Below are 72,089 nucleotides of genomic sequence, written 5' to 3'. Positions count from 1 at the left end.
TTCAGCCATCATCCTGAATAGGCCAAAGTGTGCCCTCCAGAAGTCCAAGGTGGTGGCTTTGCTGACCTCTCTCCTTCTCTGAGAATCAAAACCTATCATTTTGGGTTGCTGGCCTAAGCTGGCCACCACATAACCCACCAGTATAGTAACAACAGCAGGTCTAGTGGAGTACCTTACCTAGCTGGCTCCCTCACAAGCTGCAAAAGAAAGTGATCTTTCACACATTCCAGGAACCTTCTAGACTGCTTCCTCTCTGATCTGTTGTTGTTTCTGCCTGTTTCTGGCAGACATCTGGTGAGTTGAAGTCCCCCACAAGAACAAGGGCCAGCAACCACAAGACTTCTCCCACCTGTTTATAGAATATTTCATCTACCTCTTCATTCTGGCTGGATGATGTCTAACAGACTCCCACTAAGATATCTGCTTTGTTGGCCTTCCCCCTGATCTTTAGCCATAGACCTTACCATTACTATCATGAAGCTCTAGAATGTCAAAGCACTCTCTGACAAACAGGGCTATCCTACCAATTCTCAGTTGTCATCCTGAAGCATTACCACAGCACTTCAGTTGTGCAAGTTATGCTACCCTGTTTCCATGATGGGAACTATGTCAATGACTTACAGCTCCTCCTGTCCGTGCTGTGTACATTGGTATACATGCACTTCAGTAGAGTTATCAGTCCTGTCACTTCGGAGAGGGGAGAAGGCCTAACTCCTATATGAATATAAAGTTAAATGTATGCCACCTTGATTTGGTCTTTCTATATCACCTACCAGGATACAGCAAAAGAACACCACAGGAAAAGGTAAAAAAATATTTTTCTTAAGGTAACATTTTTATATTTTTCTTTTTTCTTGCAGGGTAAAGTTTCTGATATAGTCAGGATTATCTCAGATACCAGTGAGTTACATGAATCTAGAAAGTTAGTTTCTCAGTTTGGTTAGAAGAATATGGTGCTGTGTTCTCTGAGATTGCAAGTGTTTTTACATGGATGTTTTATGTTCTGCTCTCCTGAGCCTCCATAAATAAGACTCTAGAAGCCCATTTACTTCATTTGAGGTATTTTAACAGAATATTGAACAAAGCATTATCTCCTCAAAGAGAACTGTTACATAATATATTTATGGATTTAAAAACTGATACACGCTCAGAATTGTATGGATTTATGTGCCTGAGAAAGAAAGACCTAATGGATGTAATTTATAGTAAGCATGTGAGATTGATACCATTGTTTATGGATGGCAATAATCTATTAATATTTGAAATACAGTTCTACTCCTATTATTTATACATACTTCAGAACATAATTCATCTTATTTTAGTAACCTCTCCACATTTCTACTGATTACATTTTTACAATGACATATTTTAAGGCTATACTATATTTGTCTCCAACTTTGAAATTCATGGGCAATCATAAATTCAGAACTTTAATACAGTGTTTTAATGTTTCTTATGAGAGGAGAGCAGGTGTAGGTATGAAAAACCTCCAATTCAAAAAAAGTAAATAAATACGAAGCAAAGAATCAAAGGATTTTAAAGTCACATCAGATCCTTCATGAGGAGGCGGGAGAGGAGAAAAAGAATACAATACACATTCTAGCTGCAAATATGTCTTTAAGACAAGACACCTGCACCATTTTTTTTCATCTTAGTTAGCCCAAAGTGCATAAAGTGCAATAGTATAAAATCAGAACTCTTTGTTGGGGGGTATCTGTCTTACAGATATGCTTAAGCAGGATTGATACCCAGAATCTGGGGTGGATGCATCCATATCTGAATCCATTCAGATGTGAAAATGAAGCTAGGAAAGGTATATTAACTCTCCCATTTGATCTAAAACTTTGTGAGACATTATTGGTTCTGTTTCTAAACTTGATGAGGATTGTCTACCTACCACAAAAGCATACAAGAAAGAGTTCTTTGATAAGTACTATCCATTTGAATGTTGCAGGTACATTTCTTAAACACAGACTCTGACCAAAGTTTGTTCACTTCTTTCTCTCAAAATGTAGCCAAAAGAGACCACCTTTTGGTCTCTTTTTTATTTTTGTAATAAAGTAGTCACATAGGCAGCAGAAAAACAGTTTGTAAGCCATGAAAACACCCAACTGACCCTGTTATACATCATCAGAAAAGATATAGAGAAAATTAGGAATATGAACTGGCACCCCTTTCTCCTACCAGATTGAACAGTAAGCTACCTCTTTTTGGTCTGAGACATTTTATACTTTTTCCCCAGTCATATGTGTGCAGGAGAAAAGAACTTGTTGGAGACAAGAAAAAGTTGAGGAGCACAAGTTGAAGACCTGTACCAGCAAGTCTACCTACATGGAGTGCCTTAAGATCAAGCACTGACGGTAGTCTAGCATATTAAGATAGCCCCCACTAACTCCTCAACCCCTCTTCAAAGGGATACAATTTTACCACACCCCTGCTTTCAGGTATTTCCTATTGACTTATTCCAGTTACAGATTTTCTGGGGCACCATTTTGAAATACAGTGCCCTTACTATAAAATGAGAGAAGGGCCTACAGCTCTAGGGTTTATATTTTGGTCCTGCACCACACCTTTGACTTCCAGATGTTCATATTTATTGATTTGAATTCTCAATTTTAGGTGGCATCAGGTCAGCTATTCGTAGTGCTCTCATAGAATATGCCAGAAGAGCATTAAACAATTGATCCTTCAAGAACAATTTGATGTGAACAGCTACCACCTTATTTCATACTGGTTCAGCATTTAGCTCACTTACAATTTGTCTTTAATGAGGTGATAAATCTTTCAATTTAAGATAAAAACTGCAGAGTGAGCTTTGCTTTTCACAGATGTTCTACCTAAAGATTTCTCTTTTTCCACAACCCAGATTTCTTGCTGTAGGTTGCCCCCCTTGCAGTGCAGTGTGTGTGGATGATTCCTATTTCCCTGCCAGCAAACCAGCTGCATTAACTTCAACAGTTCATGTAATAGTTTGAATTAACTTAGTTTATTTTGCTTGATCTGAATTAGGAATTATTCCAGGACCAGTTTAACAAGACACAGTAGTGGGAGGTGGAAATTTCAAACCATCTAAGAAACATACCCACAGGGAGTGAACAGTAACATCTTTAGCTGATGCTGCTGCACTCATAAGGGAACATCTGTCCATTATATAAAATGCAGTTTCAGAGTCAGTAATACTGGAACTTTAAACTACTGAATTACCAGACATTATCAATTTGATTTGAATCAGGTGTAGATATATAATTGCATTTTTATCAAATTAACCATAGCAAACAATCCCTGAGTCAATAGAAAGTTATGGCAAATTATGTTTGTTCCAAAATAAAATTTGCCTGCAATACCACAAGCAAAATACATTAAAACCACTTTGGGAGGGGAAGGTAAGCATGTTACTTTAGTAGGTTTTACTACTTTAGTAGTGCAGCTTTTTTGATCCATATACAAGTATTGCAAATCAAAATGACATCTCATGGAATTACAGTTTGAGAGAAGCTTGTTCCAGCTTGTTTTGGTTTAGTTTTTTCTTACGAGGAGTCATGCTTTTTAGGTTTTGAAGAGATCCCCTTACATGGGAGCAAAGTGAATTTCATAGAACGAAAAGGAGAGAGGTGATCACTGTGTGTCAATAGGAAAGATTAGGATACCATTTATAGGAATTTCCTACAAATTGTAGGAAAACTTGCAACAACCTTGCTTGTATGAAACATTGACTTATTTCTTAGTTAATCCCATGGTAATTAAACACAGTGAGATCACTGGGACTAGAGTCACAATGATCAGAGTTAGAAGGATCTCATAATGGGGTAAAGGGACACAGCCTCACATAAGGAAATTTTTGCACATTGTTTTTATTTTTATAATTTTTTGACTCAATATTCTAAAAGCTTTCTCCTAAAGTTCTAACCAAGTTCTATTGCTGATGTCTTTATGAGTTTCATTGTTGATTGCATATGCAAGTAACCCAGTGATTGAGCACTCCTTCAAGAAGTTCTTTTTGAAAGTACACTATGAAGATGAAACATTTCAACACTTCTATTATCAAAACTTATAATGCTGTATAGGGCAGATGACTGTAGAGAAGACTTAGATTTACCTTAAATATTTCTTAACTGTTATCATGAGATTAAAATATGCAGCTGAGAATGAGTCAAAATCAAATCAATCAAGCCTATTGCTCTTGATGTAGTATGGAACAAAATTCAGATTAGAATTTTGAATGATCATTGCAAAGCTAGAAAAAGTCTAGGATGGACATTTCTTGAACTACACATGCTTTAAAATCCTGGCTAAGTTTCAGATCAACATTTAATCTCAACATTTAGACCAGACTTTCAGACCATTTCACAATATTGCAGCTCTTTTAACATCTAAGATTAAGGAAATCTATAAAACCAAATTAACCAGACTACTAAAGGTGCCTTAAGTCAAGTGAAGTCTGTACGTGAAGAAAAGCCCTGCCCTTGCCATTTGTGTAGATGTGCTGATGAACAGCTGAGTGGGTGGTTGCTAGAACACAAGTCTTCTCATCCAAACCAGTTTTTAATTGACAGGGGAGACAAAGCTTTTTACTTTCTGGCTGCTGGTTTTAGGTCCTCTGTGAAAAATCTAAAGCTAAAAAAAATCCCAAACCAAAACCAAAACCCTAAACTAGAATGCAATGTATATTAAAAAACCCCCAAAACTCAAAGCAGAATTACCACTACCACAACCAATAATTTTTAAAAGACCCACAAAATCACAAAAAAACAAACAAACTGCTCACAAAAATTTGCAACCCAAAACCAATTTTAAATCTGTAAATTATGTTTTGTTTGAAAAACTGGAAAGACAAAAAAACTAGTTCTGAACTGATATTTGCACTGCAGATATTCTAGCCTCTGTTCTCTGAATTATTTCTGTTTGGGTTTGTTTGTTTGTTTGTTTTTTGTTCTATTGTTTGGGTGGTGTGTGTTCAATTATTTATTTCTATTATTATTTCTATATTTCCTAGAGGCACTAAAGAGATTCTGGGTTAGAGTAAATTAAGTTATCCAGGATATTTAAAAACTTGCAGTCATTTTTTATGAGTGGGTCTGCACTTTTAGTTTAAATTACTGGGAGCTTCATACAGTGGACATCTTTTCAAATGAAGTCATTATCACTGTGTACTCAAGAAGATAATGGGACATTCCCTCAAGAAAATAATGGGATAGTCCCTCTAAAAATCTCTTTTACCATAAAATTGCAATGAAATTTTTCTGTTTGGGTAAAGCAGCAAATAGCATTACATACTCCTGAGCACCTGAGCATCTGCTGGTAATTCTTTATTCACTAGAGCAATTACTTTTTTCCTCAGTGAGCAGCTTTGTATTTCTATGATTTGTACTCTTAAGGGGGTTGGGGGATCAGAGCTGGGAGAGGAGAGTTCCTGTTTTATTAGAAAGGGGAGAATTGACTAAATTGAAAAAAAGACTGTATTTCACAAAAAATATTCCTGTCACCCACAGCAAATACATTACAAAGCTATCTCATTTTTTACAGCTCATTTTTGGAATGAATCAGTACCTTGGAATGCACAGTTCAAGACCTGCAACAACCCAGCTTTTACCCATGCAACCCAGGGCAACAGGGGCTTGTCTACATAGACTCACTTGGGAGGGCAGCAAGAAAAGATTACATGAGATACTAGGGTATAAATATATAATGGGTCTTAATAAATTATGTGGGTTTGTCTCTCAATGGCTGTAGTCATTATAGTTCCAGTATGAAGCAATAATCCACTCTCCAGAAGTGGTGCCTTGGGAGACAACAGCAACCAGTGTTTCTGTGTTGTCCTTCCAGTATCCCCAATATTGACCTGTCTATGGAAAACAGTTGGCTAGGAGTTTCCATGAGAAATGGCTTTTCATCTAATTTTTTAAACTGTACTCTGTGAAAACTGAGATATTTCATGAAGAGAGTCCAACAAAACAGGCATGGCTGTATCCTCTCTGGACTCTAACAGCTAGCTCTGGGAAAGCACTGGAACCACCAAGGGCTGCAGTTGCAGAATGATATCACATTCCTACTAGGTATCCAGAGCTGTTGAGAGCCTCAACTGTAGGTTTCAGAACAGCTAGCTTCCTGGGAGACCAATAGCCAAGCCATTAAGTTCAGAATGTGAATTCCCAAAGGAAATAATTAAAACCCTTTACAACTATGCCCTAAATAAATTGACTCACTGAAAACTAAAGGTCCTCAAAATCTTCATCCCACTGAAAATGCTAGAAAATTGATTTACTTTTTCCGAAGAGAAGAGAATATTTTTTTTTAATTTCCATGCAGGGAAATTTCAGTTGCCAGAGTGTTCTGACCAAGATTATGCAGTGCATTGCTATCTTCCTAAATCCAGCAATTGCTAGTCATTCCTTCAGGAAATGAAAAAGGGACCAAAGCTCTCTTCTCTCTCCAAACACACACACACACACACACACACACACACACACACACACACACACACACACACACAACACACACACATATCTTAATATCTCCTGGAGTCATAGTGATTTTAGCAAATATTTTCAATGGGCCCTATAACTTTTGAATTCTGATTAGTTCAGCTCCTATCTCCCAGCAGTACTGCTTCACTTAGCATAAATTATTTATTTATTACCAAGAATTTCAAGGGGATGAGGAATAATTCAGCTTGATAAAAACAACTACCAGAAGGAGACTGAGCTTCCCATGTAGTAAGAGGGGAAAATTTATGTTCATTGCTTTTTAAATAAAAACATATGGAAGGATGACTCAACTGGACGTAAAAATCTCCCAATCTTATCACTAAAATTATTATATGGATCGGGTTTGTAAAAGCAAGCAATACTAAATATATACTGCTTTTTAGCAACTAAAGACCTTTCTTAGCATTTGAGGGAGACTGAGTTGTTTTCTAGTGTGAGTTCTTTTTTAAATCTTGATGTCATTTTTTGGAGAAAAAAACCCAGAGTTTTGAACATTGTGAAGAAAGCCATAATGTAACATGAATTTATTGCATACTGTAAAATCTATCTCATGAGGAAAGAAATCTCAACAGATTTCTTTCCTCTGAAATAAGCAGGAAAATCAGAACTGAAACTGAGAGGAGGGGGACCTTAAAATATGTTTTCAGTCTAATTAACTGTAAAAAGCTGATTTCATTAAGGAAAGAAAATATCTAACCAGAACTCTTCATTGCTCAGTTTTACTGGAGCATCAGAATGTAGCTTTTACTAGTGGTACCACTTTAATCTGCTGTTCATGTGTACAAAAAAAAAAACAAAAACAGAAAACCAAAACCAAAACAACAACAACAACAAAAAACACAACCAAAAACAAAAACAAAAACCAGACAAAACCAAAATTAAAACACAAGCTTTTACACAAATTTTATTTGATAATAAGATAGGTTTGATGCAAATTTCAGAGCACAGAAGGGGTTGAAATTAGGTATTGGTATAGATGTGCTAAGGTGGTTTGTGCATTCCTGCTCACCATAGCCCTTGTATTGAACCAGAGTGCACTTGCCAACTCCCCCTAGATGGTTTCTTGACATGTTTCTTCCTCTGCCATTTCTGTGCAGCATTAGTAGGGGATTGGTTTGGTCATCTGTACAGGCTAGCCACTTTCAGTTAATCACTTCCAACAGTATCACCAGTGGTGAATCAGCAGGAAGTTGTGCAGGAAGCTGCTTATTACACCTGGGGACTGCTCTCACCTAGTCACCTGTTTAGACATATTCTACAGCACCTGCAAGTTGACAAGTACTTCAGCCATTGCAGAAGAATTGTAGTCCCTTGAAGACAATAATTATTGGAGGCTAATGATGTCATAACAATCCTATCTTCACTTTTAATCAATAAAAACCAGATCAGTGTTATTGGCTACACTGTGATAGATTTCAAATCTGTTTACCTACCTTTTGTCCTGAGATCGAACAGACAGGGTCAGCAAGAGCTTCCAAGGCAGAAAGTCAACAATAACTAGGAAAATGAAATAGTTAAAGGAAAATAGTTTTTGACAGCTGTGGAATTAAGACAATAAATCATATTTATTGTCCTTCCACTCCTTTTCTGTGACGCCCTTCTGCCCTGCACCCCTTTCCCAAAATGTCTACAGCTCTCCAGAGATTTCATTAAACAGAGCTAATGGAGTTACCGGTGGAAGAACCCAGAGCAAATACTGCCATCAAGTGTCCAACAGACCTGTTTGCAGCGCAGACTCTTCGTCAACATTTGCACATGGAGATGAGGGTGTTAACTCCTGGCAGCCATTGGTGGTGGATGTTCATGTACAATTCTCTCTGATACAAACTCAAACAGTTAAGAAATCTGAACGTACAGGTCAATGCAAACCCATCCTCCTGGGGACAACAGAGATACATTACAGTCTGAAAAGTGTAGTCAGGATGGGAAATCATTCTCCCCAAGTCTGGGCTCCTGTAGCTACACAGCCTATTCCATTTCCTCAAATGCCTCAAAATTGAATTTAAGTGTTTTCTCTTGGTTCAGAACCTAGGTGTGCTGTCAAGAAGAAAGAGCACTTAAGGGTGGGATCACTGCCACCACCCTCATGGGCTGCCATTAACGTGGGTGTCTTAGTCAATGCACTGACCACAGTGCAACAAATGGATCTCCCAACCCACAAGGCACCCCCAGGGCACTGCCCACCCAAAGGCAGGACTCAGTTCCTGGGCCTTATCCCTTCTTCCCTCTTTATTTACTTGGGAGGTGACACCACACTGCCTGCCTGAGCCTCTGACCTTCTGGCAACAAACCCTTTTACCCTGTTTATCTTTTAATCTTGCTGCTCAATATCAACAAAATCTAACTGGATGTATGTAGGTTTTGAAAAGTGGTGATTTCCAGTAAAGAAGAGAAACCCTAGCTGATTTTATTCTTATTAATCTTGTGAGACAGCTGATTCATAAAAATGGCAGGGAACAGATGCCTTCTCATTAAAAAATATTTATACTTCAGTTTTTCACTGTTCCTTATTTTAAACAGGTAATGTACAAAGAGTTCTTTGTAGTCATCAAAAAAATTGTGTCCTCTGATTATGCTAATTTTCACTCTGTAACTTACTATATGAATGATGTAAAAAAAAGTTTTGAGGCAATTATGTTCAAGCAACAATAATCAGTACAAAAAGCAGGAGCAGGAGAGTTTCCTGGTTAAACTGTCTTCAGAGAGGCTTGAAGGAGACTGATGGTGAACAGAAATTCCGCAGCTTCTTAAAGCTTAGGAAGCACCAGGACAGGGTCTAGGAAGTTGAAAGGCGGAGAAAGAGATTAAAGAAATTGTAAAATTAAAGGATTAGGAAAGTCAACTGAATTTATGAGGAATTTACAATAAAGAAAGCTGTAGATTAAAGCAGAAACATGACTATATGGAACAACCAAGGTAAAAACATGGAAGAGATTAAACAGAATACATAGCTTCAATATTACATGTGACATAAAGGTGAAGACTAAGAGCCTGAATATGACATAGAAAGATAATAAGATAATCAATGTCTCTAAATAGAGGCCAAGACTCTTAACAAAAATATAATTTTATAGGCAGCAGTGGGCTAATTATTTTGTGTGTATTCATTATCAGTATAATAGTAATTAGTACTACTGGCCATAGTTGAGCTTTGGGATCCTTATATAGACAAAGAAAGGAAATCCTTACTTAGGAAGGCTAGATATAAACAACATAGGAGCAATTTAATGTAAGTGTTGAAAAGAGAAACATTACAGTTAATCCAAGCAGTATAAATAGCACAGCAAAGCAGAAGGTGGGATTTCAGAGCCAACAGGGATGTGGGCAGGGAGTTGGCTGCTCCTGTGTCTCCACGAAGGATCTGGGACCAAGGATGACCTCTCCATTTGAGAGCTCTCACAAGCAGCAGGGAAATCTAGCACTCTCTTTCAAGTCTAACTTTGACTCTTGTATGATATGAATGTATGCTAAAGAATGTATCTGTCAGTATGCACATACCAGATATTTCTTTTTCATTATTTTGTCAGGGAATCAGATATACGTATGAATAATCATGTACGAGAAATAGGAAGAATAATGCTTACTTTCACTATTCAGACCTGAAAGACAGCTCAAAAGACCAGTGCTTGCTAACACTGTCACTTTAGAATAAACAGTGACTTCCTGCTCTGACAGTCTCTGGTGTGGCCTATCCGGAGAGCCCCACACATATATTGTATTTCTGCTACCAAGAAATGTTACTCCTCTGCTTTAAATTACATAATCTATTAGACCTTGTTTCCCCATTCCAAGAAAGAAAGGGGTCAGGAAGTGCACCTAACCTTTCATAGCTCTACACATCAATCACTAGGAGGATGGTAATATGATTCCCACACAGTGTGTTTTGGTGCTGCCTAACAATTAATCTTATATACAGCTGGTGCAAGACAACTCTGCAAGGCAATTTGCTTCCAGTGGAATTTTCGAATATACTTTAAAGCACTTAAGTGTAATGCTTTGTAAAATAAATAATCCATCACAAATAATTAGAGTGTCCTTAGAGGAATAGGTTACTCAGTCAGAAACAGAATGTGTCATGTTACTGGTTAGGCAGGGCCTGAAGAGTCAAGTTTTTCTGATAGAGGGTCTGACATGGATGGTAATTAGCAACTCCAGAGGGTGTCAATGGACAGCCTGTTTAATGTGAAAGAAGTCCACAAAGGAAGGCAAGAATCGAAAAAGAAGCAGCAAGTACTTTTTCAATGGTTAAAGGGACATGTGACAAACTATTTACTTTCTTTTTCCCCCATGTGGTCTTCACTATTCAACTGGCAATTGCTAGTTTTCTTTAACACAATATCTTTTCAATCATTATGCTCTGCACCCCGTTCCATAATTAACTAGAACATCTTGCCCTCAGGTTGCAATTCCTTCCTGCTTTTAAACTAATTAACTTTTTAGCACGATGATGGTAAACAAATTCTTTTCTCCTTCACTACTTTTAAGCTAGGTTTTGTTCCTCATACATACTGAATATACCTGATTCACTCTGCTGTGTTGTGTTTGGGTACTCAGCAAAGGTTTGGAAATGGATCCTGGAAGGATTAGTTTGACTTTCTTCATGGTTACACTCTCACCTACTTCTTAAAAAGGTCTCATTTATACACCAGTAACATTCAAGGATCTCATAGACTTATACAGGACAAAACACGTGGAATTTAAAGACATGTAGAGAAATTTCAACTTGTCTGCCACAATTCAATATGGGGAATAAGAAGACCAAAGTGAACAGAATCCTCTGTGTAGCTTTGTGCATATGTATCACCAAATTTCAAAAGAGTTTTTAGTCTAAGCTAGATAAACAAGCTAGAGTCATCAATCTTTGCATCTAGGTCGCACAAATCTGCTAGACAGCATTCTGTTGTTGAAAAATTTGGGAAAAAATTACACTAGTGGTAGGGTGAAATGAGATAAATTGTTTTTTTTTTCTGTCAGCAACATAATGAACAATTGTCTTTAGGTTATGCTGTGTCATTTTTATCAACAGGTTACTCTATCAAGCAGTATATTTTAAAAAACACAAAAGGTCATTAGGTCAAGAAATATTTAGCTGAAATTGTACTAATGAACCAGTAATGAACCAGTAATACATACAGCCTACAGTACAGAAACATTATAATAAGCTTTGGAATGTATTTACGTGAACAAGAGCTGCAAAAATGAGACTGCAAATACACATTTCCCACTAACAGTTCAGTTGCACAAACACAGGATCCACTGGTGAAAGGAGGAATAATTTATGGTACTGGTTGTCCAAATCCACTTATGCCCTGTTAAACCCTTTGCCTTGACAGACAAGATGTAGTTTTGTGTCGCTTGGATTTAAATTAATATCCCAAATTTCTTAGTGAGGCGTGGGAGATTGCAACTCCTTATACTAAACTGTGCTTAGAACATATATTCTGAGGCATAATTCCAGGCTGGTTATCTTGCAAGATGAGTTTGACTGTTTCCCAGACAAAACAAACAGTACAGGGAGTGGGGGTCTTGCTGGGATGACACAGGGCACAAACACCTCCAGACTTCAACACTCAGTAGGTTTCAGCTGGAAAAACTGGTCTGGGCAACTCTGCTGTGATGCTGGAGCAACCCAGAGGTCTCCATATTGTTCTCTGAACCTGGTCCTGCCTGAAACTGTCAGGATGATAACAGTTTTATCTGTGTTAACAGCGGTATGTTAAGAGTGCTATTTAGCCACTGTTGACCTCTTCTCTTAACACTTCTCAGCTGCTGCAAAGGCTTGAACTTCTAAATATCCATTAGCAATTCAAAAGATCCTTTTAAATAGTGCTTCTCCCTCCCCTGGAGGCAGCAATTTTGAAAAATGCCCTGGAGTTCAAACCAAGTGCACATGTTGTCCTTGGTTGGTGTAGTATTTCAGAACCCTGGAATCTATTTTCTATTCTGAAGCATGTTTTACTTTGATTTCTACATCTGGTCAATAAATGCAAAATACACAGAAAAAGTATTAAAAGGGTGCTTAATCATATTTAAGTATTTCAACAAACCAAGTTCCTGATATTCAAAGGGTAAGATTCTTTCTTGTAAAAGGCTTTCATGCTTCTATTTCTTTCAAATTGCACTCAGCACTCAAGAAATGACCTTTAATAGAATCATGCTGGGTGTTCCCATTGCATTAAGCAGAGAGATGCTGTAACATCTCTCCCTCATACTAGGAAACCAGTATGAGGGAGAGATTTAGCACAGTAACTTAGAATTCAACGTCATTTGTCTTCAAGACTATATCCTCCATACTAGTCTCGTTTTGGAAGATTGGCTATTGCTGCAAACCTCTGGAATATTAATTCAAAACCTCAGTGTGTTCTTGACCTTTTTCCAAGTCATCTGCCCCTCCAATACTTATGTATGTAATTAAAGTAGTGTTGTTTAGTGGAAATGCATGAACACTGTATTTACCATTCTCTCGGAGAAAGTATCAGCATCACACAAGCCAAAAACAAAATAAAATTCAACCAAAACAAATAGACAGACAAACAAAAAGTAAAAGTTAATGAATAAGAAATTTGCCCCAAAAAATCTTGTATTATATAGCATTTCATGTCCTTGGATAGGTCTTGTTACCTGCCCTAGATAAAAAGTACTTCTAGTACTAGCACACTAAATCAGAGGTACTCAGAGTAGCATGCATCCACTACCTCCCATTTCTTATTTTTTATGTTCTTAAGGAGCCCCTGACACTAGAGGTGCTGTAAATTAAAGCATAACCCTTAGCTCTGTTATTCCAAAAATAGAAGCTTGCTGAACTGCCAGTGTGACCAGGTGATGGTTTTAAAAAAAGGAAAAATAGGACCATTTTCTGGCAGTCTCACAGAGACTTCAAGGTCAAATCTCTCATCAATGCTGCTGCTTTTCAAACCTAAGCAATTTAGACTGCAGTTTTAGGTACAGTTCTGTATAAAAAATCTCAACCTCACTTCGATGGCTCCAGCTCTATAAACTTTGCTGGTTGCCATTTTTACAGCAGTGAATCTTTATTGTCTGCATAATGAGTGTCTCCACAGAGAAACACACTCAGTGCTGTATAGTCATAGTAAATTACCTTGGATCCCAATAACAATGAGTGATTTATCATTAAATGTAAGGAATGGAAGTTCAGACTTTTTTACTCTCTCTTCATTTCCCAGCCAGTGTGGGTTCCCACTGCCTGGTTTGAGCTCCTGCTTATCATCATCCTCTTGCAGTTCCAAGCTCCAGAAACCCTATTAATTGTGCAAAGAAAGCAATAATCGCAGAGAAGAATAAGTTTTGTGTTATGAATATAGCTTTTCTTGTAGACAGGCATCTAAACACTTTCAGAACTTTTGCCCAGGTTTTTTTAGTTTTATCTATGGCTGTCCTCTTTACTTCTTTTGAAATTCTTTTTTATAAGGAAAATGTTAATTTGTGCTGCTAGAGCTTGAAAATCGATACTACATTTCAGCTTATATTGCACTGACAGTATATATCTATTTATTTATGTAGAAAACAGTTCAAGAAGTAGGTAAGTAGTATTGTTTGGATTGCAACAGCAACTAACAAATGCACAACAAGCACTGAAGAAAAAAAAATCAACTTGTCAGATTCTCACCTCACTTTTAAACAAGTAGTAATACTTTATGTCGGTTTATACCAAGTTGTTTTGTTTTAAGCAGGATTCTCTCTGACCTGTACACATATTCACAGACTGAGTGCTAGTTACAAAAATTATTTACTGTGATATTTTGCACTGATAACATAATGTTTTCATGGAGAACCAAATCTTTCAAACAGGACCATCAGTCACTATGCAGATGGTGCAGGACTCCCCACTGCAAAAGTTGCAATGGCATCTTCATTGGATCAGATCAGACTCCTGAATTGTATAATTGAGATAAATTTTTGCAACTCTAGTGATCCTGCTAGATTCTACTCCTATAAGTAGGATAACTACCCTAATAAGGGCATAATAAATTCCTATGGGTTAATTTTAAGTACCTACAAAACATCTAATTACCTTGGCAGTGGACAAAAGACTATTCAACTATTCCTACATATGCTGGAACAGTTTCTAGTCATTATTCAAATTTTCTTATCTATGCACATTTTGGCCCGGAGGAGCTCTCAGGATTACTCAATTCCTCCACCCAGGATATCCATTGGCACATCTCCATTTGCACGTGTAACACCTCTCAACTTGTCTCAGCCCCGTATAGGAGCTGCCAACATAAAGCTGGGAATCCATCACCTGGGGAGATCCAGTGTGAACTAGGCAGTTGATTTGAGACAAAGCAAGCTAGGAATTCAGTGAAGTAATTTGTCACAAAGGAGTCCACTCTCTCACCTGTACATAAACAAGCTGAGAAGTTCCGGTGAAGCACTACGGGTACACCCAGAGGCGTGCCTTTGTATACACAGTCCTTGCAAATGCCAGCTACACTACAAGTAGAAAGAATTTGAATTTCTTCCTTATATCACTATTATAAATTGATTTCCCAACTGGGTTGGTCATTTCAGCCTTTACAAGAAGTGCAACAAGTAATTGTACCTGTAATTCACTTTGCACCTCAGAGGTCTAGTTTTCACAACAGGAATGGTTGGCTGTATTGTTGACTCAGTGTAGCGTTTCATCCCACTGGGATGGGAATTTTGCAGAAAGGTAAAATTAATACAAAGTAAAAATAAACACATGGCCAGGATTCAATTTTTTTTTTTTAACTTTACACAGGTATTTGCCACAAGGTCAAACACAATAGCCCTCAAAGCCCTTGACTTTCCTCTGACAGTCTGAGACTTTCCCCCAGATTCCTTGCTTTTGTTATACATGCACTTCTTTTGCAGTGTTTCCATCCTGTGCAGGGGCAACTTTAGTTCAACTGGGACATATGCAAATGTTTCATTTCTACTGTCACAGAAAAATGAGGAAGTGGAAAAAAAAAAAAAAAAGAAAGAAAGAAGAAAAAAATAAAAAAAAAGAGAAATAAGGAAGATAGTAAGTCTGTTCAAATTCATACTGATTTCAAAAGATCTCAGAAGGAGAGCTGCAAGACAGAGTAAGAGCTGGAGATTTACTGGCCCAGAGTCTATGACTAGGAAGAACCAAAAACTGAACTCAGAACAGAACCTGGGAGTAATGGAATAATGGAGGCAGCACCGGGCCACTCAGCCACCTCATTTACAGTCACTTTGTACAAACATAAATGATTTTTAATAATAGAGATCCAGGGGTTTGTGTCCACATGTCATCAAACTTGACACCATGTTGATTATTTTAAACTGTTTTTATCTGACTGAGAGCTTTTCACTGTCTGCTTTTCCCTTAAAAATGTAAGAGCGGTACCTGAGAATTTGGAGGGGAAATTCCCATTTCATAAAAACAAGTCCCAAAGTCATACTCTCCAAGAAAAGTTTGTGTTGAGGCACAATTTCAAACACATATAAAATTGTGTTTCCTTTCCCCAAGACAGTATTTTCTTCCCTTCACCCTTTATTGTCAAGGTGATGTGGAGGGTTATAGTTTATCTTTGACACTAGTATGAAAATATTTCTAAAAACTGAATAAGCCATACTGCAAGCACCTGAAGCTTGTAGATTATAGAAATTAAGAAAAAACCTTTTTGTCCCATGCTTTTTCAAATATGGAAGGCACCTTTTTCACTCTGAGAAGTCAGAAGACGGATAGGCAGGAGTGGCTAGATAAATGTTAGGATATATAGCAAAATGTAAATCAATCCTCTACTTGCCAACCATTTTTCAATGGTAACCATGGCCTTTTTCATTCACCTTTCCTCTGAGGTGCAGTTTACTTAGGAGATGTATGAAAAATTATTATTTGATTATCTCAATGCTTTTGAAATTTTTAATTGAAATGTTCTTGAAATCACAAAAACTATACATAATTATAGTATATATATAGTATACATAATTAATAGAATCAATTTAAAAAGTGAAATTTTGCATTGTTAAACTTTGTGGGTTTTAACTAAGAAGTTGCTTCTCACAGTTCAACAATGAAAAAAACCCAGAATTACTTTACTCTTTTTTAGATACCTTACTCATTTTTTCATACTCCTGCTAATCTTCTCTGTGAACCTAGCAAATTATTAAGAATCATGTTGCTATATATTTGCCTGCTGTGTGTACAGTAAGCTGTATTTTTATACTACCCAAAAAACCTTTCTGGTTTTCACCAGTCTGTGTGCCAATTTCAAAGCAAATTGAGCATTGCTGTGCCATTACTTGAAGAACAAAGAGGTTCTGAATGCTTACCATGTGACTAGGATTTCATGGCAGAATTATATAGCAGTGGGAAGGTTTCATTTGCTAACAAAATATTTTATTTATTTGACACAGTATTCTGTTTCTTTGCTACTCAGACCTCTAAGCAGAAAGCCACCTGAAAGCCTCTCCTACTAACAAGATTTATTGTTTCCTTCACCTGCATTAGAATGCAAGAAAAAACAATCTGAGGGTGTGGCAACATTCTTCTTCCTTAAAAAAATTCTGGGCAATGAGAGAAACTACCTTTTTCATGTTTGGAGGAAAGGATTCATGAAAATAGTTGTTTATATTCAAACCTTTTAAAAAACCATTAATTTCAAAAGTTTATTAATTTTCTACATTTTGGTCGTAGGTATGATGAAATAACAGCAGTTTGCTGTGTCAGCTCTATATAATATTGTAAAAATACCCAACATGTTAATATTAAATTTTCTTTAGTCTGTATTTGAAAAGTAGTTTCTGCTTTTCCATATTGTTGTTTTAATAAAATAAAATGCTTGTCTTCCCTAGTTTCTCATGCCTGCCAACTGAAAAAGCAGCATTCTTTCAAGAAATTGATAAACTTCTACCATTAATAATGAAGTGAGAAGGACCCAGGAAAATTATTCCTTCAAATGAAAATAATCTTCCTCCATTTATTTTTCACACTAGGAAAAATATAAATCTCATTTACATGTGAAATTCAGTAAGACAATTAGGCCCTTTCATTTGTCTTCTTCTAAATAAGACAAAGAGATTCCAGAGTTTATGCAGAAATAGTGGGATGGAACATAAATTTTCCTATCACTATTCTTTTGAAAAAACACTAAGATTATTGCAAATTTTTTCTCCGCTATTAGTCAGTAGAATTTTGGCAACTCATATTTGTTTCAGCCTATCAATTAATCTCTTTTTGTAAAAACACCCTAAAATTTAAGAATATGAGTCTTTAATGCTTTCTCACAACCAAAGGAATCACGTAAGAGGAAAACAGACATCCACGTTTGTTATCAGTTGAAACGGAGATGAAATATTCCTCAGACACATAACGTGTCTTGCACATAACATGTCTTGATATAAAAAAAAACATACCTTCAAATAAGTCTTTAAACTAACCAGAAACAGGAAGGGTTTGCTGTAAATCAAATATTAAATATAATTCTGACTGATCATGGAAAAAAAAATCAGTGAATTACCTATTTTTTTTTAAATATATGGTCCTCTGTCCACCAATAAATAACAATATTTCATAGTTTTTATAGTGAGTTCAAGATTTTTCTTGGATGTGTTGGTATTTTTTTTTTAAAGATCCTGTCAGTTTTCTAACATAAAATAAAATTTAAAGGACGAAACCACACTGTATTATTCTGAGATTTTTTTAAATGAGAAAAACAGCTTAAAATATTGTCTAATGGGGATGAGGAACTGTCTTGTAACTGTTAGGAGGGTAGAACTTTCTTCCATCCATACAAATGCAGATTACAGATTTTAAAATTGCATAGACTGGATTTGAAAATTATTCATTTCATTGTTTCCTCTACCTTCCTGTGTTAAAAGCATGTTCAAACTTGGAAGGGGGAGAGAAGGAAAAAAGGAAGGAAAAGCAGCTGAGGTATACAGAAATCAGCAGGCAATTGTATAAAAACTTGTTAAAGATATTTGCAGTTATTTCTTGCTGAAGATTATTGTGCAGAGAGTAGTAATTAGTCAGAAAATGTCCTCTATTCACAGGGCAAATACAATTACCAATAAACAAGTTGATTTCAAAACCTGGGTCTCCAAAAATATTCCGAACACTGCAAACCTAAAAATCATTAGAAACCGTGGCACTCCTGACCAAAAAAAAACCCAGCTAGTCCTCCTTTTTGAGAAATAGTTATAATATTTAGAAAGAACATATTGCAACAGTATGATTTATAATACTGTAAAACAGTTGGAAGATTACTCAGAAAGATGCATCATCTTATTTTTCATGTAACTGTTCATTATTTTGAATAATATATTCAGTCATGCCAATCCATTCTGGTTTTATACGTAAAACAGGGCACAGTTTTTTTCTTTTCACAGGGTGAGGCATAACTTACGACATTTTCCATCTTCATGTAAAAAATTATGAATATAGGCAGGTAATAAATTCATAAATATATTTTGCTGTATTTCCAAGAAACAGAACACTGTCATTTTTGCTGTTCTTAATGGCAAAATTTTATTCACACAAATCCTGTCTGACATTGGTGTCTGTAATAGTGCTAGTGTTTTCAGGACTTATACAGAATAAGCTATATACACAAAGTACATAGTAAAATTAAAACATGGGTAAGAAGTCCAACTGAACATCTATTTTCAATACTTGCAAACTGTAAGCCTGAAAAGTGTCATAAAAACTCTTCAGTTAAAGGTGAGTGGACAATCTGTGGACAATCAAAAGACTCTGTGCCATGAAATACAGGATACCAGCTGACAGTGGCTTTACCAGTGCTTGTCAGAGTCTTGAGTGTCATTCACATTCTCGTTTTTTCTCCTGCTGGGTGAAGTCCTCAGCTACTATGAAAAAATAAAGCTACCATAATATCACAAAAATAATGACTTGAGAATACTTGTAAAAAAGGAGAAAAAAATGTATTGGCCTTTCAAAATCTAGACGTGGAAGTTTTCATCCCATGCAAGAGAGGAAAGACAGAAGTCATATAAGTACACACATTTGCCTTTAGGACCACCCAGAGATATACTGTGTAAAATACGTTTCTTGCAGGTATCCTCCAGTCTTGTCTCTGAAGGCCGTTTTCCAAAAGGGGCTGTGCTAGTGGATCGAGAAGGTGGAGTTAAGTGGGAGTAAAAGTAACCTGAGAAGGCCTCCAGCTAGCTTTACTTCAAGTGATACCGGTCCTGTGGATGCATTAACCAGGTCCTGCCCGATTCTCCCCAGTACTGCAAGTAGCTTCCAGCGTTCTAACAGTCACCAAAAACTCCATACCAGGCACATGGAGCTGACGGAGACCAACCGTGACCACTCAGGGGTGCACAATTTGGCCTTCCAGGTAAGCGTGGTTTCCTTTGCTTGCTGGGAAAGAGGAAGGAGTTAAAAACGTTGAACAATGTTGAATTCAGTCCCTGAACAAAGAAAAAGCATTTTCCGCGCTCTGCCTGCAGGTATTTTACAACATTCTACGTGCTGATACCCTGCCAAAGTACACGGCTCTTGTGGAAAAAAAAAGAAAAAAAGCTGAGTACAATTGACTTATTCAGGTGTATGTTCTACTCAGTGGTATACAACTAGCTTTGAAGAGTGTCCTGACTTGGTAATATTTCATAGGCTGGTGGATCTCACAACTGGATCCCATTTGCTCTATCAGTTGCTGGTTCTTCCTGAGGATAGGTCATTTACAGTTCTGTTGAAGAGAAAGTCAGCATTATGCAGCTCACACATAACTCATCAAAGCAATCTATTTCAATAATATGAGAAAAAAATTATAAAGTAATAATGTAATCATAGTGGGGCATATCATTCTTCCATGCACAATTGTAAGCGCAATTTTCTTCTACTCTTGAGAAGAGCACGGACAGAAGGGGCCAACCCAGAAGGTTTTGCATTTTCTAAGCATAAAGTAATATTAACAGCCATTTAAGAAACGCGATTTCGCAAGCGGAAGCACAAACCACTGCAAACAAATAAACACCACCAAAAAAAATCAAAATACCATAAGTATTTAGTTACTGTTTCTTAGTGCCCAGCATCCCTGTGCTTTCACTGGAATTAGAGCAGACACAAACAGAAACTTGCGAACCCGCAGCCGGACTGGCTCACTGTACTTGTTGCTGAAAGTAGAATAGGTCGGGGGGAGAGACGGTGGCTGTGAAATACTCTCAAGTGGGCTATATTAACAAGGCAGATCCTTGCTCTCCTTTGCAGTCTCCGATCCTTACTCTGCCCCTGATCTCAGCTAGCAGGAAGCGGGTAGCTGAGGATATCTGCGGACACTATCCAAATAACACAAAAGGGTCTTCGTAGATGCTAATCATGTGGACTATTACATAACATCAGCGACATTCAACCTCTCTGTGTATTTGTTCATTGCGCTATATGAACAGAGAAGCCCGTCAGGAAATATTTAAGGAACGTAGGCAAGAGAATTAACTCTTAAAACATGATCGCCCGGTGGTTAGGGCTTTCTCTTGAGTAATCAGAGCACCCTCAACTCATCTGTGCTTCGGAGCAAATTGAACTTGAGTCTGTCAGTTCAAGTGAGCGAGATAAGAGGATTTATCCTGTGTTTTCACACAAAATACATGCCTAAATTAGTGCCATGCTCTTCCTAAATATGTGCTTACAAACTCAAAAAGAAGAGGAGCCCCTATCTGGAAACTCTCTTAAATGGCATAAGCTGAAAATCACCTTTTTTCTCAGAGATCTGTGTAACACAGTATAGTAACCCGGATTAACTTTCTGCCTTACGCAGCTAGCTTACTCAGGCAATTTTTATTTACTTTTACACTGTCCTATCTCTGTTTCAATATGTAAGTCGCTCCCTAGAGAAATAAGGCACAGAAGGAGATAGGTAAAATTCTGTATACAAACAAATCACAGTAAAAGTCACTGAAAAGTAAATAATCTAATATTTTCCCACTATTTCTTGTGTTTAAAGATTTTTCTGCACAAATGAACATTTTAATTAATCCAAAATAAATGTGTCTTAGTGTATTAAGCAACAAGTATCTTACCTAAACCACAAAATACAAAAAATGTTCTGGAAAAGGTGTAATTTAAACCATTTTAAGTATCCATGTAGGTACCATTTTAAGTATCCAAAGTACCTTCAGATGCACCTGAACCACTTCATGATTAATGCACAGAGGGATAATGTAAGAGAGGGACAAAGGCAAATTAGGCAATTTGTAAGGTATCTTACGTTAGTAAAACAGCTCTCAGTGTAATACGAAGCAGCGTAAGGCTAACAAGCGATCGATGAAGGCTCATATCAGATCTTTATTAAGTCAAGAATGAGAAGCATTGTGGTTTCTGTTGCAAAGGGACACTAAGAGGATGAAAAAGTTGTAATATAGAGTAGTCTGCTTTTTGATTTGTCACACAGATGGTCAGAGGGTGATAACTATGAGCTCTTCTCAAATTCTCAGTTGCTATTGATATGTAAACACACCTCCATTTGTACTGTGGTAGGATTTTCACTCCATCACCCTTTTCAATGGTAGTTTAGTACACCCTCATTTAACAAATGTTAACTTTCAGATGGGATATGCATCCATGCAGCACGAAGTTATATTGATACCATTAATTGCATTTTTAAAAATGCCTGGTTCTGCAAAATATCAGCTACTTCTTTTGTACGCTATGCAGTTTCCACGTGAGCATAGTTTGAAATCGCAGGTCCTGCATTATTACCTCGTGATAATGCCAGTACCCGGGAGACCCAGAAGCAAATTTCCCCCTTATTAACAGCTCAAAATGGTCTCAAGAGACGATAAACTGCAAACGTACACCTCTGCTGTTTCTCTCTTTGTCTCTCTCTTTTTGATATTAGGAATATCTCAATTACCAACAGCCATTTGGGTGTAATACAATGAGAGAGTTTTTCCTGTAGGTTTTAAGAAAAGACATCGTTTTCTTTACCCATACTGCCAGTCTTCCCTACCATGCTTCTACCCTTCAGTAATAAAGTATTTAACTTAATAAAACCCAATGCAGTTAAGACTTACATGCTAGAGTTACCTGCTTTGCATGCTACCCCACAGGTAGAATCAACAGATTGCTGCACTGTTTCTAATGAGACATTCAGATTGTAAATTTTTTTCTTCTTAAAAATATCATGTAATTTAAGGAACTTAGATCATTATCCTCAGTTGAGAAAATTGTTCCTCCTAAGTGTCTATGTACCAGCATAACAGATTGTGTATCTATAGCTACAATAATGTCATACTTAATGTGTGGAAATGCTACTGTGTCTCTTGCCTTCGAGGTGTTTTAGTCAACCTCATATATGGCACTGCCTGGCTGGAGGACCACTATGCCTGCTCAGAAACTCTATCACTAACAGTAACCCTAAAACTGAGACTGGATTTACTTAGCTTGTCTTTAGCCCTCATTAAAGAGGCAAAATTTTTATCTAATCAGTTCTGATGATTCAGATCTCTGATAACATTAAACATCAAGTCACACTTACTCCATAAGGAATGATAAAAGCTGCATCTTAAAAAGGAACAGTAGGTGGGATGAATAAACTGCCCTACAGTTAAAAGCAACACAGAGGCAAACATAAATACAGCATAAGGGGAGGATAATAGCTAATAAATATTTATTCTTCACTGGCCTCCTATTCCTAGAATTATGATGCATTAAACAACCTGTACCTGTTTCTGTAGCAGACCACAGCATGGTCTTAAGGAGTTAACTTGAGGAAGGATCCCCTTTAAAATTATGACCTTTGCTTACAGTGCAGAGGATATTTGTCTTGACATAATGCATGCATGTATTTCATTCAAACAAGGTTAAAATATATTAAAAAAAAAAATGCAATTTCTGTTTATTGCCATTTTTCACAGTTTCCTAGATACTCTTGTCTGGTGGGTTAATTAAGACTATCGATGTTATTAAGAATTAGTATTTCATAAGCATCACTGTTATGTTTACCCTTGGTAATGAAGGTGGTATTCCACTGCATTATTTAACCAGATTCAGACAGAAAATTATGTAATCCTGCTCCATGTTTTCATAACTTGCTTTCCAAAGCCATATTTTCTTTTTAATTAAAAACTCCTATATTTCAGGATAACAGGCAACTATCCTATCCTGAAAACCTTATTTTTTTAAGGAAAAAACTATGTACTCAGAGGTGGAGGGTCTTATTTACAGTCCTTTTCAAAACACCCCATGAAGAGGTAGCCTGCTAAATTTATATCTGGCAGAACCTTTTTTCTTATATATGAGTTTATACAACTCATTTGCTGTAGTTTAGTGCATGGATAATAAACATTCATCCTTCCTGCCTTGTAGACTGCATTTTATAATTTGACAGGTTGTTATGAGTACTGTAATTATTAATTTAAGTAAATTCTTCCTAAATATTTAAAATGTATTTAAACTCCAGAATCATGGCACTGGCTAACAAAAGATAGTACATGAGGGAAAATGTAGATGAATGGTGTTCAGGATCACTGACTATTTAAGAAAAGCAAGTTTTGAATTGTAAACTGGATGGCTTCATTTCTACTGGGCAAATACAATTAAAAAGAGCATGAAAGCAACAAAATCCGACATTATAACTTGAACAATTTGCTTTTGAAGCATCTGTTTTCCACTGAGTTTCTTGAGTATCCCTATTCTAATCTCCAGCATAATATAAGGACCCACCCTTAAAAAGTTTAAGCAGCTGCCTCGATGCAATGTTGGCTAGCCTATTTTCCTCTTTAACCAGCATGAGCGTAAACACCATTTATCCCAGACTGTCTGCTATTGTTAAAAGCATAATAGAAGTTATTAGACTTTTGCAAAATCCATCCTCCTTCAAAATCAAGGAGGAGATGGCAGGAAAGATCAATGAATGTAGTCCTGCAACACTTCTGGGTCAATTAACAGCTTGTCAAGAGGGAACTAAACAAATATTGAAAGAGCATACAGAGTTGAGATAGCTATGTCCTTGTCATTTAATCAAGTATTTTACAAGAGGGGAATTCCAAGCTTTAAAGTAAAGCAGTTTGTGAAAGCAGAAACACTGCTTCAAAATACTTTTCATATTACAAACATTCAAAATAGATAGACCAATTCTGTAATCCTTTAATTGTGCACTAAAGCAAAAAGAATTTTCCCATCGAAGCTTTTCTGTGAACTTCCTGCTATCTCATGGTCACCTGCAGATGGAGCAGGTTCAGAAGTGACTTTACATGCTGCTGTACTGGCCTGTGTTCATAGCAGGATTGTGCTAATTGTAGTTCTCAGGCTTGGACACCCATTTTCTCCTGCACTGTTTCGTTCTCCAGACATTTACGGGGAGCTGGAAAAGGATACTGAGTAAATGAGGTAGAAGTTTTCTATCTGTGCTGAGTTGCTTACTCAGCAACCAGTAACAGTAGCTGATAAACACAGACTAACATTTTGTTGAGGACTTCCTTCAGTACCTGAGACACTAAGCAGGAAAGGGGAAAAGGCAGTTTTGTCACTTGAATATTTCTGTTCTTATTAGAAATTAAAAATAGGTTTTTTCCTTCAAGCAGTAGGGTTAAGTTATGTGTATTCACCAAACAAAAAAAAAATTCTATAAGGGGAGAATGAAGACACAGTTCTTAAAAAATCAGCTGTGAAATATTTCTCAGCTTAATAGCACTCATTCAAAGCCTGTTCTAGTCAACAGAAATCTTACTAAGCTAAATGTGTTATCAATAATAATTAACCAGTTTCTACTGAATCAGTAATAATCCAGAAATGTGATATGATCAGTTGAAATAGCAACTTTTTAAATTTACAGAGAGGAACACCAATCTATCCATCTGCAGTGTGAGCTACTGAGTTCCAGTAATTGTGTGATGCTCTTACTACTTTTGTTATATTACTCATACATTCATATGTTTTAATTACTCTATAAACGAAACTTTTTATGTAATTATTGCACTTGAGCAGTGGGCTCACCTAAGTGACTTCTAGAGGTGTCTTCCAACATAGATTATTCTTTTCTTGTGTATTTCATAAACAGCAACTTGCATACTTTTTTTTTTCCACACATTTACTGAAAAAGTTCTAGGAGACCTCTGCTTTTTCTTCCTCAGCAACAAGTATGGAAATCTTCAAAGACACCATTCTCAGGAATGTATGTGTATGTGAATTACAGAACTATAGCACTTTGACTTTGCTACACTGTCCTGTGTAATATTTTTAATATATCTCAATGCTACAGTTAATCTCTGTTTCTTGTGTTTTTTTTTTTTTTAATTGTTTGGAGTGTTCAGTAGTTGTGTTTGTTGCTGGCTGCAGGGGCAGCTACAGCAAACCCTGGTATGGTTAGAAGGCAAACAAGTGACAAATTTCTGAAACAGAAATATCTCTCTTAAGAGAAGGAAAATATACTCTTCACCTAGATGTGAGGAAATTGATGTATCAAGACAAGAGCATTTGAATAAACAGCCTCTTGTGACTCCTCTGAGATACAAAAAGTTACAAAACCACTTTGAAACTCATCTTTTGTGAACTTTAGAGGCAAAGTGTTTTTAAGGAAAAATATTACTGAGCATTGTTCTAGTTGCTTCTAAGGCCATGTTTCTGCTTTAAGGCAAAATTCAATTTTTTTCTAGTAGTACTGCCTATTCCTGTCTTTAGAAATTTTTATTAATTTACTATGATTCAGGTTATTTTGTATTGTTCTTGTGGAAGTGATTGTTTAGTTGTAAATACTAATTTACTGAGTCTATTACCATGTAAATAATGAGATACTTCATGCAGTAAAACCCAGTGAAATTACTGTAATATAACTACTGCCATAAGAAACCACTGAAATACAAAACATTCACAACAATTGAAGAGGTAAGTTATCCAAAATTTTGTTTAGGCAGCTTTCTTACAAAATCAAGAACTAGATGTTCTAGGTCTATTAAAAAGAGATATCTTATCCTTCAAAATGTTAAGGAACAAGAAAATTGAGGTTCAGGATTTATTTTTAAAAAATTAGAAATAATTGGGCTGGTAATGGCAGTCTTCATCTCTCTGATAAAAGGTATACCTCAAAGGATTAATGTGGTAAAGCTAACTCTTCTCTTTAAAGATATCCTGAGAGTTTTATTCTAAGATCAATACAAGTACATGCTCACATTTACTCCATATGTGTAAAGAGCATAAATACTGGAGGAAAGGTATGAACAATTGGGGAAGGCCCTAAATAGTCCATTTTGCCCTTGGTGAGAAGACCTGGATTTTTATAAACTTGTTGAACCAGTCCTGAGACAATGAACAGCACAATTCACCATGGGGAACATGTGAGTTTAGTGAAGAAAACAGCAGATTCACATTAGTTGAGCACCATTCATGACCAAGGCACCTTTATGCACTAGTGCAGGGACTCAAATAGCCAAGCTTTGCACACCAAGTTTTGGTGTCCCTTTTGTGGTAAAGTTACACAGAGAATTGTAGAATCATTTAGATAATAAAAGACCTGTAAGATCACTGAGTCCTACCATTAATCTAGCAGCACCATGTCCTCAGAGTGCCACATCTACAGGTTTTTGGAACACTTCAGGTATGGTGAATCTGTCACTTCTCCAGGCAGCCTGTTGCAATGCCTGACCACCCTTTCAGTGAAGAAGTTTTTCCCAATATCTAATGTAAACCTCTCATGGTACAACTTGACCCCATTTCCTGTCACCTATTCACTTTCTTCCATGGTAGCCCAGGCATCAGATTATAACTCAGTCTTACTATACACAAGAGAGGCTTTCAGCTTCTGATTCAATTATATTGAACCATATAATTTCTGGTTCTAGAATTACAGTGATGATTGTGTGGATGATACAAATCTGAAAGGCCTTAGAGACAATTTGCAGAGAATCAAGGATTCACAAAATAAGGAAGCAGTGCATATTAATCAGGTATGTTTTTTCTTTTTTTCTTTCTACCAAATAACCTTATGAAAATTAGTAAACCTCAAAGTTAATATCAACAATGTGTATATCCAAGACAGATATTCTAACAAAATCTGAATATAATTTAAAATGTATAAACAGAGAGGGAAGTATGTTCTATTCTCAAAAAATACATTAAAAAAAAAAAAATTATATGTGTAGGGTTCAGAAAAAATGTATTCCAATGTCATAATGGTTTCATACAAGATACAAAAGAGGCATCAGAAATGGTAACCAGAGGGAAGACTGGACAAGGAGTTGCCCTAATAGCATTTTCTCATGAGAAAGTGAAAAAAGAGAATCTGTAATCATTTGTTTTAGAGATACAATCTTTCAGTCAGACAAAGAATTCATAATACCAAATGTCTAATAATAAATTCATATTTAATTATTAAATAAACATTCTAAATAGGGAAAATTTCAGACAAACACAAACTTGAGGCAACAGTGTAAAACTGACCAGAGAAGAAGAGAGCACAATGCAGATTATTGTAATAATAAGCACATTGATTTTGTCTTCTTTTGACTGCATGTTTGTTTAAGCCCAGATACTGAGTATCCCACTATGAAAACATGAGAGTCAGGTTAAAAAAATCCACAGGTATTTCACCCTTGTTAGGCATTAATATTTTCACATCCTCACTCCAGAAATAACTTGCTGCTCTAAAAATTCTATTCTGTTGTAATCATATCTACTTGCCAAGTTTGGTAATGGTACTCAAAGCATCATATATTTCTAATACTTGATGCAGTGGGTACTCATTTCTATCTTCTGTTGCTTTCTTGAATATGATCAGAGGCAACAAAGACATGGTGCAAAGTAATGTCTCTGCTCTCGGAGTTGAATTAATAACAGATGTACAGTGATGGAAAGGATCACTTAGACTATTCTGATAAGCACTCCTGGGAACTAGACTGGAATCTGAGATCCTAGGAGAGAGAGGTGGTAGATGATGTCTATACTTCAATCTTCAAAAAAGCTGGCAAAAAGGAAATTGTTAAAACAAAACAAAAAAACTCAAAAAGGATTTTCAGAACTGATTGAAACTGCAGAAAATTGGAGAAAAGTACTGACATGCATGAAAGATTTATTTTTATCAGAGAAACCAATTTCCCCACTGAAAAAGTTCATCTGAAATCATTCTGCCACTACTTGGTGCAAAAATATCAGAGGTGGGTATATTTGCACCAACAATTTCTCTGTCACACTGTGAGAGAGGCATAAGAATTTATTTTGAAGATCTTTACAGTATGGACTTAGCAGTGTCTCCCTTTGCTGGCAGAAGTCCATATCCTTCACACAACCCTTAGGTAACTCTCAGCAATGGCCAACACTCCCCACAAACCAAACCATAGTATCATGGTATCATGTTTGGCCATGAAAAAAATAAAAGGGGTTTGCATCCATTCTGCAATTTCCTTTTGTATCTACACATTCACAGAAAGTTGTCTTTGATTTCAGATTTTCTCACATTTTAATGTCATTGTAGGAAGCATTTGTGACAATGGAAGAGTGATATAGTAATATTCTAAGCATATGAAATACATTGTGAACAATGTGAAAATATGTAGATTGATGCTTTTGTAACTGACATACTCAAAAGAAAAAAACAGCTTATATTCTCAAGATAAACCATATACTTCAAAAATTCTTATACTTCAAAAATCCATATACTTCAAAAAGGGCCAGAGTTCAGGCTGTGGGTGATCTAGGCACAGGGAGTATATGGAAACATAGGGAAAAGAGATAGGAGAGCATGACCTGGCCTAAGCAGTGCATGAAGTGGTGGCAGTGGGAATGATGTTGGGAATGAAAGCAAAATCCGTAGGACATGAGCTTTAAGCTGTGACCAGGAGAGTCGACACAGTGCCAAAGGGAGTGTAGCTGCCTGCAAATGTTAAAGCACGGCACTTCCACCTGGGGGGCTAGGGCTCTCCTGATTTTATAATGTAGGTTAAAAAATCTGTAAGAAGCACTGGTATGCAATATATTCCAAAATTAGGCTCAGGAATAAATGATAATTACATATCATTTATGAGCACTCAGTGTCCCTCAGATAAGAAGCCTAGCTTGTACAGCCATTGAAAAGAGTACTGCCAGCTATCAAAAGTAATAGTAATATAGCAGGCATTTTCCAGTTTTGCTTTATTTCACAACCAAGACCAGAGGCAAAGAAATTGAGTTTAGTGACGATGTAGTCATATTTTGCAGTGCTGCTCCATAGAGCTGCACAGCACCCTGCTCCAAAAACTACAGCCAAGAGGACCAACAGACTCCTGCTGGTATTAACGCTGAGCTTTCTGTAGGAGAGGAAACAGCAGCTTCCAGGTATATACTCCTCTGGTCTCACCATGTGTTAGTTTTGCCTTTGAGATCATTAAAGCCTGAAGATACTTGACAGGCTGAGAGAAATGTGGCTGGTCCACTGGGAGAAGAGAAGCTTCAGGATCTTTCAGCACTTAAAGGGGGCTTACAAAAAAAAAAAGGAAGAGGTACTTTTTATAGGTGCATGTAGTCATAGGATATGGGGTACTGGATTTAAATGGAAAAAGGGTAGGTTTGGATCAGATATCATGAAAAAAAGTTTTTACTGTGAGGATGATGAGACCCTGGAATAATTTGCTCAGAGAAGTTGTGGATGCCCCTGAAGGTCTTCAAAGTCAAACTGGGTGAGGCTTTGAGAAACCTGGTATAGTGTGGAGTGTCCCTGCCCGTGGCAGGGGGTTGGAACTCTGATCTTTAATGATCTTTAAAGTCCCTTCTAACCCAGGCCATTGCACGGCTCTGTGGTTCAGGTCTCTGCCTGGCAACTAACTGAGAGCTCTCCAGGGCTTCTGGCAGCACCTGCAGCAGGACAGACAGACGGAATGCAGGAGCCAGGACAAGGTGTGTGGTGGGCCTTGTTTCCCACAGCAGACTGGGGAATTGACTTAACATAAACAAAAGTGACAGAATAACAAAGGGTAAAGTCACCTGTAGATTGTCACTGCTGGAAAGGCGGCTGAGCACTGTGGGCCGCCGGCCAGGCCGGGGCTGCCATCGGGGCTGCCATCGCCCTGGCCATGGCCGACAGCCCAGGGCAGTCAGGCGGGCGCAGCTCAGAGGGAGAGCGCGGCGCCGCAGCAGGATCGCTGCTCTCCGAACACAGGGCCCTGGCCACCCTGCGGGCCCCACCAGCAGCATGGAGGTAAGAAGCCATGGGACAAACTCCTTCCTTGTGCCCCACCAGGATGGGATGGAGGCATGATAGCCCCCATGGGTGCTCTGAGCAGCTTCGAGGGGCCGTGCCCTTCTTGGCCGCCTCAAGGTGGTCCTCACACAGGGTGCAAGGCAGCCTGTAGTTATACAAAAGCTTTAACACTGCCACGCTTATGTGGACTCTGGCAACAATTTTTCTTCAGAATAAAATTGTTGGCTTAGTTAAATTTTTAAAACACTGAGCCTCGCCCAGTTTAACCAGACTCCATATACAAAAGTTCCATCATATTGAAGTTCTCAAAGAGACAGCAACAAAACCTGGGCGTGTCTATAGGAGGTGCTGGCTAATTCACAGCCTGCCTTTTCCAACTGTGCAGTAGTACTACCTATGAGGTCCTGCCCTCTTCAGCTCTGAGTAATGCTGGTATTTTCCTCCCCTGTATTTCCCTTTTGAAAGTGGTGTGAATGACTTGGGAAACTCCTCAGCTGGTCTAAATACTGATCACAGATTTGGTGGCAGATGGGAGAGCCATGAATGAGTGCAGACAGGAAATTCTAGAGACTGCTTCAGCCAGCTGCCAGTGAGGATGGTTTTTTGCTTTACCTAAGAAACATAAACCCCTCTGACAACCTTGGCACTCATCTGCTTTCCAGGGGGATGAATACATCAATATTGAGAGTGATCTGCATGAAAACAAACACACCTCCATAGATGAAGATCATGAGCAACCACGCCTGAAAGGGTAATGTGTTTTTTGCATGAATAAGTCTTCTACTCCATCCTGGCCTAAGAAAAAAGCTGCCAGTGTTTATGCTTCTGGAGTGACAGCACTAAATTTCACTGCCATACCCCTGTGCTACACAGACCTTTGTATTGCTCAGCAATTTTTGTGATACAAAAACACAACTTGTTTAAAAGTATTGTACCTTATAAATGACATCTGTGATTGGTGAACTATCCTTTTAAAGCCTTGCCAATTAAAGAAGCATTTTTTTTTCCTGATACAATAACTTCTTTTCCAATATTTCCAGAGCAGTGTTTTTTACACAGAGATCTTAAAGAGTAGTCTCTTTCAGGAAGTTGAAGATTCACTATTATCTTTCAGTTTGCATAGCTCCAGCACAAGGTAAGAATAGAATAGCTGTGAAAAAAAGGCATTTTGACACAACAAAAGTTTTACTTTGTGTTTGCTCTACTTCCAAGAGATCACAGAGTGAAAACACACATCCACATTTTACTTGAGGATTAGGTATTTTTTGTGAAAACTGCAAACCTTGCTTAAGGCATTAAAAAAGTTAAGACACAATACATAAAATCATACTAAGTGCTCATATGTGTCACTGATTTCTTTCAACAGATAGCACTGAGTAGTCAGAGTCTAAGGCACAGCCCTTTTGAAAGATCAGCCTATTGATAACACAGATTCACTGCAAGTGCAAGGTTTTAACATTCCCTTCTTAAGTACATGCACAAATGAAAAATTATTTGAGTTACAAAATGCAAGCAAGAATAGTTTTGACATACATAAATATTTTACATTAATGTGCTTAAGTGAGATCTGTTTTTTTAACATCTTCTGTTATATTTCAAGCCTATAAGATCAGCTTTTAGAAAATAATGTTTCCTTATTAAATTAACCATATTTCATAAGAAGCATTTTTCTCTGCCACCTTTCAGAACAGAGCTGCATATTTATGACCTATGTGCTTAAATATTTAAGATATTCTGGTACCAAAGTCATAATAGCCTAAATTAATAAAATAAAAAGGAGATAGAGATGTTAGATAAAAGAAGAAATTACAAGAAATATGAAAGTAATAATTTTAAATCCCAAAGGGCTCATAAGTAGCAGTAACAGTATTTTTTTTCCTTTTCTTGGTTGAACCATAAATTTGATAAAGTAACTGCCTTTTCCATCTATTTGTCTCTCATTTCTCCTTTTTTCTTTCCCTGTTGTATCTAATCTTTCTGCTGAGGTTGGATAGATAACCTAATGTTCTTACAAGTTAGAAAAAAAAAAAGTACTATGATTTGTGAAGCAACAGGAATTCCCAGAACTGAAACTGAAGTATCAAAAGCAATCAAGATTTCTCTGAGAACCTATTACTCTTTGTACTTGCAAAAGGAGTGTGCTCTTGCTCTGTTATTCAGTGTGCTGATATAATTTAAATTAATATTTCTTGTTTCTCTCAAATTCATTTTAAATTAATTGAATTTTTTGAGTGCAGAAAAGAAGGGTATTCATGCTGGATACATGCATCTAACTCCAGCTGCATTTAGTTTCCAAACAAGTACAGTCTGGATAATTAGCATCTCTAAATATAACATTGCCTTTACAGATTGGGAATGCACGAAAGTGCTTCAGAGATGTGCCTTGCTAAAGCAGGGCCTCTCAGATGACAAAAACATAGCTGTAATTTTTTTCCAGCTTGCACAAATGAAGGTGTTTTTTTAGCCACTGCTTCTGTAATTGATATATGTCCACATCATCAGCATATTTAACACTGGAAATCTCTGTTGAATTAACTCCCTTAACTGCTATTTCCCTAAATTTCGACCTCCTCCATGAAATCATGCTGTTACCTTTAGTAAGGAAAACAAAGAAAGTGAAATATGTTATAATTGGAAGAACTGATACTACAGCATGACATTAAAATATAACAAACTATTTTAACTTCTAAGAGATGATGAGATTAAAAGTTAATAATAACAAACAAATTTTAAAAATCCAGAAATATCTATGCTCACTGTAATGAGGTTTTTGATTGGTATTGGTTATTTTACACACACAAATGCAGCCTTAGGCCTTTACAATTACAGCAATACTACTATTCCACATATAATGGTGGGCTGCCTGTATTAATAGACTTTGTGGGTCTAGTAATGGACACTGAATCTCTTAACTACTTACTGAGTTTGCACTACCCCTGTTAACAAATCTCTTCACAGAAGAGGTGTACTTCAGAGGGTAGCAGAACTGTTCTGCTGACTTTGGCCCATTGTGTAGATGACAGATTGACCCATCAGATATCTGCCATATTTTCTTTTTCACCCATCCAACATCAACCCAAAGAAGTCCCTCTCAAAAGGCACTTTATATTGTGACTTTGAGATCCAAATATAATCCTCTCCAAGTTCAATGAATTTCAGCTGAGAAATTCTGATAATTTTAACACAATTTTCTTCTACAAAAGCTTACATTTCTATTCTTTGTTGATCTTTTTTTCCTAGGCATTTAGAAATAAGGTATGATGAAGTCTGTGAATTTTGCAAGAAACATAAAACCAAAATTCATTGTGTGATCTATGGAATTTTAATAACAGGTACAGTATATTACATCCAGAATTGCTGAAGCCTTATTTATTTACCTGTATGAGATTATAGGCTGTGCTGCCTTTGTCTGGCATAAAAATTCTTGACTCTCTTTAATGATGTATTTCAAAGTAGTTAAGAATTTAGTCCCAGAGAAAATTCCAGATTGCAAAACTTCCACTCATTCCCAAATATAACAAAAGCACAAATCTTGCTAAACTGCTTCTCCAGCATATTTAAAGTCTGACTAGCAATTACACTTGTGATAACAGCATAGTTCAGTATTTGTGTCTACTCCATTACCAGCTGACTCCAAAACTGCAGCTTCAATACCTTGTCCAAGACCATGAAATCACTTTATAAACTGTCAGGCACCAAACTGGACTGAACTTAAGTCATCAGGCTGGAAATTAAAGTTTTCTTTGCTGACCCATATCACTCAATATTTACTGCAATTTTTCTGGAATAAATGGTCTTATTACAGTATACACTGCAAAATCATTCAGATATTCTTCTTTCTCCCTTTCCTAATTAGCCAGTAGGTTGGTTTGTTTCCTTCTACTTCACCAAGTTTGTTTTTGAGATCTTCCTACTTGAACACTGGGAACACAGAGACTTGAAATATATCTATGAGACAGTACACCGGGAGGTAGTTATAAAAGTGTTGCTTGCATGCTGAGTATCCTGCCCTCATAACTCATTTTGTCTTGCTTTATCATAGTACAGACATATTCTGGCTCAAGAAAGTGAGTGAGTTCTAAGAATAAGTCACGATTTCATACATTAATTCCATAAAAAGCAACTTGTATTACAAAAATCAGTAGTCCTTCTTTTTTGACACAGGCAAAATCCAGTAATTCTTTACAAGAACTGGATTTTTTTTTGGCCAGCATTTATCTGCAGTGAACCTGTCAAATAAATAACTTCATAGCTATTTTATGAAATAAATTAATTTTAAGCTTCACAATTACTTAAGGTCATCAAATCAGTCAACTGACATGTTTATAAGAGTTTGTTTCTAGTTTTATTGGATAAACTCATCCTCTTTTGAAAAACAGAGCACAACTCATGCTCTTAATTCATACCTTTTACACAGGAAAAAGAAGTTCTTGTAGATGGGTTTAATTTTTCTGGGTTTAATTAAGATGTTTCATATGAATTTACCTTGGCAAAAGCATATAATCTGCTTTGACAGAATGAGAGCCACCTTTCATATCAGTAAGTATATCATAAGTAACAAAACTATCCAAAAAAGCCAGATTTTTCAGTATTTAGGCTGAGAGTCAGAAAAGTACCGAAAAGATAAACACAGGCCTGACTTTGATCATCTCTTATAAATTTAAAATTTGATCTTGTTTTTAAAAAGACCAACCTAACTGACATGTATATCCTTGTTTCTGTGACAGCATACTTGGCAGTAGTTATTGCAGCCTGCAGTTTGAATTTTCAGAGAGCTTTGCCGCTCTTTGTCATCACTATCCTAGCCATCTTCTTCATCTGCTGGGATTTTTTAATATCTAAATATGAAGACAGAATTTCTGCATTCTTTTCCCCTGGAGACCGATGTCTGAGAAAACAATGGTTTTGGCTGAAATGGTAAATACTAATCCCTTTCTATTTATATTGAAGGACAATGCATTAGTCAAGTTACCCCTATGATTTTATTTCAGCTTACTTCCCCATAAGATCAGGGAGATGGGTCAATCACACGTATCTCAATAAAATCACAGACTAATTAAATCTTTACCAGGAAATATGAGAAGCACATTCAGGATTTCAATGCAGTAGCTAAGGATCAAAAGACTTGGAAGAAAGCATAGAAAAATACCACAAATTGATGTGGGAAAATTTTATGGCTTAAAGAGAATATGTTCACAAAAGTTTATGTGTATTGTAGCCTTTTTCATTCATTCTGAAAACCAGAAAGTTCTTCACTATTCAGAGAACTGTTAGATCATAAGAACCTTAACTTTAACACTTGAAAACTGCTAAAGTATATTATCTAGACACTTTTTCCACATATCTCCCTAGCAATTTTTACTTGACCTTCAGGAATAAAAACATGCCAGCCAGATTTAATGTCATAATAAGGTTGTATAACCTTAATTTGGGATAGTAGACATTAATCTGGTAGATAAATAGTAGATAATTAGATCTGTCAGACACTTATTTCAAGTATTCCTGAGCAGTGATTGGGGATCGTGAAGTTATCCCTGGCAAAATAGGGAGAAAAAAGAGTCTTGTAGACCAAATAAAAAACAAACGAAATATCATTAAAAAGGAAGACAAAATTGGCCAGCTATCATCTATTCCAGCTAGGTCACCTACTAGCTGAGAGAGAGTTTCAAGGTGTGTGGGATAATATCCCAGATTATTCTTAAGATTTAGAAATGGCTTTACTAAGAAAGGTTTTATAAAGATTGTGGTCCTTCTGCTCAGGAGCCACATTGGAGAGCAGACACACAGAGGCATTTCCATTAGATGATCTGGCAGCCTCTCTGGGAGAAGGAGCAAAAGGAACAGGAGAGCTCTGATGAGCAGATGGAACAAGTCAGGGGCAGTAAGTGCTATATTACCTGGCCTGCAATCCTTAAATCGTACACATCACACATTAGGTGTTTAACTGTTTTCTTACAAGAGACAGAAAGTCTCTCAGGTGTAGAGAGGGTTACTCAGCATTGTGATGGCCAAGCCATTTTGTGGAGTTTGTCTGCAATATTTTTAATCTCCAGCTCAAAATCAAATTGACGTATCTAGGTACCACTGAAATCAGTAAAACCTTCTGTTAGACAGAACTAGCATTAAAGACTTGGGACAGTATTTGTTTTCTCTCTGTATATGGGGTGATGTATTTTGTTGCCTTCCAGGCTGTTGTTTCAATAATTACCTTCAATAAATAAGCTTAACATTGTTCTGATAGCAGGGACCATAGAAACACTGAAACACAGATATACATGTAATTGTTTCTGAGATAGCTGAACCGACTACAAATGGTTACAAAGAAATTAGCTGTTTATCGGCTGCTCCTTAGTAGAGTGTGCTTTGTAGGCCCACCAGCTAAACAGCACAGCGCAAATCATAAATATCGCAGCCTTTCTTGCCCAGAACTAAAGATTCAATAAAGGAAAGGAAGGGAAAGAAAAAACAGATTAAAGGAAAGGAAGATACCACATTTAATATAATAGAAATAGCACCCAGACAAGAGTCACTCATTATTTTTTTTTGGGTTTCCTCCCATACACTGGCTTGGAGGGCATTTCTTCCAGATGCCACCAAGTGATGTTGCCAGAGGCGCATTAACAAAGGCAGGTTCCTGGTTGTGTAGAGCTACAGGTTTCAGTGTAATACATTGTACAAAGAGTTTATTCGCAGAGATGTAAATGTTTTGGGTATGGGAAGGGAAAGGAATATCCCAAACATCTTTTCCAGGCTATTGTGATGTTTTTTTATTTCCTAGGGTGTTGTATGCAGCTCTTATTATAATGATCATCTGCTGGCTCATCTTCGACACAACAAAACGAGGATCCCGTCAGCTAATCTCTTTTGGTGGACTTGTGATGTACATTGTCTTGATGCTTCTCTTTTCCAAATATCCAACCCAAGTGAGTATTTATTCCATTATACATCTTTTGGTATTTTTAAAATTCTGTGTCTAAAAAGTTATTCCCCTTCCCTAGGACCAAGTCTAGTAAGAGTAACAAAATGACACCAAGCACTATTTAATTTCTGAAGAAAGTAATTTTGCATGTGGCTGTACCAACACCTGTCTCTCACTGTTTGGGAAGCTGCTGCCTTCTGTTCCAGCCCTGATACAGTTCAAGCTGAGATAGGCCTTCCCCATGCTTTCACCCACAGGAGCCTCACTATAGTCCTCACCACATCACAGTCACTTATTTGAGGACATTGTCATCACATCAGTACAAATTACCTGGAACCAGAGATATGATAGACTTTTGTAACTCTTAACCCTCATAAGTTTGTTTTCCCCTGAAAATTCAGCAGCTGGGGCTGAGCTGATGTCCTCACATTATTCTCACCCACTCCCATAGGTTCAAAAATGTAATTTATTTTACTTTTCCATTAGAAATATCCACTCTGTTTTGCTGTGGTATTACAAAGGCCCTCGTTCAGCCACCACAGTTACCACTTCAGCTTTTGCTCCTGTTTGCATGCCTCATATACCTCTGCATCCTTTCATTAATCATACATCCATTGTCCAGGTCATCAAGTTTTCCTAATAATTTTCATTACTTCCATAAGTGCTGAGACTTTCTCAACAGGTGAAGTCCTGTCAGCAAGGACTAATGAACTTGCCCTATCCTTTGCAACTGCTGCTGTCTCCAAATGAGGTGAAAACTCACACTCCAAATATTTTATGCTCTCCCATGAGTCCTCATTACACCTATTTGGTTTATGTTATTCAAATATGACCTGATTAAATTAGAGAATGCCATCTCATCTCTTGTTTTGTAAGTGATTTGATTCAATTTTCATAAACAAATTTTCAGAAATAAAGATGTTTCCTGAGGCAGCAGAACAGGAATCATCAGTGTAGTGAAGGGAAACTCATCACAGGCAGCAGCAGTTTCTCCTGTGATTTTATATTATGATTTTTTTTTTTATTTTGTGATATATGATAAATCACAGTATAAAACTGAGCAGTTCTCAAGTATCAAAAGTCTTTAAAGCTAGGGGATTTAAAAATAGTTGAAATTACCCAAGGACAAACCCTGTAGCAAAATCTCCTTATGTTCTGTCCCCTAAAACCTGTTTTGGCAGCTGTTCCCATTCTGCAGTATAGTCAGACTATCTCTTTACATTATTTAAACAAACATCCAAGGTAAACTATTATTTACTTAAACAACAAGCAGTTTCTTTATTTTTCTCTCTATCTAGGTTGCTTGGAGACCAGTATTTTCAGGAATAGGAATGCAGTTTATTCTTGGTATTCTTATTCTGAGGACCAAAGTGGGTTTTGATGTATTTAACTGGCTAGGCATTCAGATCCAGGTAAGCTATTGAGCAAAACCCTTACTTGTTTAATATAATTTTCTGTCTTGGGAGTCTTACATTATACAAACAAGCTGTTCAAGGATCCATTTGTCCCTTGTTTTTTTCTTCTCTTGAGATTATCAGAAAGGTAATTGACTTCCTGAGATCAACCTTCACTTTTTTTTTGTTTACTTAATACAATGGCCTGAGTAATACCATTTATTAATGGCTTTACCATCATTGGGCTACAGTTTTAAATTGGCATTCTTGACACACAAATTTATCTTGTGTCAGGGCACTGAGGAGCTCTTAGAAATGGCTCAAATCATCCTTGCAATAAACACAGTATGCTGAAAAGCCTTGAGATTTAGGTCACAGCCCTAATTATCTTCAAAGCAGCAACATTCCTGGTGTCAGTGACATTTCATAGTACTCATAAGAAATTAATTCAGCTACATACAGGAGTCAAAATCCAGATCTGCATGCTGGAAAGGATCTCTAGAAATTGGATGGGATCTATCCACAGTTATCCCTGCAGACACAAAGTTTTTTAAAAGTCAGTTACTGTAAAGTAAGGAATAAGCAATATCCAAAATACACACTAGAGAGTACCCACTGAAGAACATTCAGACTTTTCACCTCAGGGATACTATTCTGACAGCTGTTCTTCACAGGTAATTAAGGACATGTAAAACCAGACAGAGCAGAATGTACTGTCTCTGTGCAGGAGCAAAGGCACATATCTGATGTCTGTCTAATCTGCAGGCAGTGGGAGTCATCTGGATTTTGTCATCAGGTTCTCAGTCTCTGAGTGGAACAGGTCTGGTGCCCCCTTTTGCTAGCTTCATGTTTTCAAGTCTTACAGTCTATCCTGTCAGAACTAACTACTGTCGCTATTACAAACTGCGTTTTAACTCCATTTTAAACTGTATCAGTAATGCATATATTTGCATCAGAAGTATAAAAATGCACTGGATCAAAATTTAAAAGTAGAAGATTCCCTCAGACTAGCTCTTGGCTGCACCTTTCAAAACTCATTACTTCAGCTGTCAAATCTCCATTTTAATGGAGCATGGAATTGCACCACAGCATTGAAATTAAGAAGTAAATGTTTTTTTCAGTGTAGCTTATGGCCTCTATTGTGTCTGGTACTCAGCAGAGCACAGCAGATACCTTCAGTTCAGCCAAATACAGTCAGCAAGGCTTGGACCCCTACAAATCAGAGCCCAAGCTTCTTGGACCTCACCATATTTCTGCAAGACAACTAGCAGTATTCTGTTGGGTTTTGGCAGGTACCCAGAGTTTATGGCTATTTTACTTTGCTTTCTGTCCCCAGACTTTTCTGGAGTACTCTGATGCAGGTGCCAAGTTTGTGTTTGGTGACAAATACACAGATCATTTCTTTGCTTTTAAGGTAAGATGGTTGTTATACGCTGTATGTGGCAGATAAACAATAGCAATTGGAACAGTATAGCTAGGAAATAAATTGTGTAGCTTGTGATACCTATCTAGTCACCAGAGAAATCAACAGGTAAACTCTTCCTTATTATGTGATATTTTGAATAGAAAATGTGGGAACACTTTCATTCACTGCCAAACACTGAGTCAGATTGCACTTATTTAGTCCAATTATAACAACATATATTGCATGTAGACAGAATTTTGGAATAGGTTAAAAGGCTCATACCTGGACACTGAGAGAAATATTACCTCCTTCTATCTTCCCCACCTCTCCATGACAAAAGTGCTCTGCCATGCTATGCTGTTGTGCCCTTAAGTGCTGTACAGACCACTTCGTCATAGACTTTCCCCCTGAAGAAGTGGAGGGTCTAGATGTGTATTTATTTATGCCTGGGGGAAGAGCTAGAAGCTGCATCAGTAAGAGGAATTACATTGCATTAGTAAGATCACAGGGAAATTTCCTATCTCTGTCTTAAGAGAGCTTTTTGGGAAACAGCTGGAATACAGTTTATCTGCTCTGTGCTCTCTAATCTGCACCAACATCTTTTGTGGTTTTGCTCTGAGAAGTAGCTCATGCCACAATGCCTGCTTAGGCTGGAATCAAGAACATGCAAACCAACCCAAATAACAAGTAAACCTCAAACAAATATGAGAAATGTACTAGGACTTAACTTGGAGACTATTCTTTTGGTATTTCAGATATCTGACCGTGAGCTTACATGCCTTTTCTCTTATTTTTTTCTTGAGCTGATATTCCAAACTAGATGTTCTGCAAACTTAGCTCTTTCATTACTTGAGAGAGAAAGCGCTATGTGTGCTAGCCTGCTACTAAGGCCAGTAAGAACACCTTAGAAAGGAAAAAATTAAGGCATTTCATCAATAAATATGAATTAGATTTTAAGAGCAGTTCTTTTGTACCTTTTGTTTCCCTTTCCAGGCTCATCCTACCTTTACTTTGGAAGGTATTTACTTTACTTATTTGAGCAGTCAAATAACAATTTTGATTCTCAACTACATATTTTAGGAATAAATTTTTTTAATTCCCACCTCCCCCCATGTAATTTTTCTCATGTTTTTTGGCAATGCTTTATGAATATAATTCCTTCAAGGTGGTTCTGAGTCCTCACCAATGATACAAAATACTTTGCATACTAAAGCCATAACTAGGGACTAGACAGCCAAAAGTTTGCTTCTGTGTAGGCAAACATGCATCAGTCTTATCCTATGGTTCAAGCCAGCAAAACCATGGAATTTCTAGATGATAAGAGGAACAAGTAGATTGCTCTCATATTGAAAAACAAGAAAACCAGTTGGTTTTCAGAGGTGCATATATATAGGAATATATACATATATATATATGGTAAATAGAATTGCAGACAAGTGTACAGCAATATCAAAACATGCTCCATCTGCTCCTCCTCTAGACAGGGAATTCCCTCTTCCAACAACAGTGACAACCAGCCTGTTCTCCCTTGAAACACTTGCCATTTATTTAGACATTAAGTTGGTCCAACGTGCTTTTTTTTGTCTTTCAGACATTTTATGGGGTTTGAATGTTGTAATGAGCTCTTCAAATCTTGCCCCAAGATATTCCAAAGTATTTTCCAAAAGACAATGCCTAGCTCCTGAGAGATAAGCCAAGGGACAGGATATGTCTGTCAGATCCAGTTGTATCCATACTGCATCCTTGGCAATATGCAGGGACATATCAGTTTTCTGCCAGGTGAAGTGGACATCCCATTTGTGCATATGCACACTTGTATATGTTCTGACCAGTTCTATCAGTCCCACAGTGTCTTTGAGCACACGGTTCTGGAAGCACTAGTTAGTAAAAAATGCACATACTTGCATGCATAAACCAGTTTATTTAAAATATGTATTTGTGCAGGCAGATGCAGAGTTTCAGACTTCTGAAAAAAAACCACTTGCCCATATAAATAAGCACTTCCAAGTACTTAAGTAGATGGAAAAGACCTTTTAGTATTAAGTCTTCTATCCTGTTGACTATGAAAGACAAAATTTGCTTTGAGCAAGGAAGAAACTAGACTTCTGTTAAATCTGTAGCTTCTTTTTTACACCAGGAGAACTATGGCTCCCTGAGAAAAGCTTTGCTTTGAAGGTCAAACTTTAGGAGTGTAAGAAAAAGCAGGTTGTTTCTTAAACATCAATGCAACTTCTGTAAAGGAAAATAGGGAAAAAGTTAAATATCAAGCCACAAATTGGAGGGGAGTTGAGAGCAGCCAACAGTTTTAATTTCCTACTCTGTATGGTAATAACAAAAGAAAAGGCAGGGGAGAAAGGTAATAATTTTACTAAACTAAACTGTCTGCTGTTACTGCATGGCAAACTATCCCTGCAGAATTGCAAAAAGAATCAAGGAACCAAGATAGAGAAATAGCATTATATTAATTTATTAAACAGCACAACAATATTGGTTAATTGCACTCTGTCCTTTCAGTGAAAGGTTCTGATCATCAAAATTGAGTTTCTAAATGTTTATCAAAATTGTTTACAGTACCAACTCTGCTCTAGAAAGGCATAGAGTCTATATACTGAAAAGATCTGAACTAACAAAGTGGTTTGTTGTTTTTCATTTTGTTACTTACGTTGTTTTTCATTCAGTTCTGTTTTTTTTTTATAAATAATTATGTCATTAGTGAACACACATGAAAGCTTCTTAGTCTTCATAGTTGTGGGAAACTGACTGTGGACCCTGTGGGCTGGTAACTGGGGATGCATTTAGAGGAAACAGGGATTATATTCACATTTTAACAGGAGTTATAATGCAGGGTAAATCACAATTACTGCTTTCTGGATGGAATATGGTTGGTGATGACTTGAAACCTTTCCAGAATGATTCTCCATCACCTGTTAAGGGGAATAGAATGGAGAGTGGAGCAGAGTTGAGGCACCACAGCCAGACACTGTGGAAATCCTTGCAGGGATGGGAACTTGGTGGTAGTTTGTAGCTGATAAACCACACACCAGCTGATAAACAGCATACCAGGCAGGGAAAGAGGGTAAGATGTTCCACTGGTGAGCCAGCAACTGTGGCAAAATCCCTCTCCTTCAACAAACTTGCTTCATTAAAACCTAATAATAAAATTAATGTACACCTTCATGTCAAAGTTACCCACTCCTGATGTATGAACACACATATGAATGCTCTCTACATTCTTTTTGACTGTATTTTTAAAAGCAAAGGGAAAGAATTTTATGCTAATCAGTGACAAAGATATGACTAGAGTCACTCAAACTCCAGATAAACATAAAGAAATAGAATATAAGTAAGTTGAGAATAGGGGAAAGTTAGGGAAAACTCCATCTTAACTGCTGGGCTCAGTCAATGTGCTGAACTTGTATTTTTCCCCATAGGGACACCTGTAAACCGGTAAGAACCAGGCTCTATGTCCTTTGAATACTTTTACTTGGGATTAGAGCCTGTCTCTGTATTCCTTTTACAGTCAGATACAATCAGCAACAATCTTCTAATCTTAACATGTCACAATTTTATATTAATAAGAGTGTTATTCCTTAAATTATTAGTGTGAATCCTTCATGGGTGCTGGCAGTTGGCAGCAGGTAATACACTCTAGTAAAGAGCAAGACCTGCTGAGAGGATTCCCTTGTGCTGGTGGTGTGTTTCTCCAAGACAGTCAAACCACTCTCCAATCCATCAGGACTGCTCAGTTAAGGGTCTCCATAATGGGATGCTGAAAGATTGATCAGCTGCTAGGGTCTTGGCTTTCCTTGGACACTGGCAGACAAATTATATGCTAAGGGGCATATAAATCTCTCACACTAAGAGTCTAGGAAGCCTCCCCTTTTCACATGATAGTGATACTGGTTTAGCTGTAACTAATCTGTCTGACTAATTTTGGACCTTTTGGGGGTGGATAGAAGTGGTGGTAGTGGTGTTCTGTGTATTTCACATACTTGAGAATCAAGTTATATTAGTTTTATTTAGGGTGAAAACCCAATCAGAGAGTGGTTTTAATAGCCCATCAGAGAGTGGGTTAGGCATTCATGCAATTCTTTTAAATTATGTTGAAAGAAAGTATTTTTCAGTATACACTGTAAGAGACCTATATTCACTTTTGGTATTTACTAAGTATATACCTTTAGAATAGATTCTTTTTAAAGCATGTAAATGTTTGAATTGACTTAAACATAACTATAAACTTATGTATATTATGCTAAGTGAAACATTTTCTAAACAATTGCAGTTGTATTAGAAAGCTATGTAGATAAATGAAAATTATTTAATTACACCATAAACAGGAAGGTCAGGAAGCAAACCACTGTAGAAGTTTTAATGATTTCTGTCTTCAAATCAGGTATTGCCAATTGTGGTTTTCTTCAGTACGGTTATGTCTATGCTTTACCATGTTGGATTCATGCAGTGGCTTGTTGGAAAGGTATGCATTTTTGCCAATTAGATGCTCATTTGGCTAGTGTGGAAAATGTTTTGAACACATGCATAGGAGCCATAGCCTGTAAATAGCTCCAAATGTTACTATTGCAAACTCTTGACTGGAATGTCTCAGTCTGGTTTCATTGCTTATGTCATATTAATTGTTCGATTTGCCTCGTTAGCTTTAAAAGTGTTCCCCAGATGCCATACGTGCTTAAATCTTCCTTTCTGCCCACCCTTCTCTCAGCCCTCAAAGTGCAGGATAGAGATTAAATCACAGAGTAGATTTATGCTAATCATTTCAGTAGCAATTACATACACCTTCTTATCACAGATACCCAGATAAGATCAAAGCATGTTCCTGACCTCACTCTCTAGGTGTTTATTTCTGTCAGCATCTATGTCAAGTGCTACTGTCTACTAATACAAGACCACGTCCACTTTCTGTTGTCTCTGTCCAATAAACCTGTCATGAGGGAAAAGATCTTCCTTTATGGTGTTAGTTAAACCTAATTTGAAGATATTCTTAAATGAAAAGTTCTTTGCCCTTTATATTCACAGGATCGTTATATAGGCACCATGAACATCACCTAGCTGACATTAGTGTGCTAAAATTGCAATGAGACATTTTTATCTTAGTCTAAGTTTGACAGTTTTTCTCTTCATATGATCCAAGTATTTTTGGACAAGAATGGAAGTAATGAGAACACATCAAAATATCTGTTTTGTTTAATTTAGTTTAACATTTTTATGCCCAGAAGGAGCCTGGAGTACTTTCATTTCTGTTAAATGACTTCTCTGTCTTATTTTAGTATGTACCAATTACATGAATACGCTATACATTTAAGCTGAAATCATTAACTGAGGAAGTACTGTAACATATCTCTGAACTCTTAGATTGATATGATTAACTCAAGAAGGGTATAGAACAGGCAGAACAAATTTTTGTCTTTTTTTTTTTAATCATTTTAGGTTGGTTGGATAATGCATGTCTTCATGGGAACAACTCCTGTTGAGTCTCTGGTAGCTGCGGGTAACATATTTGTGGGACAGGTGAGCTGGAGCACAGAAAAACATGCTAACATGTAACAATATTACAGAATTTAAGGAAATAATGCTGCTCATTGAACAGTTGTGTGTTAAAAAATTAATCTCTTTCAAAGATAGGATTCCACTACATCAAGTCTGATAATTTGTTTCCAAATCTGCAGTATGTTCATCGGCAGTATTGGCAGTGATGCACAGTGCAAAGGATTTGGAAAGCGATATATTTTCCCAACAGAAGGTTAAGCATAATGTAGATGATTGATCTCCCTGATAGACTACTCCAAAGCTTGAAGAAGTAACAATTCAGGGTTCTTTTTCAGTTGAGAAGGCAAGTGGTATGAAAAGATGGCACAAAAGTAGGGAAAGGCAGGAGAGAGAGAGATGCAGGGTTAGCAGTATAAGGCCTTATTCACAGAAAGAGTGGACAGCATCTAACAGACCACTTTAATGGGAAATGTATGAAACCCACATTTACAATATCTGTTCCAAGCTTAGAAGCAGTGTAGAAAGATCAAAAATTAACATCCAAGCCCAAATGCACTACTAGCATGATATTTAGCAATGCTGCATTACCACATCACACTGCTTCAAGATTTAGAGTGGTACCATTGCATGACACTGCCTCCAGGATGTGCTCGCACATATGCCAGAGGGGTGTGTTTCATTTGACTAACAGCTTTATTTGTGGGTCAGACCTGTAGCTGTCTCTAAGTCACTCAGAATTTCTTGACAGTTTCACTGTGCTCTTCAGGGAGACAGCAAACCAGCCAGAATTGTCTTCAGACATTCTCTTTCTTGGGATAAAAAAGCCCAGTGTATTGAAATTGGAGCACCTGCTAGCACTAGCATTAACTAGTCAAAGATACCTAAGAGAGTATGATGCAGACATTCATTTTCCTGCTCTTAATAAAAGAAATCCTTAAAAGAAATCTTTGGGCTTTTATTAGGGATTTCTTATTTGGTGCTTGTTTTTCACTTCCAGACAGAGTCTCCTCTCCTGGTACGGCCCTACTTACCATATATCACCAAATCTGAACTCCATGCAGTCATGACAGCAGGTTTCTCAACTATAGCTGGAAGTGTCTTAGGAGCATATATTTCTTTTGGGGTAAGACAGGGGAAAATAACTAGAAAATGTATAGTTTTTCTGAAATCTTTTAAGTATTTCACCCAGCTACAATGTTTTGAAAGTATCCCTCAATAATTCCCACTGTTTGTAGGGGGTTTTTTTGTCTCTGAAGGAATTAGCCACAAAAATCCCTGGTCTTCTAACAGCTCATTCTCTTAATTTCCTTATGAGTAATATGAACTTTTAATGACTCCTGTAGAAAAATCATACAAACAACTGAAAAAATTAATTGCATTCCTACATGTTTGTGTGTAATATGGTTATCATAGAGTACATTCTGTCACCTGGAATTCTAGGTTTCCTCCTCCCACCTGCTGACTGCTTCCGTTATGTCAGCACCAGCATCATTAGCTGCCTCCAAATTATTCTGGCCTGAAACTGAAAAGCCTCTGGTAACTCTGAGGAGTGGCGTACAAATGGCAAAAGGGTAAGCTGATGTAGGTACTAGTTAATACTACTGCAAAAATGAAGTCTGGAAAATAACTCCTCATACATAAATTTTAGGGTGATTACGTGGTAGGTGTGCAGGCAATAAATTACAGACTAAACACTGCAAATGGTTAATTTATAAAGTCAGGTTAATGTGCCCCATTACAATCTAACACATGCCAAACACCTGGGCCAAGCTATAAACTCTCCAAAGAAAGAGGGAAGTGTCTACCTGAGGTGACCTGCCAGGAGACTTTCCCATTTGTAATGTTGCTGCTTTTTTCTGAAATGAATCTGCAAATGCAAACGTGTAAAAAGCAAAGGCAAAGAAATCATTTCACAGCAGCAGCAAATTTGTTGTTCATCTGCAGGGACACTTCTCCTGAGACTGACAGTCAAAGTGAATAGGCTTCTAAGTATCTGTTTCTGAATGGCCCAAGTATTTCTGTAAGGGCTGTGTGGAAGAAGAGCAGTGACCACTGCCTAATCCAAGCAGTGCTACAGTTTTGAGGTCTGATCCATATCTTGCTCAATCCTGAATGCGGCAGAATTCATCCTCAGGGCACCACAAGCATATGCACAAGTGTCTGCTATGAGGATTTACAGAAAAAGCCTACCTCACCTCATTATTTTTCTTCATTATTTTCTCTATGAGTGTACAGACAGCTTCAGTGTTAGAATTCTAATCAAATGTATGTACCTTTTAGTTCTGTTATTTGTTCTTGAATTTAAAGATATTTACACTCTGGTTTTCTCTTCATTGGCAAAGTGAATCAAAGAATCTGCTGGAAGCAGCCAGTCAGGGTGCCTCTACCTCCATCGGGCTGGTAGCAAACATTGCCGTGAATGTGATTTCCTTCCTTGCCCTGCTGAGCTTCCTCGACTCAGCCCTTTCTTGGGTGGGCAACTTGTTTGACTATCCACAGCTGACCTTTGAGGTATGATCTCCAGATTCTTTGTGCAGCTGACATACATGCATAATTTGTCTTTCTCAAATTTAAATGCTTGTGTGGTTTGTTTGTTGTTGTTTTTGTTCTCATTTTGTGTTTTAACATGATCAAAACCCATATTTTATTTGCACATTCTGAAAATTTTCTTAACAGTTGAAGTAAAAATTTTGCCATTTAAGAATTTCTGTATCTATTAGTTTGCATATAGTTTCCCTCTGCACTGTTCTTGCTAACCCTCAGGGTATCTTTATACAGAGCAGGGTGGCACCTGCCTCCTCTGACTTGGCAGTGCAGTACATCTGTCAGTTACATGCTTGCCAAGCCATTAACATCTCCTTCAGCTAAACATAAAATTTGCTTTAGCTTCAGAAGGTCCCATCAAACCTTTAATGCTCACTATGTTTACTTAGATAGGGACACTGGGGAAAGGCCAGACTTACCTGAAATCAGACTTACTTGATATCAGCTAGTTGTCAATACAGTTACAAAGTAAAACTGTACCCAAATCACTCAACAGAGAAAATAGGTTTCAAACAGTGCTTCTGTTTGAACCTAGGTAAATTTGTCATTTTTGACCCAATGCAATCCCCTAGTTTCATTGGTTTGGGCCTTTTTAGTTTTGCAAGACCCTAATAAAAGCCCAATGAGAAACATGGATATAACTTGTCTTAAAGGTGCTGCCAAAGTGAATAGTCACTCATAACAGATACGGCTTCAGCAACACTAAGTTATTACCCTGCCGAGCTTTCACAGGTATCTCACTGCACCCCGGACACCCATAGCTGAGGAGAGGCACAAGAATGCATGCCTTAGGCATACCTGTGCAAGGGCTGGTATTTTCATAATTGCTGGGTGGACAGGTACATAGTCCACAAGGAATTGAGACACAAAGACATGAAGCATGCAGGCAATCTTGGGAGAGACACTAATGTGTAACCTTCTGTGAGCAGAGAAACCAGCCAGAAATAGTAACTGCTTAAAGACCTCCATTATATTCCCTTAGGGCAATCTGACAAAAGCCTTTCACATTTGGAGCTATTTTCTCTTATATTGAAATAAGCTACATTGTGATATGGGACTTCTTTTTCAATTTGCATAAATCTTATAAAGCCAGGAAAAAATAGGTACAGCCTTAATTGTATCAGATGGACAGCTTTATGCAGACAACTCTTTTTTACACCAGTTGGAGTCCAGTAATTAAGCATGTTCATTAACACATTTGATTTAATCTAGAAGAAGAATTAGAATCCTCAGTTCTCTTATCAGCTCTTTCAGTTCAATCTTCTTTCTTTTTCTCAAACACTGTGCCCGATTTGAAGCCATTATTTGATGGAAAAGAAGGCACAGAAACGTTTGTTTTATTTTAAATATAACACTAGGGATATATAAATATTTTGCTATATCTAGAGTCTGGATTAATGTTTTAAAAGGTACTCAAGCATTCCTGACAATTAAAATGTCTCCCAGAGTTTGTGGCAGCAAAAATTGACAGCTAATTTTCCTCTGCTAATATAAAACCATCCTTATTTTAAGTTTAGAAAACTTACTGTCTGCTATTGTTCTTTGACATGTATTTTGACCTGCTTTTTTCTTATACATTCTGCAGAACATTTGTGCTTATGTCTTCATGCCATTTTCTTTCATGATGGGAGTAGACTGGGAAGACAGTTTTATTGTTGGTGGACTACTAGGTTACAAAACTTTCTTCAATGAATTTTTGGCTTATGAGCGCCTTTCAAAACTGATTCAAAACCGAGAAAAGGGTGGAAGCATGTACATTAATGGTGTGAAACAGTATATGACAGTAAGTAAAATTTTCTGTTCTACAGATTTATTTGATCAAATGCCTCAATGCTAAAACTTGACTTATTTTTTAGTATGGGCATAAAGTGGTTGCATATTACTCTATGTCTTTGAGCAACAGAGTTCAGTTATGAAGGTGCAGCATTGCTCTGTGAAGTTGCTGTGACTGTCACTGCTCTAGATGCCTTGAACAAGCACAGAAACAGAAGGGCATGGGTTTGGGGAACATGCAGTGTCCCACAGGACACCACACCTAAGACAGAGGCTGTCTTCAAGGCAAGTTTCTTCTTACCTGATTCTTAGCACTTCTCTGTGAGCTAGTCTCCCTGAGGAAGAACTTGAGGATCCTCCTGCCCTCAGAGGTTTAATGCTTGTCCAAGCATTAAACTTGAAGAGAGGCATCCAACAAGCTCTAGCAGGCAGCATTACTGACTCATCTTTGCTGTAGGCTATTGTTCCCTCTGCAGAGGGCAGTAATAAAAGACATGCTGTCATGGTTTGACACTGGCACAATGCCAGTGCCCCCATGAAAATGTAATCTCTCAACTGAATGCTGTGAAATGGAATTGAGAACAGAGCAAAGCAGGCCCAAGCTTAATAACAGAAAAAAATTTTATCAAGCTACTACTACAAAAGAAAGAAAGAAAGGAAAAAGGAAGAAAAAAACCACACACAAAGATCAAAATGGAAACCTTGCAAAGCATTCCTCCTCCCACCACCCAACTCCAACAAACCACAGTGAGACACAATCTGGACCCAAATCAGGTTTCCACCCTCCAGACAATCGATACTCAGTCCATCGAGGGAACAGAGTCTCTCCTGTGCCACAGACCCCCCAAGAAACACAGCTCCACATCCTGTGTTTCCATGTCACACATGGCACTGCCCGGAGAATAAAGTTTGCCATAGTGACCCTCTCCTTTTCATGCACAGTGCTCTTACCACCAATGCATAGATAGATTGCTTTTAGGATTTTTCCTTTCAAGGATGCCCTGCCAAGAAGGGAGAAAACAACAGTGCAGTTTTTCATTTTTTGGGACCTCAGTCCCCCCCAATTTCCCATTTTCCCTAGGGCCGAGGGTCCAAGATCAGAAATCTTCTTCTCTTCTCCTTCTTTTGAAGACAGGGAGCACCACCACAAACCTCCCTAACTTTTTCTCTGTTCACTCCACTTCTGTCTTTTCCCAGCTAAATCAGGTCTCTTGACTTTGCTCTAGCATCTTCCTAAAATACAGTCTCTCTTGAAAGAAAAGATTAGTTCAGTTTGTGGCCAACATAGAAAAGTCTAGCCAAAAGCTACTCCTTGTCCCCCTCCCATCTAAAATTCCTTCTTCTAACATCCCAGGGTCCAAGGTGTCCCTCTTCCTTTCTTTCAAACCAAGAAAGACAAAAAAAAAATTCACAAAGCTTTCATTTCTCAGGATGGCTCACTGCCCAGACTCCAGCTCCCACGGGCAGCTGGGCACCTTGCGGCCCCCAGCTCTTCTCCTTCCCACGGTGAAACTGCTGACAGAACTGCTGATGGCTCTTTTCTTTCTCTCTCTCTCGACTCTGGGGGGGAATGGAGACATCCCAGATTTCTCCACCCTTCCATCTGCAGGGGGTTCCAGTCCCTCCACCCTTGGGCCCACCTCAGTCAGGCCATGGCCCTTCCCCTCCCCACCCAGCCACGGCCGGGCAGGGGAGAGGCTGCACTGCGGCTGAGCAGAACCAGAGAGAGCGAGTTCTCCTGGGAATTCTGCTTTTAACCCCTCTGTGTTCTCAGAGGCATGTCCACCTTCAATTAGTCAATATCCAAATTGACTTCTTCCTTCCGGAAAAATTCTTTTCCTGTGTCAAACCATGACACATGTAGTACATGCCATACACCTCCCTTGCCACACTGAGTCCAACCACTGTCTCAATCAAGTTTTCAGCCTTGTCCCACCTCATTCATAGGTTACCTAACAGACAGGTAGCTCATACTACAGTGCCCTGAGAAAGGCAATGCTAAGGGCACCTTGCATGTGTGCATGGGGGCAAAGATCATTCAATGATGAAAGCTGCCCTTTGTGAACATAACTCCACTATCTGGCACTCACACACACAGCACATGCTGAATTCGTCTTGAGCACTGGCAATGAAAACTATGATATCTGACTTTACACCTCCATTGATCCTTCTTTCTTAAATCGAGACAGATTGTCACTGTAGAGAAACCCTGAAATAGAAAATATTTTGTATAGCTCTTATTTGCTTCTTTGAATTAGATGGGATGCTGTGGATACCTCTTTTATTAAAAATCAAAACCAAATTCCTGACCACTTGCATTCCTGATTAACAGAACATATTTCACATGTGGAGGCAGAAAGCGAGGTGGTCTGATCAAATATCTACACCCTTGTCTGAGCATCCATTCCAGTGTTCCTGAAATTCCAGGCAATAGAACCCTGGGTTAGAATGATCTTTGATGTGCCCTGTTATAGCTGTACTTCCTTTTACTACATGAATATGACACTGAATTCCTGCATGAGTAAATAAACATTTTTTGTATGGAATACAGCCTTAAAACACAGATCCTAGGAATTCTATTTGACTTTTTTTTCCCTCATAAGATTCCATATAGAACTTTCACATTAATTTCTAATACCTATAAGGAGTTGTATTAAATTCCATGGTGAAAAGCTCTGAGAAACATAAACAATTTTGATTCATAACACTGGTAAAAATTGGCTGATAACCATTATAATTATAGCACAACAGTTCAGGTGAGGGTGTGCTTGGCTTCCATTTTTAATTTCTCTTCAGCTTCAGAGCTCTCTAATTCATCCACACACAGATATTCTGTCAGACTGAGCAAACAAGTGTCTTCACCTGAGTCATTAATTACATGGCTTCCTGTTTTCAGAGCTAGGAAAGTGCAAATGAAAGCAGGGTACACAGAGCTTTTTCTAGGAAAAGCTGGTAGAGTGGGTACTTGAAAAACATTTTCCTGCATTTGTACAGATTGATTGAAAGTGCCTACAAATTGGTGTTCGTAAAAGAGGAATTAATCCAGAGGAACTTCTAATAAACAGGAAACTTGCTAGAACACTCATTTTCAGCTTGAACCTAAACCACAGTAAATAGGAATTCAGAGCTGCCAGGGGGACAAAAATCCATTTGCTGAGATATGTTGCCTCCTTTCTCAAAATGTTTGAACTACATTTATCTAAAGGCTTGCAAAGTTGGTAGCCTGATTTCACCTAAAGGACCATTTTGTGTCCTGAGAGCAGTCCCTTTGTGGAGGCAAAGGCCAGCCTTGTCTCTACTCTGAGGTCCAGGCTTAGCTGGTGTTACCCTAGGGAGAAATGTGGCACAAGTCAGTACAGAAATAAGCTGTTAATGAGCATTTGAAAATCAGAATGTCCCTCTCTGCCTGTCAACACACCAATGTACCTACTTCATAGGAGACCAATTTGTCTTCTTCGCACAGGGTGGAGCATGAACAAAGTAGCTTTGTATATAGAGACCTCTGCCTCTTCAGGGTAGAAGAATTCAGGGATGCATGCAAAAACTTGAGGTTTCAGAAGGGTTTTATAGAAGCATCCAGCTGTGAAAAACAAGTTGAGTTATAGCTCTCTGACTCATACTTTCAGAAAACAGCAGTTAAATTGCCACTAGTAAGACTTTTGTTTCTGTCTTTAATTACTACTACTCACTTCAAAAAGGCACAACAATATATGTGAAAGATAAAATCATCACATAGTTTGTCAGTCCTCAGATGGGCAATGGGTCTAAAAGCCTGTCCCTTTCAACAAGGAAGCCTGCCTTTCCGAAAGCCACACCTTGGGCAGCAACCAAGTAGAACAGTTATTTTTGTACTCTGAGCAATGCCATGTTTTCAGACCTTTAAGTCACAATGAGCTGTTTCAAACCACTCAGAGGGTGTGTCTTTGCTTTTCAGGTTCGCTCTGAAGTCATTGCCACCTATGCTCTCTGTGGATTTGCTAACTTCGGCTCCCTGGGACTGGTAATAGGAGGCCTGAGTAAGAACCACTCTCACAATTTGTTTGTCGAGCAAATCCCAAAGAAAGCACCAAAATGAATAGACTGGGGGTGAAGGGTCACACTGTGACACGAAATAACTCACAGAAGCAGGCTAGATGTAAAAGGAAAGAAAAATAATCTAAAAAAAAGCAAACTTTATTTTCTGACTCCACTATATATACAATAGCAAAAATGACAGTGGATTGGAGGGTGAAACTGCCACCTCTCCAACCACACTGGTCAAACCAACAGTCCATCAATTCTCCCCACCTACAAAGATGAATGCAAAACAATCATTATTTACATGAACATGCGTGAGAAAACTCGGTTGAAATTATGTAAATATCAGAAGGCATAGAACTTTTAGAAGAAGTTTAAAACTCTCAAAAGAGCAGGGTGACAGTGAAGCTTAGCAGCATTAGGAGCTGAGCAGCTGCTCTGCCAAAGCCTAGCACTCAATTGTGAATGGAAGGGCACCCAGAGAGGTATAGGCTTTGGAGTGGAAGTTCTGGAGAGGTGCTGAAGGCAAGGGGAAGGAGCCAATCCCTTCTGGTAGCCTTCCCTGTTTAGACCTCAAGCATGAACCTGAGCTACTATAGCCCATGAACTTCAGGAGGAGCAGGTCAACTCCATAGCATGCTGGTTTGAGAGATTAATTTGGTTATTTCCTGTAAAAATATACATATATGCAGTAGGCTTATAGGGAAAGAATTGAAAAAAAGGGTTTTCAGATCTCATTGGAAAAAGAAAAATTGAAAAACCATCTGAGTTCCTCACCAGGTAGCCTGAATGGCTGGCAGTAATCTTTATCCTGAAGCCACAGTGGGCTCAGCAGTGGGGCAGCATAGAGGAGCAAAACCCAGCCATGGAGCCAGACTCTTCTGAAGGGCACAATCATCCAGCAGAGACATGCAAACTGCCAAAGAAAGCGAAAGTTACCATTTTAAATATAAGCCACTCTCTTAGCAGAGAGAGCCAACACTGGTATTTGGTCTTCAAAGAACCCACTAAAAAATGTCCCATTTTTCCTCCATGTTTCTCCTAGTTTAAACTGTAGAGTGGGAAATTACTCCTGAGGGGACAAAAGCTGGCAGATTCACCTTCCTTATATGTATGTCTTTTGACATACATTTTGTTTTTCTTCTAGCAAGCATTGCTCCCTCAAAGAAGAAGGAAATAGCCGATGGTGCTTTCAGAGCAATGATTGCAGGAACTGTGGCCTGTTTCATGACGGCCTGTGTCGCAGGTATAGTGCTCAGGTTTGGTGTCCCCTACAGTCAGTGACCACCACCTATACCCACCTAGGCTGCCCCTGTCACTCAAACACAAATACTTCTGTGCTTGGCAGGTTGATATGAGACAGAAGGCTCTTGAAAACTAGAATTTGAAAAGGTGTAAATGTTTCAGTTCTCCATTATGCCTGTATTTTGAGGAGAGGGGTATGGGTATGGTGTTTTAATGGAGTTTTTTACTGTTTTTTGGGGTTTTTTTGTTAGTTGGTCTATGCAGAACATGTGACTCCTAAACAAAGCAAGTTATAGATAAATTGCAATCCATCCTCCACACCACTAGTTAGACGAGTCAAGAATTAATTTTGGAAAAGAAATAGAAAAGTGGAATGAAAGAATGTAAAAGAGTAACAGTGATGGAGAATCTGAATAACCCTTTGTCATAATGCTAAGTCGATATTTTGAGAGGATATTATTTCCACAGAGCGCTTAGGCTTGTGAAATGGTCCTAAAATGGGACTCCTTTTTTTCAAAATTTCAGCTTCAATTTGAGTGAAAAATCACAATGCAACAGTCATTTTAGGGAGTAAATTAAAAAGAACAAATTAATTATTCAAAAGACTAATTAATTTATATGTTTCATTAGGTTATAAATTTATCTTCAGTATTTCACAATCCCTTTTCCAGCTCTCTTTACTGAGCATGTGGTATACAAAATTGGTATGACATGGTATGATGAAGGTTAAAGCACTCATATTTCAACAGTGAAGAAAGATCTTGGTACTTTATGTAGCTAAAACACTATGTCCATTTCTACCATAACTTCTCTATGCCTTGGTATTCATGGTAGCAACAGAAACATACACATTTTAAAGATAAGCCCACACTATTTTCTGAAGGCTACAGAACCAGCACACTTGAAATAACATTAGTGTCACAGCCATCCATAATATTTTAATATGTGACACTACTCTACATAACTGAGGAACCAGGAAGCTCTACTCAAATGTGTCATTTCACAGTACTTATCTTAAGAATAATATTGTGAACAGCCACTGAGAAAATCTCTCCAAAATAATAGAATGTGCTTTGGAAAGAAAATTGCATTCCACCCACTCCTGCCATGGTAAATGCTTTCCTTACACTCAGGAGAAAGTAGAAAAGCCAAGCAATTTCTAGTATCCCAGTTAAGAACATATTAAAAATGTGTCTAAGTTCTACAGAATTATGTATAGAAGGAGCTATCACTTTCATACTTCTTGTGTCTCCATTACTCCAGTGACTGATGTCATTAGTATTTGCAGGAAATGATGAATGAGAACATGTAGCAAATCAAACTCTAGTTAAAACAAAACAAGAGATTCTGTATTTATTTGCACTTCTATAAATGCAGCATATCTTCATTTTAGTTAATTAAAACACTCTGACCCAGCAGTGAGAAAGGCTTTACTACACAATATTAATATTGTTAAAAGAGGCAGAAAACCAAAATTATCCAAGTGTATCATGTTGCTGTAGTTTAATTTCTATATATGAAAAGTAAATAAATTGTTGTGGTTGCTCCTTAATGCAGTTTTTAAAAATTATTCAGATTAGAAATCCCACAATTCAAAGATTTTGACCTTATACCTTTACATAACCACTTCAAATGGTGATTTTGTGTCAGCCAGAATGGTTCATTTGATCATGACTTCATGACTCACATTCTCAAATCTTATCTTCCTCTTTATTATTCATTAAGAAAATTGTAACTTACTTCACAGGAATGCTGACTGTCCCTAGTCCGGAAGTTCCTTGCCACATCTTATTAGGAAATGCTTCCAACTTCACAGATTTCCCTGCCAACAGCACAAATCTAGTTGAATGCTGCCAGCAACTCTTCAGCAGGTATTGAGATCCCTTTATCCTCTGAGAGAAAATTAGGGAGTTTTTTTATATATTTGGCTTTTTTCTTCTTAGGCATCTGCTTTCAGTGAGCTAGTGTCTTTTAGAGGAATGGCTATTGAATTGCTGTTGAATTGTATTCCTCTTGTTGGGGCCTTTATCTGCTGCATGGCAAACACCTACAGAACCAACAGACAATTCAAAATATCTTTTTTGAAACCTCCTCATGAGAGGAGGGTCAAGTACTGATCTCTCATCTGTGGTGACCAGTGACAGGACCCCAGGGAATGGCCTGAAGCTGTGTCAGTGGAGATTTAGGTTGGGTATTAGGTTGGGTATTCTTCACCCAGAGGGTGGTTGGACACTGGAACAGCTCCCCAGGGAAGTGGTCACAGCAACAGCCTGACAGAGCTCAAGAAGCATTTGGACAATGCTCTCAGTATATGGTGTGACTCTTGGGGATGGTGCTGTGCAGGGCCAGGAGTTGGCCCTTGATGATTCTTGGTTTATCTCAAATACTAACAAGAAAATAAATATTTGAACTAATATAATGTTAACTTAGTATTTGAGGCTAGCAATAGCTGAAAAAAGTCAGGAGCCTTTCCCTCCCTTCCCTCATCTGTCTGTAATGTGAATAAAGATAATAATGATAAGGCCTGTTTATGCTGAAAACTTTACATGCATTTAAAGTAGAAAAATATTTCAAGATAAATGCATTTCACAACTCTCTATCCAAGGCAGAGAAGAAAGAAATATTGATATTAAATAAGGACTATATTCAGATGTACTTAACACTATCTCACTAAGAACCAAAGGTCTATGTATTTAGGTTATTGCAAGAACTTTTAAAATTTTCCCTAATGGGCTTTTTTTTTTTTTTTCCCTTTTTTTCTATTTTCAAAATTAATTATGTTAGAAATAAATGCTCTTAAATCATCCTTTTTTCTTGCTATTGATAATAGAAGAACTTACACAGCAAAAATAATTTATGGGTACATTCAATCATTGTTATTTCTTCATTACTCCAATTTTTCCTCATCCCACTAATTTCAGCTCTACCATGTTGCTACAAAGACAAGAACCTGCTTTATTTTTAGCAGAATCAATGTTAAGCAGATGCTTTGAAAATTTAAAGATATTGAATAGGGAAGTAAAGCCCTCAATCATTTCAGTCATCTAGGGGGATGTACCAGAGGCATGAGGCCCACGAGGACTTCCTACAGAAAACCAGAAGTTATCCTGATAAAAAGTGAACATCTAGATGTAGCACTTGGCTGGAGTAGGGAAAGTCTTCTCTCTTTTGTTTCTCATGAAAATTTTAACACATCTAAAATTGCTTTGGAGAAAGTGTGTTGCCATGTGCATGTGTGTGTGTGTGAATACATATATTGCAGAGAGAGAGATTCCTATGACAAAATTATGTGATTCTGTAAAAAGGAATTTTATCTGATTTCTGCTTTATTTCCTCCCCCAGTGCAAATCATTTGGAGGAGATCTTTCCTGGAGGAAACTACAGTCTGAATCCCTGGAAAGTGTGTTGCCAAGTACTGGATCAACTTTCTTTTCATTGCACTTAGGTTAAGTTTGAAATTTTTTTTTTGACAGGATTGATCATAAATAAGAATTGTGTTCCTTCAAAAAAACAAAATAAAAAATTTGTTTTGTTACAATGAGTGTGAATTTCCCCATGCAATCTTTATTTTTCATCTCTTTCCAGCCCACTTCCTCTGACTTGTTTGAAATTATTTATAAATTAAACTAGCATAAATGTTAGACACCTCTTCCTGCAGAATTCTTCTCCCACTACAAATCAGAATAGAAGGATATTTCTAAGTCTGATTCTCCTGCTTTTATTTCTACTCTGAAACAAACTAATTTGCCAAATTAAACTGCTGTAAGCATGAAGAAAACCAGATTCAGAAGATTTGGCTGCTGCTTACAGAAAGCTATGAACTAGAAATAATATTCAGAATTACCATCAATTTCTAATACTATTTCTGCACTTTCTGATGACAAAGAACTTTTTACTGCATGAAGAGAAATTACTTTTCTGCAGAGAAATCTGCATTTTCTGCAGAGTTGCATACACTTATATAGATATGCACATATATATTCCTACCTATACCTAGCTGCATATGAACTGAGCTGCAAAGCTGTTCTGCATTATCAGCTTGGCCACTGAAGCCCCCAGACTGGGGGCTAGCCACCCTGCCACAATACTCCTTCTGTCCACAGGAGAGTGCAGAAAGTTGGACACTGTTTACAGTTAACTCATATTGGATTAAAACGTCCAGCCTTAAAGTTTCCTGTATTAATTCTTCTAAATCTATGTTTTAACTATTGTTAAAATTGATCCTGGAGTCACCAGCAAGGAGGTTTTATGCACATTTGGCCATTATCAAATACAGGAAAAATCAGGTCTATAACATGACTATTGCCGTCAAGCAAGCTTAATGTAGGAGACATCCAGAGGATCCCTTGAAGAAAAAAAGTGTGTTTTAAGCTTCATGGACTTTCATGGACTCTAAAGACTGGTAAGTTCTGTGCAGAGATAGGGAGAGGGAGAGGAGGAGAGAGAGTGATTACTATCCTATGACATTGTTAATGCTAAAGGCTTGGGGAAAGAAGGTCAGAAATAAAGTACAGGAATATTGGAAAATTCTGACACATTCTGCAAATAAAAATTGTGCAGATGATCTATTCAGTAAAAGCAATTACTAATTTTTCAAGCTTCCATTAATTACTGCAGAATCTTTCCCAGGAAATCCAAGTTCATTAACTTAGACAGCTGCTAGTACAGTTATTTCCAGGGAGTATTTATTTGAACTTACTGTGAAAGTGCAAGTTTCCTGTAAAGCAGCTCAGTTTATTAACTTAATCCCCAGAAAAGTTATAAATGTAAGTATTGCTACTACTTGTGATTTTTTTATCTCTGGTTTTATATTTTTAGGTGTTTTTCTTTAGTCTCATCCACCTATGTATGTCATCCTCAGTTTTCAGTGGTTTTAAAGGATATTGATAATGCTGATTGGGACAGATATATGCTCCTATATTTACTGTGAATCCATCCTAAACAAAATGCATGGATTCGATCCATGAGTTTTATCCAGCATGCTGGTTATAGCAGGGTTTGAGAGTCTGAAATAGAGTAATATATTTTTTCAAGGAAAATTAATCAGAAATGTTAGTTCTTGCTGTCAAGAAAAGCACACCCAACGTGCTCTGTTTACAAATCATCTCTCCTTCTCTTCTTTGCTACTCCGTACCATGTTCTATTTAATATCAGTCCTTTGAAACGTTTCCATTTCACAACAGTATGCTGGGTAAAAGGGCTGCTTGGGCTAGTAAATATAACCATGCATAAACTGTTTAAAAAGCCTTTCAATATAGCCGAAGGTAGCAGCCTTCCTCCCACAGAAGAGATACGGTCTTTTTCTTTTCCTTTTTAAAATTCCTCAACAGCTGGATTAGATGGAAGGCAATTTTTGCAGATTATATGAGACATTTCTCTACACCTGCTCAAAGAGGTTGCCCACCTACTTTGATGATGGCTCAATCTAAAGACAATATATGTGGGACATTACATCTTAAATGTAAAAACAGCAGTGAAAGGAGGAGGGGATTGCTACCAAGTACCATCATGTGTTCTGATGACAATTTTCCCTCTGTCCTTGTGGTGGGAGTGTAGTGCAGAACTCTTGTGTTTCTCTCAACAGAAAAGTGGAATTGTGCATTTCACCAGCTTGGAGTTACCCTACAGCTTGGACCCTGAACTATTAGTACCCAAGAACACATTTCTGACAATACCTGCAGCAAGAAATCTGCATCACAGACCTCAAAAGAAACATTTGATTTAATCAAATGCTTGCTAGCACATGTGATGGGTTGATCTTGTGGTGAGATGGATGCCAGCTGCCACCAAAGTTCCTATATCCTTCTTTTCTGCTGTACAGGCAAGAGAAGAACCAATGAAAGGTTTATGGCTTGAGATAAGCATGGGAGAGATCACTCACCAAGTACCATCATAGGCAAAACTCACTCACTTGGGGAAGATTAATTTAATTTATTGCTGATCTGTTCAGTGTAGGATACAGAGACACAAAACCAAATCTTAAAAAACACTCTCCCTGATCTCCCTCTGTGCCTTGTGATCAGTTTTACTCATGATTTTCTCTACCTCCATCCCCACCACCCAGAAGCCCAGAGCAATAAAGAATTGGGGTTGTGGTCAGTTTATCAAGTTTCTACCCCTCCTTCTTCCCCAGGAAGAGGAATCACAATCCTCCCCTGTTTTACTCTGGCATCCCTACTATAGCAGATAGTCCTCCACAAACTTCTCCAGTGTGAGTCCTTTGAGTGCTTCCATGGGCTGCAGTTTTTCATTAACTACTCCAGCATGTGTCCCTTCCATCGGGTGCAGTCCTTCAGGATCAAGCTGTTTCAGTGTTATTCCCCAACAGGATCACAAGTCCTGCCAGCAAACTACTCCAGTGTGGACTTCTCTCTCCACAGGCCTACCAGGACCCTGTTCCAGCACCAACTCCTCTTTCTATAGGGCCACAGGTCTTGCCAGAAGCCCTCCAGTGTGGGCTTCCCACAAGATCACAGCTTCCTTTGAGCATCCACTTGGTCTTAGGTGGGTCATTTCTGCATGCTGCAGGTGGATCTCAGCATCCCCATGGACATCCCTGGGCTGCAGGAGCATAGCTGCCTTACTATGGACTGCACCATGGGCTGCTCAGCTCTCTACCTGACCAGCTCCTGCCCCTTCTTCTCCAGTGACCTGGGAGACTTTCTCATTTTCTCACTCTTCTATTTTGGCTGCTTCTTCTGCAGCATGTTTTTTTTCCCATTCCTTTAATTGTTATCACAGAGGTACTAGCACTGTCATAGATGGGTTAAGTGGCAAGTCCATCTTTGACCCAGCTGGCATTGGTTCCATTGGGCATGGAGGAAGCTTCAAGGAACTTCTCGAAGAAGCCACTCTGCAGCATACTTCCCTCTCCCCCTCCACTACCAAAACCTGGCCTTGTAAACCCAGTACATACACTACACCTATAGACTCAAAGATGTAAATGAACATTTTGTCAATTCATAAATAACAGAAGAAGTCTGTGTGGAGGTAGCTGTTTCAAAGGTCTTACAAAAAAGAGAGTTTAACTTTCTTCAAAGTTATCAGAATGGCAGTACACAATAGGTTGGAACTAATGAAGGTGGCAAGTGAATGAAGCATTAGTGGCATGACTCAATTTCTCACCCTCAGAAGCTACCCACTGGATGTCAGTACATATCTAATAGCTTTGTGCTGCAGCTTTCACAGGGTGTTAGTCACTAAAAGTCACTGGTAATAATTCCAGGAAAACTTTTACGCAGTTTTATGTGCAACAGTTCCAGGAAATCTACTGTATAGCCTTTATCATGCTCAGAACATGTACGATCAATGAAAACTACCCTTGAAGTAAGACAGAGTTCTCTCTCGACCCATTTTAGAAAAGTAGCAAAATATGTAAATCAGAGATGTATGGCAGGTAACAGGAATATTTCTATTTTAATTGGCTAAGATGATGGGCAGATGACAAAAACAATGACATTTAGAAACAACCTTTTTCTCATTTTACATCACAGCAGCTATTGCAATCTATATACCTTTGTGAACAAGTGAGTAGTTGATTATGTGTTGTGATTTAACTGGCAGGCAGCTAAACACCTAGTCACTTCCTCACTCCCTGCTTCAGGTAAGATAATTCAAAATAAAAAATAAGTAAAATTTGTGGGTTGAGGTAAAGATAGTTTTAGGTAATAATAATTATTATTATTAATAATAATAACAACAGATAAGGCAACTGTTTTTTATCCACTGACTACTGGCTACTCAGTCCCTTCCCCAGCTAGCTTTCCCCCTAGTTTATAAACTGAGCATGACACCATATGACATGGAATCGCCTTTCAAACACTTTGAGTCAGCTGTTCTAGCTGTGTGTGTGTCATGGTTTAGGAATGGTACTCCCCAGTGTAGTCCCCTCACTGAGCCCCTCCAAACCACACCACAAATCACACCCCCTGTGAGTGGCTAGAGAGAATCGGAGGCACAAAAGGTGATGACGATCACAGTTGAGATAAGAACAACTTACAGGAAACAGCAATGAGATAAGATAACACAATAACAATAGCAATATGAAGAGCGAAAATGTACAAAAGAGAGTGATTCACATGCAAAAATGCCATCACTACACAACTCAACCTGCCTGCAGCTACACCATCTCCACTGCTCCATCAGTGTCAGAAGAAGAACCACCCAACTTTTCACTCTTTGTGGAAATCAGCATTATCCTACTGCTCTTCACTTACTCCCACACTTCCTCAACACCTCAGCAGAGACTCCCTCTGTACCTCAGCAGTGATGTGAGGTGGTACAGAATAATGAGGTGGTACAGAATAATAAATTGGTATAGGGTAACCACCAGGTCCTGGCCACACCCTCTCCTGGCTACAGCAAAAATTACCCCTCTCCTGTCTGGAAGCAGGACTGTTTTTCCCAAACTCTTGTGCTCCCCCACAGCCTATTCACTGTTTGGGTTGTATGAGAAGCTTACCCTTGATTTAGGGTAAGCGCTACTTAAAAATAATTAAAATATCAGTGTGTTATCAACATCATTTCATCCTAAATCCAAAATGCTGCACTTTACCACATACTAGGAAGATAAATAACCCTATCCCAGCCAAAACAAGGACACAGTCAAACAGGCATGCCACACGGCAAGTTATGAAGCCAAATCAGTGTTCTCCAAAACAGGTACCACCTGTTTCTTACAAAAGTCATGAACAGAGAGAGGCAAGATGCCAAGGATACAGAATACTAATCCCAATTCTTCTACAGACTGAAGCTGCTTTTGCTATGCAGTGGTCAGTCCACTTCACACTATGCAGTGCCATAAATTAATTGTTCCCAAAAGTTGTGAGTCCGTGGATCACTGACAGACTTCCAAATTTCAACTACAAACAGCTTGCATTAAATGCTTAGCAGTGCCATATAGGTGTGAAGGTGTCTCTGAATCTCAGCCCCACCAGCAGTTGCAGAAGACAGATGTGTGTCAAGGGCACTGGTGCAGGGCAAGGGAGGTACATGGCATGGGGAGCACAGTCCTGCTTGGCAGTCACCAGCACAGCTGGATTTGCCCTGGGAGCAGCTGGTGTGTGACAATTGTGGCATCCATGGGAGACCATCAAGTCTATAAGCAGATCCACAAAATATATAGGTCTGCTGCAACCCTAGGCTGTTTTCTGGTATCAATATCAACACAAAAACAAGCATCAGGTCACAAAACTTTCCCATTTGAGAGGCTGAATCAAATTCTCTTCTCATTTGCATCAGTCTAAATTTGGTGGATCTTCACTGAAACTGGAGTTATCATACACTTATGACAATGTAAATCAGACAGGAGAGTATCCTCAGTGGAAGTATTTAATAAAATATTGTGTATTGTATGTGTATGGCTGTACACATGCTTCTGTTTTGCTTTGTGAAACATGAGAATACAAAACTAGAAAACTAACTGGTGAAAACCAGTTCACTCTTTATGTCTTGATGGCTTTCTAGAGTGGAAAAAAATCAAAGCCTTTTCTTGTTGCTATGGTATTCTGCAGCATAGGGATTCACTGTAGCAACCAGTGCATTATGTCATAAGACATTGATCAGAATGCATACGTTACCATGGTTGCCACAGTGAATTTTTTATTTTTGCTGTATTGATTGATGCCTTTGATGTCAGGTGGCCAGAAATATGAGGGAGATGGGAGCACCCTACATGACAATCTGCTTGGTTCCTGACAGCAAATACAGCAGATGGCAGCTAAGGATCACTTTTGTCTAATGAAATTAGAAAATTTTGAATTTTTATATGCAAAAATCTTGCTTGTTACCAGAATTAAATGTAGGTAAGAAATATCAAATTTTGGTTTTCTTATTTACTTGTTTTTCACTTGCCAGGGAAGTGTTCCTACCTCAGCACCAATTTCATTACAATGTTTGGAGTCCCCATGTTAGGGAGAATAGCCCTATACCTCATATAATATACCTGAATATGTGTCCACTTATAAGTTTTGTACCCCCTGTTCACTTGGGAAAGTTTCTCATTTCTGCTCCTGATCTGTAAAATGAAGCAGTAACTTGGGTGTTTCGCTGGAAGTTGTGTTAAAACTAAAGTTGTTATCAGAAGTGAGAGAGCGGGACTTTTGCAGGTATGAGATTATACACCTGGAAAATCCATCTGTCTGATTCTGTGCTGGAAAACAAGGAGAAACTATATTTTACATGCCTAGTCTCTTACACATGGATTGAAACAGATATAATTTCACCAGCGTGGTACTTTGCCTGAGCTAACAGCTCTGGTTTCTGGTTCAGAAACAAGAACATGGATAGGTTCATACCAGTGTTATTTCCTCTCTCTGAAGTAAAACTCTCACACTGCTGCAGCATCTTAGCCAAGCAACAGCAGGGACCCTGATTTGGTGTCCATACCAAACTATTAGTTACATCACACAATCCCACATGTCTTCCACATTGTTCATAGCCCTAAATAATCCAAGTACATTAACACTGACTGAAATTGTCTTACAAAACTGTCATTTAACTCTAGCTATGTGGCCATATTACAATAATTATTACATAGGGAAATTTTCTGAAGTATAGTACCTCTTTATTTGGAATACTTTTTTTTATTAAAAGTATTTCCCCAAGGAGCCACTAAAAAAAGCCTTTCTCTATTTTCAGTTCAGGAATACCACATAGGAGACATTCATCCTCCACAGTTTTTTGAACAGTCATGTTCAGGCATTTCAAATAAGGAACTGATCCTTGCAGCTATGTGCTATTCTTGCAAACAGCTCAGCTGAAGTCAGCTAAGGTACCCTCTGTACTATGCATGTTTTCCATTCATAAGTGAATATGGGACCTGGCTTCACTTGAAACCAGTAGGAAAAACAAGAATTCTCCCCATAACAATCACTTTGCCCCTTATGCTATTTAACTGCCATAATAAAACCACAGCAGAGGCCAGACTGAGACTTCATTTCCCAAGTAACTGTTGAATTCCCAAGCATCTTGCTTCCCTCTCTTTATCCATTTTTCCTCTGATCATTCAATGACTTTACAGAAGCACTGTTCCCATCTTGTTTTCTATATCTGCTAATTTTAATCACCTTTATTTTAATTTCACACACCACCACGGGAATGCTGGAATTTTATCTTTGTTGGGTCACTAGATGGCAGAAGAGACTCAGTAAGATCTCTTCCACAATAAATAGGGACCTTTTACTTATTGTGTGGTTCACTTGCAGTCTTTGTTGATCAAAATTTTGCGTTAAGTACTTTTTTTACCCTGTCTTCAGGATTTTTTTTTTTCCATATAAAAAATGTGATATGCTTTGGCTACGGTGGTTTTCTTTTAAGGGGCCACCCTGGGCACGTTACAGCTTTACTTCCTGGAGTGCCACACAGGCATTCCTGAGGACCATCTTTTCCTAAAATGATGTGTGCTGGTTGCCCTACATTTCTTATCACCATTATAGGTTCTGGTGGACAGTGTTAGTACCTATCTGTAGTAAGCTTAGAGAAAATAGTAGAATAAACTATGGTATACATAAAATTCAGATGCTGAAAGAACTCGCAATAGATGGAGGTGTGAAGAGAGTGGTTGTGTATCCTGCTGCAAAATCCTTGTTCTATTTACCTGCAGGTAATACAGGGTTAAAGGTTTCTAAAATTTACGCATGGCCTAGAATAGCAACAGCAATAATAATTCCAAAGTCATCTATTTTATTGTAATCCCCACCACCAGTGCGGCTTTCAGCTTGTCCTCTGCCTTTAGGATTGCTGACACAATAAAGCTGATATTGATGCCTAAAGATTTTTGCATTTTGTGTAATTTTATAGATTTTAATGTATAGCTGTATAGTTTCTAACTCCTTGTCACTTCAACATAGTAGCTGCACTTTCCAAGATATTATGCTAGCTTTTTGGAATTCTGCTTAGTCTAGCTTTTTAGTCTAGCAAGGACACTTTGTTTTCTGCTAGAACTCAAACAACATAACACAAAAGCTCCTGGAATAACTCCATTGAGGCAGAGCACAGGGGGAAATTACCTAATCAACTGTTCGTCTAATCGAACAATATTTGATAGGTATAAAAATCAACAAACCCTGAAAAAATTGCAGAAGCATTATGTGTGCATATTGCCATTTTGTGCACCTTGAAAACTTTTCAATTAAGGATTTGCTTATATATAATCATTTTAATGTTGTTTAGGAAAGATATGTGTTTTATTCCAGGCAACAATAAAGTTTTCCTTAGTTGCCTTGTAGAGGTAAGGGGCAGCAGGAGCAATCATCTCAATGTGGAAGAGAGGGTTCAGACAAACACACTAATAATGACATAACCTTGAGTACAAGTCCTAGAAAACGGTACCCTTGGAAAGGAGAGGGAAACTCATTGCGGAGAAAACAATGAGAAGACATCCTTATGAGATATACTCATTTACTCAAGTAAATGGTTTGTTTCTGGAATATTGATTGTCACAGTGTCTGGCAAACTATTTACAAGGAAGAGGGAAGAACAATGGGCCTTCTTTGCCTTCCAGAGGTACTAGAGCCACTATTCAAGAGCTTAAATGCTTACTTCTAAATACAGCAAAGTAATCCACTTTTCAGAGCAGTAACCTGCTCACAGTGATTGGCAAAAGCTTCAACAGAATTTAAAAGGCTCCTTAAAAGAGATTGGCTGTGTATAGTATACTCAATACCTAAATAAGAAGGTCTCACCACTACTTTCACTCCAGCTGTGAAAGGTTTCATCTAACAATATGAGACAGCAGCTACTGGCTTTGGACTGCTCTTCATTTATCAGATCTATGACTGTTAATGGGAACTTCAGGAGAGGCAAAAGATAAGAGCACGTATCCTTCAGGAACCATCCAAAAAACACTCCTAAAATCTTGAAGGGCTCAAAGCCCTTCAACAACAATGAATTATTGAGAGCTTAGGTAGATCTGGCTTTCTTGCATTAGCTTTTCTTCATATTTCCTTATGTCATTCTATAAGGCCTGGTGTGTATGTTTGTCAACAGAATAAACTGAAGCCCTTGGGAGCAATACAGGATGGGTGGTGGATTTGCTCTTAATAATGATGCCTTGAGAGACTGACCTGGAACAGAGACTAGACAGAGCTAAAAGAATAAAGTAGGTATTTATTAAAAGGCCTCAATGGATAAACCTTGGGCAGTTCAGCAGCCTGCCCAGGACTATACCCAAGATGGACCCAAAATGGTCATAAAATGGACCCCCAGTCACAAGCTCTCACACTTTTATTAGTTTTGGCCCATTTACATATTGGGGTTAATTGTCCAATTACAGCTTCAGGCTATGAAGTCCCATTCTCCTTGTGTGATCTCTTCAATTTGGTGTTATTTATGCTTTTTGGGACTGAGGCTTATAACAGTTGTCCTTGGTCTCAAGCTGGAAAAGAATTGTTTTTTCTACCTACCCTGTGAAGAGAACCTACTAAGACTTAATACGAAGTTCAGAGTTACACACCAAGGCAGCACAGAATCTGAAAAATATAAAAGATAAAACTTAAGGTAGCTTTGATCCTTTTTTTCCTGGTCACCTCAACCTGACTGCTTCCAAAGAAGACTTTGCCAAATAATGGTCAAAAGGAAAAAACTAAAATGTTGGTCTTATCTACCATGGTATTTTGTCTATTCTTTTTTAACAAGGAAATTCTAGATTTTAAATATAAATATTTTCCATAAAGCTTGCTCCCTAAAGTTCCTTCAAAATATTCATGCCAAGGGAAAGAACTTTCTTTTCTACCTCTGAGTATATTGCCATAACTATAAAAACATAATTTTTATCTAACCATTGCTGTTCTGATCTATAATGAACTTGTCCTTTGTAGATTTTTAAGGATTCAATAGGATGCTAAAAATGTACCAAATTTGTTTCTGAATTAGAAGTTACCTTCACTTCCTCCTTATTCTTTAAATAATCCCTAAAATAGCAATAGGTGCTTTCAGATGCATTCAGATTCATTTCTTCTCTGAGACAAGGTCTTTGGTCTGTGCAAACATCTCCAAAAATCCTACAACAGAGACATCAGGCAAAAATGGCTTCTGCACTAGGCTCACTTGCATGTGTTTAGGCAAAAAAATATTTTTCAATGTCTTTTACTCCCAGCTAAAACTGCATAAAGTGGCCACAGCTGTTGAACTGCATTCTTTCCATGCTTATGCATTCCCAGATACATTTGTTATAGTTCTACACAAACCCAGTCAGGTAGTTTACTCATTTGCCACCAAAGAGAGAGATAGCATAATATCTGAGAACTACTTGATTTAGCTGCTTGAGTAGTCAATTAAAAGAAAAGAAAAATAGCCATGAATGTACCAAAGAAAGCTCCCATTGAACCAAAGGAACTATAATGGTGACACTGGGAACCCTTACTGTTGTCTTTGTAAAAGTGATCTCATTTAGAATTCTTGGAAGATCCTCTTATGCTTACATGCCTGACATGGTTTCAGCTAGGGTAGAGGTAATTTGTTCTCAGCAGCTGTTACAGTGCTGGATTCAGATTCTTATTTGGATTCAGAATAAGAATGGTGTAGATAACACACTGATATTTTGGATCTCTGATAAGTCATGCTTATCTTGAGTCAAGGACTTTTTGCTTCTTGTCTCATGCTCTGCCAGTTAGGACATAAACAAAAGAAACTGGGAGGGATCACAGCTGGGACAGTTTGCCTGAACTCACCAAAGGGATATTCCACACCACAGAACATCATGTCCAGTATATAAACTGGAAGAGTCACCAGGAAGGGCAACTGATCTGTGTGTGGGAACACTGTCTGGCATCCATCAGAGGGAGAGGTTAGGGGTTGAGCAAGCAAATGGCTCTGTGGGCTTAAGCCCATCTGGGCTTAAATTACAACAATGCCACAGAAAAATAGGACCACAAAAAAATCAAAACACCAAAACACATACTACTAAACGTCTTTTTCCTGACTGTGACAAAGTACGAGTATGTTGATGGTACTTGTTCTGCCTGATGGCACTGTCTGGCAAAACATGTCTTAAAGTACAATAGGTATAATTCTGAGCATATTACTTTATCAGAGACAATGAGCAGGCACTAACCTCCTTTTGAGTCTGCATTATGGAAAGAAGTAGACTAACCTACATGGAGCTTTTGATCCAACTTTTATGGAGCAAACAGAAGAACATGTGTAGAGCTCAAGGCAACAGACACTGGTGCATGCAATGGTAATCATAGAAGCACTACCATAAAGTCAGTACAAATTAAGCAGCCACTAATGATACAATACAGAGCACAACACAAATATGACCAGGCCTCTTCTCCTAAGTAAGAGTATGAATGTGTTATACTTGTATATTATTTGTGCATTGCAGTCCTCAACTGCCAGTAAAACCATATGCTACAATCAGATAATCTCCTGCTTTTGGCAACATTTAGTGGCCCACTGCTAGGTCTGTATCAGTCAGTTCCATTGCTGGTAAGGGATAAGAGGAAAAAGTCTCTTTTATTGTCAGAGATGGGCCCTTGGGGCTTTGTTCACACCACGGAAAAACACTGCCTCTTGGTGGGTTGATACTTGAGTTTTATATACATATGTCTTCTGAAGAGACTCATGTATCGCTGTAGAATCAGTGAGATTATTCAGGGTGAGGTTTGTTTTTTTAACCAGTCTGAGCCCTGGCCTCTTCACCACAAGTCTAGGCACACCAGGACTGAGCACATATGTCTCCCATGGTGCTGCTGGCAGCACCTGTGGGGTCAAAAAACTGTCAACAAAGGCAAACTTTTCATAAGTGTTTGTAAAGGGAGAGGACGGGAGGCAATTTAATTTGGAGATATTGTTTGCTTAATTTATAACTAATCAGCTTGATAATGACCAAAAGTGAAAGAATATATTGATTTTGCACTATCTTGTTCAGCTCTGTTCTACACTGGTTCTAGGACTGGTCAATGAGGTGTAGATGGCTCTGTGCTAGGTCTCCACTGTAAACCAATATAGGTACTGCCATAGCTCTTCCGAAATCAATGTCAGAAGTTATCCAGCTGCTCTTGCTGGAGCACTTCAGCACACAAGTACACAGGAAGTAATATATTGTTCTTCTGTTGCAAGGTTTTGGTAGTGAGGAGCTGCATGTTTGACCTTTGCAAGAAGAGACAAGGGCTGGCGCCACATCAGATGCAGCAAGCTCCAAAATGGACCCACCACTGAAGTCCACATATTTTGTATATGAAAATACTTCCACAGACTGTCTATGTGCAGCTATGGAAAATATTCAGGTTATGAAATTGGTCTGAATGCCCCAGCAGACTGGACATAAAAAAGAAAAGAGTAAGAAAATTCCAAGTAGTGTCTATTAATAAAGAGTTAGAAATAACATAAATAATCTAATGTAAATATTACACTTTTTACTATCCCTCTGTCTCACTAAAGATACAGAACAAGCCAATTTAACAATATTATTTAACAAAAAATGGTTACATTAACAAATCTGACCCTTCTAATTAGTGTGATCATAATCTATATTATTTTTTTCTTCTATAAACTCTAAGAGTCTTTAAGGATAAAGTTCTTTTTTTTTCATTTCAGCTACTTGAGTTGGAATGTGTTCTTGAATAGCTAAAACCTGGTTGGTAAAGTCTAAAGAAGTAAAAGGACATCTGCAGAGGCAGACTTTGTTTCTATTCCTGTATGCATTTTTACAAACTCACAGAACCACAGAATTGCTAGGATTGGAAGGGACCTCTGAAGATCACTCACTCCAACACTCCTGCC

The 72,089-nt window shown here is 37.9% G+C and overlaps 1 protein-coding gene across 1 annotated transcript; it reads left to right on the top strand.

Annotated features, from left to right (window-relative positions):
- The first annotated feature begins 19,741 nt into the window (after nucleotides 1-19,741).
- On the top strand, nucleotides 19,742-58,809 carry SLC28A3 (solute carrier family 28 member 3). Its single transcript, XM_077790353.1, has 18 exons — nucleotides 19,742-19,798; nucleotides 27,237-27,341; nucleotides 31,228-31,316; nucleotides 33,806-33,897; nucleotides 35,293-35,482; nucleotides 37,344-37,488; nucleotides 38,783-38,896; nucleotides 40,215-40,292; nucleotides 44,677-44,757; nucleotides 45,726-45,806; nucleotides 46,783-46,908; nucleotides 47,226-47,356; nucleotides 48,128-48,296; nucleotides 49,915-50,112; nucleotides 54,037-54,118; nucleotides 55,267-55,365; nucleotides 57,112-57,235; nucleotides 58,707-58,809. The coding sequence occupies exons 1-18, from the start codon at nucleotides 19,742-19,744 to the stop codon at nucleotides 58,807-58,809; spliced, it is 2,064 nt and encodes a 687-aa protein (XP_077646479.1).
- The last annotated feature ends 13,280 nt before the right edge of the window (nucleotides 58,810-72,089 follow it).

This window comes from Lonchura striata, chromosome Z, assembly GCF_046129695.1.
Source record: "Lonchura striata isolate bLonStr1 chromosome Z, bLonStr1.mat, whole genome shotgun sequence".
Classification (NCBI taxonomy): Eukaryota; Metazoa; Chordata; class Aves; order Passeriformes; family Estrildidae; genus Lonchura; species Lonchura striata.
The sequence above is the reverse complement of the archived record's forward strand: the minus strand, read 5'-3'. Positions and strand labels throughout refer to the sequence as shown.

What these genes read in the sequence shown, in the direction of transcription:
- SLC28A3 (XM_077790353.1), top strand. Translation starts at nt 19,742, where the DNA reads ATGGAGCTGACGGAGACCAACCGTGACCACTCAGGGGTGCACAATTTG. An exon ending in TGCAGTGGCTTGTTGGAAAG is followed by an intron (nt 44,758 to 45,725) that starts GTATGCATTTTT and finishes TAATCATTTTAG; the next exon opens with GTTGGTTGGATAATGCATGT. An exon ending in GGCGTACAAATGGCAAAAGG is followed by an intron (nt 47,357 to 48,127) that starts GTAAGCTGATGT and finishes TCATTGGCAAAG; the next exon opens with TGAATCAAAGAATCTGCTGG.